General features: G+C 49.1%; 1 long non-coding RNA gene across 1 annotated transcript; it reads right to left on the bottom strand.

Moving 5' to 3' along the window:
- Nucleotides 1-36,393: 36,393 nt before the first annotated feature.
- On the bottom strand, nucleotides 36,394-59,286 carry LOC140483497 (uncharacterized). Its single transcript, XR_011961986.1, has 3 exons — nucleotides 59,222-59,286; nucleotides 58,574-58,684; nucleotides 36,394-36,634 (listed from the first exon to the last, which is right to left on the bottom strand). It is a non-coding gene; the product is annotated as an uncharacterized lncRNA (long non-coding RNA).
- Nucleotides 59,287-72,089: the final 12,803 nt, after the last annotated feature.

The following is a 72,089-nucleotide window of genomic DNA, read 5'->3' as shown; positions in this document are numbered from 1 at the left end:
AGACTGACCCCACTCTGTCAATGTAACACACCCAGGGAAGACCAGACTGACCCAACTCTGTTAACGTAACACAACCAGGGAAGCGCAGAATGAACTCACTATGTCAATGTAACACACCCAGGGAAGAGCACACTGACCCCACTCTGTCTATGTAACACACCCAGGGATTAGCAGACTGACCCCACTCTGTCAATGTAACACACCCAGGAAAGAGCAGACTGAACTCACTCTGTCAATGTAAAACACCCAGGGAAGAGCAGACAGATCCCACTCTGACAATGTAACACACCCAGGGGAGAGAAGACTGACTCTAATCTGACAATGTAACACACCCAGGGAAGAGCAGACTGACAAAACTCTGTCATTGTTACACACCCAGGGAAGAGCAGACTGACCCCACTCTTTCAATGTAACACACACAGGGAAGAGCAGACTGACCCCACACTGTCAATGTAACACACCCAGGGAAGAGCAGACTGACCCCACTCTGTCAATGTAACACACCCAGTGAAGAGCAGACTGACCCAACTCTGTCAATGTAACTCACCCAGGGAAGAGCAGACTTACCCCACTCTGTCAATGTAACACAGCCAGGGAAGAGCAGACTGACCCCACTCTGCCAATGTAACATACCCAGGGAAGAGCAGACTGACCCCACTCAGTCAATGTAACCCTCCCAGCGAAGAGCAGACTGACCCCACTCAGTCAATGTAAACCACCCAGGGAAGAGCAGACTGACCCAACTCTGTCAATGTAACCCACCCAGGGAAGAGCAGACTGACACCCCTCTGTCAATGTAACACACCCAGGGAAGAGAAGACTGACCCCACTCTGTCAATGTAACACACCGAGGGAAGAGCAGACTGACCTGACTCTGTCAATGTAACACACACAGGGAAGAGCAGACTGATCCCACTCTGTCAATATACCCCACCCAGGGAAGAGCAGACTGACCCCACTCTGACAATGTGACACACCCAGGGAAGAGCAGACTGACCCCACTCAGTCAATGTAACACACCAACTGAAGAGCAGACTGACCCCACTCTGTCAATGTAACTCCTTCAGGCAAGAGCAGACTGACCCCACTCTGTCAATGTAACACGCCCAGGGAAGAGCTGACTAACCCTACTCTGTCAATGTAACACACCCAGGCAAGAGCAGACTGACCCCACTCTGTCAATGTAACATACCCAGGGAAAGCAGACTGACCCCACTCAGTCAATGTAACCCTCCCAGCGATGAGCAGACTGACCCCACTCAGTCAATGTAACCCTCCCAGCGAAGAGCAGACTGACCCCAATCTGTCAATTTAACACACCCAGGGAAGAGCAGACTGACCCCACTCTGTCAATGTAACACACCCAGGGAAGAGCAGACTGACCCCACTCTGTCAATGTAACACACCCAGGGAAGAGCAGACTGACCCAACTCTGTTAACGTAACCAAACCAGGGAAGCGCAGAATGAACTCACTCTGTCAAAGTAACCCACCCAGGGATGAGCAGACTGACCCCACTCTGTCAATGTAACACACCCAGGGAAGAGCAGACTGACTCTAATCTGACAATGTGACACACCCAGGGAAGAGCAGACTGACCCCACTCAGTCAATGTAACACACCCACTGAAGAGCAGACTGACCCCACTCTGTCAATGTAACACCCTCAGGCAAGAGCAGACTGACCCCGCTCTGTCAATGTAACACGCCCAGGGAAGAGCAGACTGACCCCACTCTGTCAATGTAACACGCCCAGGGAAGAGCAGACTGACCCCACTCTGTCAATGTAACACACCCAGGGAAGAGCAGACTGACCCAACTCTGTCAATGTAACCCACCCAGGGAAGAGCAGACTGACCCCACTCTGTCAATATCCCCCACCCAGGGAAGAGCAGACTGACCCCACTCTGTCAATGTAACACACCAAGGGAAGAGCAGACTGACCACACTCTGTCAATGTAACAGACCCAGGGAAGAGCAGACTGTCCCCACTCTGTCAATGTAACACACCCAGGGAAGAGCTGACTGACCTCACTCTGTCAATGTAACACACCCAGGGAAGAGCAGACTGACCCCACTCTGTCAATGTAACCGACCCAAGGAAGAGTAGACTGACGCCACTCTGTCAATGTAACACACCCAGGGAAGAGCAGACTGACTCTAATCTGACAATGTGACACACCCAGGGAAGAGCAGACTGACCCCACTCAGTCAATGTAACACACCCACTGAAGAGCAGACTGACCCCACTCTGTCAATGTAACACCCTCAGGCAAGTGCAGACTGACCCCACTCTGTCAATGTAACACGCCCAGGGAAGAGCAGACTAACCCCACTCTGTCAATGTAACATACCCAGGGAAGAGTAGACTGACCCCACTCAGTCAAAGTAACCCTCCCAGCGAAGAGCAGACTGACCCCACTCAGTCAATGTAACCCACCCAGGGATGAGCAGACTGACCCCACTCTGTCAATGTAACACACCCAGGGAAGAGCAGACTGACCGCACTCTGTCAATGTAACACACCCAGGGATGAGCAGACTGACCCCACGCTGTCAATGTAACACACCCAGGGAAGAGCAGACTGACCCCACTCTGTCAATGTAACAAACCAAGGGAAGAGCAGACTGACCCCACTCTGTCAATGTAACAAACCAAGGGAAGAGCAGACTGACCCCACTCTGTCAATGTAACACACCCAGGGAAGACCAGACTGACCCAACTCTGTTAACGTAACACAACCAGGGAAGCGCAGAATGAACTCACTATGTCAATGTAACACACCCAGGGAAGAGCACACTGACCCCACTCTGTCTATGTAACACACCCAGGGATTAGCAGACTGACCCCACTCTGTCAATGTAACACACCCAGGAAAGAGCAGACTGAACTCACTCTGTCAATGTAAAACACCCAGGGAAGAGCAGACAGATCCCACTCTGACAATGTAACACACCCAGGGGAGAGAAGATTGACTCTAATCTGACAATGTAACACACCCAGGGAAGAGCAGACTGACAAAACTCTGTCATTGTTACACACCCAGGGAAGAGCATACTGACCCCACTCTTTCAATGTAACACACACAGGGAAGAGCAGACTGACCCCACACTGTCAATGTAACACACCCAGGGAAGAGCAGACTGACCCCACTCTGTCAATGTAACACACCCAGTGAAGAGCAGACTGACCCAACTCTGTCAATGTAACTCACCCAGGGAAGAGCAGACTTACCCCACTCTGTCAATGTAACACAGCCAGGGAAGAGCAGACTGACCCCACTCTGCCAATGTAACATACCCAGGGAAGAGCAGACTGACCCCACTCAGTCAATGTAACCCTCCCAGCGAAGAGCAGACTGACCCCACTCAGTCAATGTAAACCACCCAGGGAAGAGCAGACTGACCCAACTCTGTCAATGTAACCCACCCAGGGAAGAGCAGACTGACACCCCTCTGTCAATGTAACACACCCAGGGAAGAGAAGACTGACCCCACTCTGTCAATGTAACACACCGAGGGAAGAGCAGACTGACCTGACTCTGTCAATGTAACACACACAGGGAAGAGCAGACTGATCCCACTCTGTCAATATACCCCACCCAGGGAAGAGCAGACTGACCCCACTCTGACAATGTGACACACCCAGGGAAGAGCAGACTGACCCCACTCAGTCAATGTAACACACCAACTGAAGAGCAGACTGACCCCACTCTGTCAATGTAACTCCTTCAGGCAAGAGCAGACTGACCCCACTCTGTCAATGTAACACGCCCAGGGAAGAGCTGACTAACCCTACTCTGTCAATGTAACACACCCAGGCAAGAGCAGACTGACCCCACTCTGTCAATGTAACATACCCAGGGAAAGCAGACTGACCCCACTCAGTCAATGTAACCCTCCCAGCGATGAGCAGACTGACCCCACTCAGTCAATGTAACCCTCCCAGCGAAGAGCAGACTGACCCCAATCTGTCAATTTAACACACCCAGGGAAGAGCAGACTGACCCCACTCTGTCAATGTAACACACCCAGGGAAGAGCAGACTGACCCCACTCTGTCAATGTAACACACCCAGGGAAGAGCAGACTGACCCAACTCTGTTAACGTAACCAAACCAGGGAAGCGCAGAATGAACTCACTCTGTCAAAGTAACCCACCCAGGGATGAGCAGACTGACCCCACTCTGTCAATGTAACACACCCAGGGAAGAGCAGACTGACTCTAATCTGACAATGTGACACACCCAGGGAAGAGCAGACTGACCCCACTCAGTCAATGTAACACACCCACTGAAGAGCAGACTGACCCCACTCTGTCAATGTAACACCCTCAGGCAAGAGCAGACTGACCCCGCTCTGTCAATGTAACACGCCCAGGGAAGAGCAGACTGACCCCACTCTGTCAATGTAACACGCCCAGGGAAGAGCAGACTGACCCCACTCTGTCAATGTAACACACCCAGGGAAGAGCAGACTGACCCAACTCTGTCAATGTAACCCACCCAGGGAAGAGCAGACTGACCCCACTCTGTCAATATCCCCCACCCAGGGAAGAGCAGACTGACCCCACTCTGTCAATGTAACACACCAAGGGAAGAGCAGACTGACCACACTCTGTCAATGTAACAGACCCAGGGAAGAGCAGACTGTCCCCACTCTGTCAATGTAACACACCCAGGGAAGAGCTGACTGACCTCACTCTGTCAATGTAACACACCCAGGGAAGAGCAGACTGACCCCACTCTGTCAATGTAACCGACCCAAGGAAGAGTAGACTGACGCCACTCTGTCAATGTAACACACCCAGGGAAGAGCAGACTGACTCTAATCTGACAATGTGACACACCCAGGGAAGAGCAGACTGACCCCACTCAGTCAATGTAACACACCCACTGAAGAGCAGACTGACCCCACTCTGTCAATGTAACACCCTCAGGCAAGTGCAGACTGACCCCACTCTGTCAATGTAACACGCCCAGGGAAGAGCAGACTAACCCCACTCTGTCAATGTAACATACCCAGGGAAGAGTAGACTGACCCCACTCAGTCAAAGTAACCCTCCCAGCGAAGAGCAGACTGACCCCACTCAGTCAATGTAACCCACCCAGGGATGAGCAGACTGACCCCACTCTGTCAATGTAACACACCCAGGGAAGAGCAGACTGACCGCACTCTGTCAATGTAACACACCCAGGGATGAGCAGACTGACCCCACGCTGTCAATGTAACACACCCAGGGAAGAGCAGACTGACCCCACTCTGTCAATGTAACAAACCAAGGGAAGAGCAGACTGACCCCACTCTGTCAATGTAACAAACCAAGGGAAGAGCAGACTGACCCCACTCTGTCAATGTAACACACCCAGGGAAGACCAGACTGACCCAACTCTGTTAACGTAACACAACCAGGGAAGCGCAGAATGAACTCACTATGTCAATGTAACACACCCAGGGAAGAGCACACTGACCCCACTCTGTCTATGTAACACACCCAGGGATTAGCAGACTGACCCCACTCTGTCAATGTAACACACCCAGGAAAGAGCAGACTGAACTCACTCTGTCAATGTAAAACACCCAGGGAAGAGCAGACAGATCCCACTCTGACAATGTAACACACCCAGGGGAGAGAAGATTGACTCTAATCTGACAATGTAACACACCCAGGGAAGAGCAGACTGACAAAACTCTGTCATTGTTACACACCCAGGGAAGAGCATACTGACCCCACTCTTTCAATGTAACACACACAGGGAAGAGCAGACTGACCCCACACTGTCAATGTAACACACCCAGGGAAGAGCAGACTGACCCCACTCTGTCAATGTAACACACCCAGTGAAGAGCAGACTGACCCAACTCTGTCAATGTAACTCACCCAGGGAAGAGCAGACTTACCCCACTCTGTCAATGTAACACAGCCAGGGAAGAGCAGACTGACCCCACTCTGCCAATGTAACATACCCAGGGAAGAGCAGACTGACCCCACTCAGTCAATGTAACCCTCCCAGCGAAGAGCAGACTGACCCCACTCAGTCAATGTAAACCACCCAGGGAAGAGCAGACTGACCCAACTCTGTCAATGTAACACACCCAGGGAAGAGCAGACTGACACCCCTCTGTCAATGTAACACACCCAGGGAAGAGAAGACTGACCCCACTCTGTCAATGTAACACACCGAGGGAAGAGCAGACTGACCTGACTCTGTCAATGTAACACACACAGGGAAGAGCAGACTGATCCCACTCTGTCAATATACCCCACCCAGGGAAGAGCAGACTGACCCCACTCTGACAATGTGACACACCCAGGGAAGAGCAGACTGACCCCACTCAGTCAATGTAACACACCAACTGAAGAGCAGACTGACCCCACTCTGTCAATGTAACTCCTTCAGGCAAGAGCAGACTGACCCCACTCTGTCAATGTAACACGCCCAGGGAAGAGCTGACTAACCCCACTCTGTCAATGTAACACACCCAGGCAAGAGCAGACTGACCCCACTCTGTCAATGTAACATACCCAGGGAAAGCAGACTGACCCGACTCAGTCAATGTAACCCTCCCAGCGATGAGCAGACTGACCCCACTCAGTCAATGTAACCCTCCCAGCGAAGAGCAGACTGACCCCAATCTGTCAATTTAACACACCCAGGGAAGAGCAGACTGACCCCACTCTGTCAATGTAACACACCCAGGGAAGAGCAGACTGACCCCACTCTGTCAATGTAACACACCCAGGGAAGAGCAGACTGACCCAACTCTGTTAACGTAACCAAACCAGGGAAGCGCAGAATGAACTCACTCTGTCAAAGTAACCCACCCAGGGATGAGCAGACTGACCCCACTCTGTCAATGTAACACACCCAGGGAAGAGCAGACTGACTCTAATCTGACAATGTGACACACCCAGGGAAGAGCAGACTGACCCCACTCAGTCAATGTAACACACCCACTGAAGAGCAGACTGACCCCACTCTGTCAATGTAACACCCTCAGGCAAGAGCAGACTGACCCCGCTCTGTCAATGTAACACGCCCAGGGAAGAGCAGACTGACCCCACTCTGTCAATGTAACACACCCTGGGAAGAGCAGACAGATCCCACTCTGACAATGTAACACACCCAGGGTAGAGAAGACTGACTCTAATCTGACAATGTAACACACCCAGGGAAGAGCAGACTGACAACACTCTGTCATTGTTACACACCCAGGGAAGAGCAGACTGACCCCACTCTGTCAATGTAACACACACAGGGAAGAGCAGACTGACTCCACACTGTCAATGTAACACATCCAGGGAAGAGCAGACTGACCCCACTCTGTCAATGTAACACACCCAGGGAAGAGCAGACTGACCCCACTCTGTCAATGTAACACACACAGGGAAGAGCAAACTGACCCCACTCTGTCAATGTAACACACCCAGGGAAGAGCAGACTGACCTCACTCGGTCAATGAAACACACCCAGGGAAGAGCAGACTGACCCCACTCTGTCAATGTAACACACCCAGGGAAGAGCAGACTGACTCTAATCTGACAATGTAACACACCCAGGGGAGAGCAGACTGACAAAACTCTGTCATTGTTACACACCCAGGGAAGAGCAGACTGACCCCACTCTGTCAATGTAACACACACAGGGAAGAGCAGACTGACCCCACACTGTCAATATAACACACCCAGGTAAGAGCAGACTGACCCCACTCTGTCAATGTAACACACCCAGGGAAGAGCAGACTGACCCAACTCTGTCAATGTAACACACCCAGGGAAGAGCAGACTGACCCTACTCTGTCAATGTCACACACCCAGGGAAGAGCAGACTGACCCAACTCTGTCAATCTAACACAGCCAGGGAATAGCAGACTGTCCCCACTCGGTCAATGTTACACACACAGGGAAGAGCAGACTGACCCCACTCTGTCAATGTAACACACCCAGGGAAGAGCAGACTGACCCCACTCTGTCAATGTAACCCACCCAGGGAAGAGCAGACTGACCCCACTCTGTCAATATACCCCACCCAGGGAAGAGCAGACTGACCCCACTCTGTCAATGTAACACACCAAGGGAAGAGCAGACTGACCACACTCTGTCAATGTAACAGACCCAGGGAAGAGCAGACTGTCCCCACTCTGTCAATGTAACACACCCAGGGAAGAGCAGACTGACCTCACTCTGTCAATGTAACACACCCAGGGAAGAGCAGACTGACCCCACTCTTTCAATGTAACCGACCCAAGGAAGAGTAGACTGACCCCACTCTGTCAATGTAACACACCCAGGGAAGAGCAGACTGACTCTAATCTGACAATGTGACACACCCACTGAAGAGCAGACTGACCCCACTCTGTCAATGTAACACCCTCAGGCAAGAGCAGACTGACCCCACTCTGTCAATGTAACACGCCCAGGGAAGAGCAGACTAACCCCACTCTGTCAATGTAACATACCCAGGGAAGAGCAGACTGAACCCACTCAGTCAAAGTAACCCTCCCAGCGAAGAGCAGACTGACCCCACTCAGTCAATGTAACCCACCCAGGGATGAGCAGACTGACCCCACTCTGTCAATGTAACACACCCAGGGAAGAGCAGACTGACCGCACTCTGTCAATGTAACACACCCAGGGATGAGCAGACTGACCCCACGCTGTCAATGTAACACACCCAGGGAAGAGCAGACTGACCCCACTCTGTCAATGTAACAAACCAAGGGAAGAGCAGACTGACCCCACTCTGTCAATGTAACAAACCAAGGGAAGAGCAGACTGACCCCACTCTGTCAATGTAACACACCCAGGGAAGACCAGACTGACCCAACTCTGTTAACGTAACACAACCAGGGAAGCGCAGAATGAACTCACTATGTCAATGTAACACACCCAGGGAAGAGCACACTGACCCCACTCTGTCTATGTAACACACCCAGGGATTAGCAGACTGACCCCACTCTGTCAATGTAACACACCCAGGAAAGAGCAGACTGAACTCACTCTGTCAATGTAAAACACCCAGGGAAGAGCAGACAGATCCCACTCTGACAATGTAACACACCCAGGGGAGAGAAGACTGACTCTAATCTGACAATGTAACACACCCAGGGAAGAGCAGACTGACAAAACTCTGTCATTGTTACACACCCAGGGAAGAGCAGACTGACCCCACTCTTTCAATGTAACACACACAGGGAAGAGCAGACTGACCCCACACTGTCAATGTAACACACCCAGTGAAGAGCAGACTGACCCAACTCTGTCAATGTAACTCACCCAGGGAAGAGCAGACTGACCCCACTCTGTCAATGTAACATACCCAGGGAAGAGCAGACTGACCCCACTCAGTCAATGTAACCCTCCCAGCGAAGAGCAGACTGACCCCACTCAGTCAATGTAAACCACCCAGGGAAGAGCAGACTGACCCAACTCTGTCAATGTAACCCACCCAGGGAAGAGCAGACTGACACCCCTCTGTCAATGTAACACACCCAGGGAAGAGAAGACTGACCCCACTCTGTCAATGTAACACACCGAGGGAAGAGCAGACTGACCTGACTCTGTCAATCTAACACACCCAGGGAAGAGCAGACTGACCCCACTCTGTCAATGTAACACACACAGGGAAGAGCAAACTGACCCCACTCTGTCAATGTAACACACCCAGGGAAGAGCAGACTGACCTCACTCGGTCAATGAAACACACCCAGGGAAGAGCAGACTGACCCCACTCTGTCAATGTAACACACCCAGGGAAGAGCAGACTGACTCTAATCTGACAATGTAACACACCCCGGGGAGAGCAGACTGACAAAACTCTGTCATTGTTACACACCCAGGGAAGAGCAGACTGACCCCACTCTGTCAATGTAACACACACAGGGAAGAGCAGACTGACCCCACACTGTCAATATAACACACCCAGGTAAGAGCAGACTGACCCCACTCTGTCAATGTAACACACCCAGGGAAGAGCAGACTGACCCAACTCTGTCAATGTAACACACCCAGGGAAGAGCAGACTGACACTACTCTGTCAATGTCACACACCCAGGGAAGAGCAGACTGACCCAACTCTGTCAATCTAACACAGCCAGGGAATAGCAGACTGTCCCCACTCGGTCAATGTTACACACACAGGGAAGAGCAGACTGACCCCACTCTGTCAATGTAACACACCCAGGGAAGAGCAGACTGACCCCACTCTGTCAATGTAACCCACCCAGGGAAGAGCAGACTGACCCCACTCTGTCAATATACCCCACCCAGGGAAGAGCAGACTGACCCCACTCTGTCAATGTAACACACCAAGGGAAGAGCAGACTGACCACACTCTGTCAATGTAACAGACCCAGGGAAGAGCAGACTGTCCCCACTCTGTCAATGTAACACACCCAGGGAAGAGCAGACTGACCTCACTCTGTCAATGTAACACACCCAGGGAAGAGCAGACTGACCCCACTCTGTCAATGTAACCGACCCAAGGAAGAGTAGACTGACCCCACTCTGTCAATGTAACACACCCAGGGAAGAGCAGACTGACTCTAATCTGACAATGTGACACACCCACTGAAGAGCAGACTGACCCCACTCTGTCAATGTAACACCCTCAGGCAAGAGCAGACTGACCCCACTCTGTCAATGTAACACGCCCAGGGAAGAGCAGACTAACCCCACTCTGTCAATGTAACATACCCAGGGAAGAGCAGACTGAACCCACTCAGTCAAAGTAACCCTCCCAGCGAAGAGCAGACTGACCCCACTCAGTCAATGTAACCCACCCAGGGATGAGCAGACTGACCCCACTCTGTCAATGTAACACACCCAGGGAAGAGCAGACTGACCGCACTCTGTCAATGTAACACACCCAGGGATGAGCAGACTGACCCCACGCTGTCAATGTAACACACCCAGGGAAGAGCAGACTGACCCCACTCTGTCAATGTAACAAACCAAGGGAAGAGCAGACTGACCCCACTCTGTCAATGTAACAAACCAGGGGAAGAGCAGACTGACCCCACTCTGTCAATGTAACACACCCAGGGAAGACCAGACTGACCCAACTCTGTTAACGTAACACAACCAGGGAAGCGCAGAATGAACTCACTATGTCAATGTAACACACCCAGGGAAGAGCACACTGACCCCACTCTGTCTATGTAACACACCCAGGGATTAGCAGACTGACCCCACTCTGTCAATGTAACACACCCAGGAAAGAGCAGACTGAACTCACTCTGTCAATGTAAAACACCCAGGGAAGAGCAGACAGATCCCACTCTGACAATGTAACACACCCAGGGGAGAGAAGACTGACTCTAATCTGACAATGTAACACACCCAGGGAAGAGCAGACTGACAAAACTCTGTCATTGTTACACACCCAGGGAAGAGCAGACTGACCCCACTCTTTCAATGTAACACACACAGGGAAGAGCAGACTGACCCCACACTGTCAATGTAACACACCCAGGGAAGAGCAGACTGACCCCACTCTGTCAATGTAACACACCCAGTGAAGAGCAGACTGACCCAACTCTGTCAATGTAACTCACCCAGGGAAGAGCAGACTTACCCCACTCTGTCAATGTAACACAGCCAGGGAAGAGCAGACTGACCCCACTCTGTCAATGTAACATACCCAGGGAAGAGCAGACTGACCCCACTCAGTCAATGTAACCCTCCCAGCGAAGAGCAGACTGACCCCACTCAGTCAATGTAAACCACCCAGGGAAGAGCAGACTGACCCAACTCTGTCAATGTAACCCACCCAGGGAAGAGCAGACTGACACCCCTCTGTCAATGTAACACACCCAGGGAAGAGAAGACTGACCCCACTCTGTCAATGTAACACACCGAGGGAAGAGCAGACTGACCTGACTCTGTCAATGTAACACACACAGGGAAGAGCAGACTGATCCCACTCTGTCAATATACCCCACCCACGGAAGAGCAGACTGACCCCACTCTGTCAATGTAACAGACCAAGGGAAGAGCAGATTGACCCCACTCTGTCAATGTAACACACCAAGGGAAGAGCAGACTGACCACACTCTGTCAATGTAACACACCCAGGGAAGAGCAGACTGTCCCCACTCTGTCAATGTAACACACCCAGGGACGAGCAGACTGACCTCACTCTGTCAATGTAACACACCCAGGGAAGAGCAGACTGACCCCACTCTGTCAATGTCACCCACCCAAGGAACAGTAGACTGACCCCACTCTGTCAATGTAACACACCCAGGGAAGAGCAGACTACTCTAATCTGACAATGTGACACACCCAGGGAAGAGCAGACTGACCCCACTCAGTCAATGTAACACACCAACTGAAGAGCAGACTGACCCCACTCTGTCAATGTAACTCCTTCAGGCAAGAGCAGACTGACCCCACTCTGTCAATGTAACACGCCCAGGGAAGAGCTGACTAACCCCACTCTGTCAATGTAACACACCCAGGCAAGAGCAGACTGACCCCACTCTGTCAATGTAACATACCCAGGGAAAGCAGACTGACCCCACTCAGTCAATGTAACCCTCCCAGCGATGAGCAGACTGACCCCACTCAGTCAATGTAACCCTCCCAGCGAAGAGCAGACTGACCCCAATCTGTCAATTTAACACACCCAGGGAAGAGCAGACTGACCCCACTCTGTCAATGTAACACACCCAGGGAAGAGCAGACGGACCCCACTCTGTCAATGTAACACACCCAGGGAAGAGCAGACTGACCCAACTCTGTTAACGTAACCAAACCAGGGAAGCGCAGAATGAACTCACTCTGTCAAAGTAACCCACCCAGGGATGAGCAGACTGACCCCACTCTGTCAATGTAACACACCCAGGGAAGAGCAGACTGACTCTAATCTGACAATGTGACACACCCAGGGAAGAGCAGACTGACCCCACTCAGTCAATGTAACACACCCACTGAAGAGCAGACTGACCCCACTCTGTCAATGTAACACCCTCAGGCAAGAGCAGACTGACCCCGCTCTGTCAATGTAACACGCCCAGGGAAGAGCAGACTGACCCCACTCTGTCAATGTAACACACCCTGGGAAGAGCAGACAGATCCCACTCTGACAATGTAACACACCCAGGGTAGAGAAGACTGACTCTAATCTGACAATGTAACACACCCAGGGAAGAGCAGACTGACAACACTCTGTCATTGTTACACACCCAGGGAAGAGCAGACTGACCCCACTCTGTCAATGTAACACACACAGGGAAGAGCAGACTGACTCCACACTGTCAATGTAACACATCCAGGGAAGAGCAGACTGACCCCACTCTGTCAATGTAACACACCCAGGGAAGAGCAGACTGACCCCACTCTGTCAATGTAACACACACAGGGAAGAGCAAACTGACCCCACTCTGTCAATGTAACACACCCAGGGAAGAGCAGACTGACCTCACTCGGTCAATGAAACACACCCAGGGAAGAGCAGACTGACCCCACTCTGTCAATGTAACACACCCAGGGAAGAGCAGACTGACTCTAATCTGACAATGTAACACACCCCGGGGAGAGCAGACTGACAAAACTCTGTCATTGTTACACACCCAGGGAAGAGCAGACTGACCCCACTCTGTCAATGTAACACACACAGGGAAGAGCAGACTGACCCCACACTGTCAATATAACACACCCAGGTAAGAGCAGACTGACCCCACTCTGTCAATGTAACACACCCAGGGAAGAGCAGACTGACCCAACTCTGTCAATGTAACACACCCAGGGAAGAGCAGACTGACCCTACTCTGTCAATGTCACACACCCAGGGAAGAGCAGACTGACCCAACTCTGTCAATCTAACACAGCCAGGGAATAGCAGACTGTCCCCACTCGGTCAATGTTACACACACAGGGAAGAGCAGACTGACCCCACTCTGTCAATGTAACACACCCAGGGAAGAGCAGACTGACCCCACTCTGTCAATGTAACCCACCCAGGGAAGAGCAGACTGACCCCACTCTGTCAATATACCCCACGCAGGGAAGAGCAGACTGACCCCACTCTGTCAATGTAACACACCAAGGGAAGAGCAGACTGACCGCACTCTGTCAATGTAACAGACCCAGGGAAGAGCAGACTGTCCCCACTCTGTCAATGTAACACACCCAGGGAAGAGCAGACTGACCTCACTCTGTCAATGTAACACACCCAGGGAGGAGCAGACTGACCCCACTCTGTCAATGTAACCGATCCAAGGAAGAGTAGACTGACCCCACTCTGTCAATGTAACAGACCCAGGGAAGAGCAGACTGACTCTAATCTGACAATGTGACACACCCACTGAAGAGCAGACTGACCCCACTCTGTCAATGTAACACCCTCAGGCAAGAGCAGACTGACCCCACTCTGTCAATGTAACACGCCCAGGGAAGAGCAGACTAACCCCACTCTGTCAATGTAACATACCCAGGGAAGAGCAGACTGAACCCACTCAGTCAAAGTAACCCTCCCAGCGAAGAGCAGACTGACCCCACTCAGTCAATGTAACCCACCCAGGGATGAGCAGACTGACCCCACTCTGTCAATGTAACACACCCAGGGAAGAGCAGACTGACCCCACTCTGTCAATGTAACACACCCAGGGTTGAGCAGACTGACCCCACTCTGTCAATGTAACACAACCAGGGAAGAGCAGACTGACCCCACTCTGTCAATGTAACAAACCAAGGGAAGAGCAGACTGACCCCACTCTGTCAATGTAACAAACCAAGGGAAGAGCAGACTGACCCCACTCTGTCAATGTAACACACCCAGCGAAGACCAGACTGACCCAACTCTGTTAACGTAACACAACCAGGGAAGCGCAGAATGAACTCACTCTGTCTATGTAACACACCCAGGGATTAGCAGACTGACCCCACTCTGTCAATGTAACACACCCAGGAAAGAGCAGACTGAACTCACTCTGATAATGTAAAACACCCAGGGAAGAGCAGACAGATCCCACTCTGACAATGTAACACACCCAGGGGAGATAAGACTGACTCTAATCTGACAATGTAACACACCCAGGGAAGAGCAGACTGACAACACTCTGTCATTGTTACACACCCAGGGAAGAGCAGACTGACCCCACTCTGTCAATGTAACACACACAGGGAAGAGCAGACTGACCCCACACTGTCAATGTAACACACCCAGGGAAGAGCAGACTGACCCCACTCTGTCAATGTAACACACCCAGGGAAGAACAGACTGACCCAACTCTGTCAATTGATCTCACCCAGGGAAGACCAGACTGACTCTAATCTGACAATGTAACACACCCAGGGAAGAGCAGACTGACCCCACTCAGTCAATGTAACCCTCACAGGGAAGAGCAGACTGACCCCAGTCTGTCAATGTAACACACTCAGGGAAGAGCAGACTGACCCCACTATGTAAATGTAACACACCCAGGGAAGACCAGACTGACTCTAATCTGACAATGTAACACACCCAGGGAAGAGCAGACTGACCCCACTCAGTCAATGTAACCCTCCCAGGGAAGAGCAGACTGACCCCAGTCTGTCAATGTAACACATCCAGGGAAGAGCAGACTGACCACACTCTGTCAATGTAACACACCCAGGGAAGAGCAGACTGACCCAACTCTGTTAACGTAACCAAACCAGGGAAGCGCAGAATGAACTCACTCTGTCAATGTAACACACCCAGGGAAGAGCAGACTGACCCCACTCTGTCAATGTAACACACCCAGGGAAGAGCAGACTGACCCCACTCTGTCAATGTAACACACCCAGGGAAGAGCAGACTGACCCAACTCTGTCAATGTGAGACACCCAGGGAAGAGCAGACTGACCTCACTCTGTCAATGAAACACACCCAGGGAAGAGCAGACTGACCCCACTCTGTCAATGTAACCCACCCAAGGAAGAGTAGACTGACCCCACTCTGTCAATGTAACACACCCAGGGAAGAGCAGACTGACTCTAATCTGACAATGTGACACACCCAGGGAAGAGCAGACTGACCCCACTCTGTCAATGTAACCCACCCAAGGAAGAGTAGACTGACCCCACTCTGTCAATATAACACCCTCAGGCAAGAGCAGACTGACCCCACTCTGTCAATGTAACACGCCCAGGGAAGAGCAGACTGACCCCACTCTGTCAATGTAACAAAGCCAGGGAAGAGCAGACTGACCCCAATCTGTCAATGTAACACACCCAGGGAAGAGCAGACTGACCCCACACTGTCAATGTAACCCACCCAGGGATGAGCAGACTGACCCCACTCTGTCAATGTAACACACCCAGGGAAGAGCAGACTGACCCCACTCTGTCAATGTAACACACACAGGGAAGAGCAAACTGACCCCACTCTGTCAATGTAACACACCCAGGGAAGAGCAGACTGACCTCACTCTGTCAATGTAACACACCCAGGGAAGAGCAGACAGACCCCACTCTGTCAATGTAACACACCCAGGGAAGAGCAGACTGACTCTAATCTGACAATGTAACACACCCAGGGAAGAGCAGACTGACAACACTCTGTCATTGTTACACACCCAGGGAAGAGCAGACTGACCCCACTCTGTCAATGTAACACACACAGGGAAGTGCAGACTGACCCCACACTGTCAATGTAACACACCCAGGGAAGAGCAGACTGACCCCACTCTGTCAATGTAACACACCCAGGGAAGAGCTGACTGAACTCACTCTGTCAATGTAACACACCCAGGGAAGAGCAGACTGACCCCACTCTGTCAATGTCACACACCCAGGGAAGAGCAGACTGACCCAACTCTGTCAATGTAACACACCCAGGGAATAGCAGACTGACCCCACTCGGTCAATGTAACACACCCAGGGAAGAGCAGACTGACCCCACTCTGTCAATGAAACACACCCAGGGAAGAGCAGAATGACCCAACTCTGTCAATGTAACCCACCCAGGGAAGAGCAGACTGACCCCACTCTGTCAATGTAACCCACCCAAGGAAGAGTGGACTGACCCCACTCTGTCAATGTAACACACCCAGGGAAGAGCAGACTGACTCTAATCTGACAATGTGACACACCCAGGGAAGAGCAGACTGACCCCACTCAGTCAATGTAACACACCCACTGAAGAGCAGACTGACCCCACTCTGTCAATGTAACACCCTTAGGCAAGAGCAGACTGACCCCACTCTGTCAATGTAACACGCCCAGGGAAGAGCAGACTAACCCCACTCTGTCAATGTAACACACCCAGGGAAGAGCAGACTGACCCCACTCTGTCAATGTAACATACCCAGGGAAGAGCAGACTGACCCCACTCAGTCAATGTATACTTCCCAGCGAAGAGCAGACTGACCCCACTCTGTCAATGTAACACACCCAGGGAAGAGCAGACTGACCCCACTCTGTCAATGTAACACACCCAGGGATGAGCAGACTGACCCCACTCTGTCAATGTAACACACCCAGGGAAGAGCAGACTGACCCCACTCTGTCAATGTAACAAACCAAGGGAAGAGCAGACTGACCCCACTCTGTCAATGTAACAAACCAGGGGAAGAGCAGACTGACCCCACTCTGTCAATGTAACACACCCAGGGAAGAGCAGACTGACCCAACTCTGTTAACGTAACACAACCAGGGAAGCGCAGAATGAACTCACTATGTCAATGTAACACACCCAGGGAAGAGCACACTGACCCCACTCTGTCAATGTAACACACCCAGGGATGAGCAGACTGACCCCACTGTGTCAATGTAACACACCCAGGGAAGAGCAGACTGAACTCACTCTGTCAATGTAACACACCCAGGGTAGAGAAGACTGACTCTAATCTGACAATGTAACACACCCAGGGAAGAGCAGACTGACAACACTCTGTCATTGTTACACACCCAGGGAAGACCAGACTGACCCCACTCTGTCAATGTAACACAGACAGGGAAGAGCAGACTGACCCCACACTGTCAATGTAACACACCCAGGGAAGAGCAGACTGACCCCACTCTGTCAATGTAACACACCCAGGGAAGAGCAGACTGACCCAACTCTGTCAATGTAACACATCCAGGGAAGAGCAGACTGACCCCACTCTGTCAATGTAATACACCCAGGGAAGAGCAGACTGACCCAACTCTGGCAATGTAACCCACCGAGGGAAGAGCAGACTGACACCACTCTGTCAATGTAACACACCCAGGGAAGAGAAGACTGACCCCACTCTGTCAATGTAACACACCTAGGGAAGAGCAGACTGACCCGACTCTGTCAATATACCCCACCCAGGGAAGAGCAGACTGACCCCACTCTGTCAATGTAACAGACCAAGGGAAGAGCAGACTGACCCCACTCTGTCAATGTAGTACACCAAGGGAAGAGCAGACTGACCCCACTCTGTCAATGTAACACACCCAGGGAAGAGCAGACTGTCCCCACTCTGTCAATGTAACCCACCCAAGGAAGAGCAGACTGATGCCACTCTGTCAATGTAACACACCCAGGGAAGAGCAGACTGACCACACTCCTTCTATGTAACCCACCCAAGGAAGAGCAGACTGCCCCCACTCTGTCAATGTAACCCATCCAGGGAAGAGCAGACTGCCCCCACTCTGTCAATGTAACCCATCCAGGGAAGAGCAGACTGACCCCACTCTGTCAATGTAACACACCCAGGAAAGAGCAGACTGACCCCACTCAGTCAATGTAACACACCCACTGAAGAGCAGATTGACCCTACTCTGTCAATGTAAAACACCCAGGGAAGAGCAGACTGACCCCACTCTGTTAATGTCACACACCCAGGGAAGAGCAGATTGACCCCACTCTGTCAATGTAACCCACCCAGGGAATAGCAGACTGACCCCACTCTGTTAATGTCACACACCCAGGGAATAGCAGACTGACCCCACTCTGTTAATGTCACACACACAGGGAAGAGCAGATTGACCCCACTCTGTCAATTTAACACACCCAGGGAAGGGCAGACTGACCCCACTCTGTCAATGTAACACACACAGGAAGAGCTGACTGACCCCACTCTGTCAATGTAACACACCCAGGGAAGAGCAGACTGACCCCACTCTGTCAATGTAACACACCCACTGAAGAGCTGACTGACCCCACTCTGTCAATGTAACACACCCAGGGAAGAGCAGACTGACCCCACTCTGTCAATGTATCACACCCAGGGAAGAGCAGACTGACCCCACTCTGTCAATGTAACACACCCAGGGAAGTGCAGACTGCCCCACTTTGTCAATATAACACACCCAGGGAAGAGCAGACTGACTCTAATCTGACAATGTGACACACCCAGGGAAGAGCAGACTGACCCCACTCTGTCAATGTAACACACCCAGCGAAGAGGAGACTGACCCCACTCTGTCAATGTAACCCACTCAGTTAAGAGCAGACTGACCCCACTCTGTCAATATAACACACCCCGGAAAGAGCAGACTGACCCCACTCTGTCAATGTAACACACCCAGGGAAGAGCAGACTGACCCCACTCTGTCAATGTAACACACCCTGGGAAGAGCAGACTGACCCCACTCTGTCAATGTAACACACCCAGGGAAGAGCTGACTGTCCCCACTCTGTCAATGTAACACACCCAGGGAAGAGCAGACTGACCCCACTCTGTCAATGTAACACACCCAGGGAAGAGCAGACTGACCCCACTCTGTCAATGTAACACACCCTGGGAAGAGCAGACTGACCCCACTCTGACAATCTAACTCACACAGGCTCGAGGAGATGATCCAAGAAATGAACTGATGGCCGGTTCAATCCAGAATTTAGGGTCTCGAACACAGTGTCAGAGATTTTGGTGTGGCCGGGTGAATCCCTGGGTTAGAGACTGGAATAAAGTATCTGGGAGTGTGTGATAGGCCCTATTAATCCATGCATTAGGGTGTGGAATTCAGTTTCTGAGAGTGTGGGATTGGCCGGATTAATGCATGGGTTCGCGTATGGGACACAGTGGCTGAGGGTGTGGGATAGGCCGGAATAATCCAGGGGTTAGTGTCTGGAACACAGTGGCTGAGGCTGTGGAGTAGGCCGGATTAATCCAGGGGTTAAGGTCTAACACAGTGTCTGAGAGTGTGGGATAGGCCGGAATAATCCATAGGTTCGGGTCTGGAACACAGTGTCTGAGAGTGTGGGGTAGGTCGGAAGATTCCAGGGGTTAGGGTCTGGAACAAAGAACCTGAGAGTGTGGGAGAGGCTGGATTAATCCAGGGGTTAGGGCCTGGAACACAGTGTCTGAGAGTGTAGGATAGGCCCGGTCTATCCAGGGGTTAGGATCTGGAACACAGTGTCTGAGAGTGTGGGATTGGTCGGATTAATCCAGGTGTTGAGGTCTGGGACACAGCATTTGAGAGTGTGGGATAGACTGAATTAATACAGGAGTTACGGTCTGGAACACTGTGCCTGAGAGTATGGGATAGGCCAGGTCAATCCAGGGGTTAGGGTCTGGAACACAGTGTCTGAGGGTGTGGGATAGGCTGGATGAATCCAGCAGTGTGGGTCTGGAATTCAGTGTCTGCGGGAGTAGGATAGGCCGGATTAATCCAGGGATTAGGGTCTGGAACACAATGTCTGAGGGTGTAGGATAGGCTGGATGAATCCAGCAGTGTGGGTCTGGAATTCAGTGTCTGCGGGAGTAGGATAGGTCGGATTAATCCAGGGATTAGGGTCTGGTACAAAGTGCCGGAACGTGTGGGGAAGGCCGATTCAATCCCGGGGTTAGAGTCTGGAACAAATTATTTGGGAGTGTGGGATGGGCCGGATTAATCCAGGGGTTAGAGTCTGGAACACAGGGTGTCTGAGAGTGTGGGTACGCTGGATTAATCCAGGGGTTAGGGTCTGGAACAAAGTGCATGAGAGCGTGGGGAGGCCGGAATAATCCAGGGGTTAGGGTCTGGAACACAGTGTCTGAGAGGGTGGAATAGGCCGGGTCAATCCAGGGGTTAGTGCCTGGAACACAGTGGCAGAGATTATGGGGTAGGCTGGATTAATCCAGGGGTTAGTGTTTGGAACACAGTGTCTGGGAGTGTGGGGGAGGATGGAATAATCCAGGGGTATGGTCTGGAACACAGTGTCTGAGAGTGTGGGGTAGGCCGGAATATTCCAGGGGTTAGGGTCTGGAACACATTGTCTGAGAGTGTGGGGTAGGCCGGATTAATCCAGGGGTTAGGGCCTGGAACACAGTGTGTGAGTGTGGGATAGGCCGGAATATTCCAGGAGTTAGGGTCTGGAATGCAGTGCTCGAGAGAGTGGGATAGGCCGGATTAATCCATGGGTTAGGGTCTGGAACACAGTGTCAGAGAGTTTGGGGAGGCCGGGTCAATCCAGGGGTTAGGGTCTGGAACACAGTGTCAGAGAGTTTGGTGTGGCCGGGTCAATCCAGGGGTTCGGGTCTGGAACACAATGTCAGAGAGTTTGGGGTGGCCGGGTCAATCCAGGGGTTAGGATCTGGAATACATTGTCTGAGTTTATGGGATAGACCAGATTAATCCAGGAGTTAGGGTCTGGAACACAGTGTGTGAGTGTGGGATAGACCGGAATATTTCAGGAGTTAGGGTCTGGAATGCAGTGCTTGAGAGAGTGGGATAGGTCGGATTAATCCAGGGGTTAGTGTCTGAAACACAGTGCCTGAGAGTGTGTATTGATTGGATTAATCCATGGGTTAGGGTATGGAACACAGTGTCTGAGCGTGAGGGGTAGGCCGGATTAATCCAGGTGTTAAGGTCTGGGACACAACGTTTGAGAGTGTGGGATAGGCTGGATTAATGCAGGAGTTAGGGTCTGGAACACAGTGTCTGAGAGTGTGGGGACACCGGGTCTATCCAGGGGTTAGGGTCTGGAACACAGTGTCTTAGCGTGAGTGATAGGCCGGATTAATCCAGCGGTTTGGGTCTGGAATACAGTGAGGGAGTAGGATAGGCAGGATTAATCCAGGGGTTAGGGTCTGGTACAAAGTTCCGGAAAGTGTGGAGAAGGCCGATTCAATCCCGGGGTTAGAGTCTGGAACAAAGTACCTGGGATTGTGGGATAGGTCGGATTAATCAAGGCATTAGGGTCTGGAACACAGTGTCTGAGAGTGTGGGGTAGGCCGTATTAATCCAGGGGCGAGGCTCTGGAACAAAGAGCCTGAGAATGTGGGGGTGGCCGGAATAATCCAGGATTTCGGGTCTGGAACAGTGTCTGAGAGTGTGGGATAGACCGGGTCAATCCAATGGTTAGTGTCTGGAACACAGTCCCTGAGACTGTGGGATAGGCTGGATTAATCCAGGGGTTAGGGTCTGGAACACAGTGTCTGAGAGTGTGGGATAGACCGGGTCAATCCAATGGTTAGTGTCTGGAACACAGTCCCTGAAACTGTGGGATAGGCCGGAGTAATCCAGGGGCTAGGGTCTGGAACACAGTCCCTGAGACTGTGGGATAGGCCGGATTAATCCAGGGGTTAGACTCTGCATCACAGTGCATCAGAGTGTGGAATGGGCCAGATTAATCCTGGGTTTAGGGTCTCGAACACAGTGCCTGATAGTGTGGGATAGGCCGGATTAATCCAGGGGTTAGGGTCTGCATCACAGTGCATCAGAGTGTGGAATGGGCCAGATTAATCCTGGGTTTAGGGTCTCGAACACAGTGCCTGAGAGTCTGGGGGAGGCCGCAAAATCCAGGGATTAGATCTGAAACACAGTGTCTAAGAGTGTGTTGGAGGCCGGGTCAATCCAGGGGTTAGGGTCTGGAACAGTGTCTGACAGTGTGTGATAGGCCAGATTAATCCAGGGGTTAGGTCCTAGAACACAGTGTCTGAGAGTGTGGGATAGGCCGGATTAATCCAGGGGTTAGTGTCTGGAATACAGTGTCTGAGAGTGTGGGATAGGCCCGGTCAATCCAGGGGTTACATTCTGGAACAAAATGTCTGAGAGTGTGATTGGTCGGAGTAATCAAGGGGTTAGTGTCTGGAACACAGTGCCTGAGAGAGTGGGATAGGCCGGATTAATACAGGAAATAGGGTCTGGAACACTGTGCCTGAGAGTGTGGGATAGGTCAGATTACTCCATGGGTTAGGGTCGGGAACACAGTGTCTTAGATTATGGGATAGGCCGGATTAATCCAGGGATTTGTGTCTGGATTATAGCACTTGTGAGAGTGGCGTAGGTCGGAATAATCCAGGGATTAGTGTCTGGAACATGGGTCTGAGGGTGTGGGATAGGCCAGATTTATCCAAGGGCTAGGCTCTGGAATACAGTGTCTGAGAGTGTGGAACAGGCGGGATTAATCCAGACGTTAGGGTCTGGAACACAGTGCCTGAGAGTGTGTATTGGCTGGATTAATCCATGGGTTAGGGACTGGAACACAGTGTCAGGGAGTTTGGGGTGGCCGGGTCAATCCAGGGGTTAGGGTCTGGAACACGGTGTCAGAGAGTTTGGGGAGGCCGGGTCAATCCAGGGGTTAGGGTCTGGAACACAGTGTGTGAATGTGGGATAGGCCGGAATATTCCTGGAGTTAGGGTGTGGAATGCAGTGCTTGAGAGAGTAGGATAGTTCAGATTAATCCAGGGTTTGTTGTCTGGAATACAGTGCCAGAGAGTGTGGGTTAGGCTGGATTAATGCAGGGGTTAGGGTCTGGAACACAGTGCTTGAGAGAGTAGGATAGGCCAGATTAATCCAGGGGTTGGTGTCTGGAATACAGTGTCTGAGAGTGTGAGGACACCAGGTCAATCCAGGGGTTAGGGTCTGGAACAGATGTCTGAGTGTGAGGGATAGGCCGGATTAATCCTGGTGTTTAGGATTGAAACACAGCATTTGAGAGGGTGGGATAGGCTGGAGTAATGCATGAGTTAGGGTCTGGAACACAACGTCTGAGAGTGTAGGGGGAGGATGGATTAATCCAGGGGTTAGGGTCTGGAACACAGAGTCCGAGAGTGTGGGGGAGGCCGGAATAATCCAGGGGTTAGGGTCTGGAAGAGCGTGTCTGAGTGTGTGGAATAGGCCGGGTCAATCCAAGAGTTAGGGTCTGGAACACATTGTCTGACAGTGTCGGATAGGCCGGATTAATCCAGGACGTAGGTTCTGGAATGCGGTGTCTGCGAGTGTGGGTGTGCCAGATTAATCCAATGGTTAAGGTTGAGAAGACAGTGCCTGAGAGAGTGGGATAGGTTGGATTAATCCAGGGTTTAGTGTCGGAATACAGTGCCAGAGAATGTGGGGTTGGCTGGATTAATCCAGTGGTTAGGGTCTGGAAGACAGTGCCTGAGAGTGTGGGATAGGCTGGATTAATCCAGGGGTTAGGGTCTGGAACACATTGACTGACAGTGTGGGATAGGCCGGATTAATCCAATGGTTAGGGTTGAGAAGACAGTGCCTGAGAGAGAGGAATAGGTTGGATTAATCCAGGGTTTAGTGTTGGAATACAGTGCCTGAGAGAGTGGGATAGGCCAGATTAATCCAGTGGTTAGGGTCTGGAACACAGTGTCCGAGAGTGTGGGGTAGGCTGGACTAATCCAGGGGTTAGGGTCTGGAACACAGTGCCGGAGAGTGTGGGATAGGCCATTTTAATCCAGGGGTTAGGGTGTGGAACACAGTGTGTGAGAGTGTGGGATAGGCAGGATTAATACAGAGATTAGGGTCTGGAACAGAGTGCCAGAGAGAGTGGGATAGGCCGGATTAATCCAGCAATTAGTGTCTGGAACACAGTGCTTGAGAGTGTGGGGTTGGTCGGATTAATCCAGGGGTTAGTGTCTGGAACACAGTGTCTGAGAGTGTGGGATGGGCCGGCTTAATCCAGGAGTTAGGGTCTGGAATACAGTGTCTGAGAGTGTGGGATATACCGGATTAATCCAGGTTTTAGGTCCTGGAACACAGTGTCTGAGAGTGTGGGATAGGCCGGATTAATCCAGGGGTTAGTGTCTGGAACAGAGTGTCTGAGAGTGTGGGATAGGTCGGAGTAATCCAGGGTTTAGGGTCTGGAACACAGTGTCTGAGAGTGTGGGATAGGCCGGATTAATCCAAGGGTTAGTGTCTGGAACACAGTGTCTGACAGTGTGGGATAGGCCGGATTAATCCAGGGGTTAGGGTCTGGAACACAGTGCGTGAGAGTGTGGGATGGACCGGGTTAATCCAGGACGTAGGTTCTGGAATGCGGTGTCTGCGAGTGTGGGAGTGCCGGATTAATCCAATGGTTAGGGTTGAGAAGACAGTGCCTGAGAGAGTGGGATAGGTTGGATTAATCCAGGGTTTAGTATCTGGAACACAGTGCCTGAGAATGTGGGGTTGGCTGGATTAATCCAGGGGTTAGGGTCTGGAACACATTGAGTGAGTGTGGGATAGGCCGGAATATTCCAGGAGTTAGGGTCTGGAACACAGTGCTTGAGAGAGTGGGATAGTTCGGATTAATCCAGGGGTTGGTGTCTGGAATACAGTGCCTGAGAGTGTGGGTTAGGCCGGATTAATCCAGGGGTTATGGTCTGGAATACAGTGTCAGAGAGTTTGCGGTGGCCGGGTCAATCCAGGGGTAGGGTCTAGAACACTGTGTCCGAGAATGTTTGGGATAAACCAGATTAATCCAGGTATTAGGGTCTGGACAACAGTATGTGACAGTGTGGCATAGGCCAATGTAATCCAGGGGTTAGTGTCTGGAACACAGTGTCTGAGAATATGGGGAGAGCGGGTCAATCCAGTGGTTAGGGTCTGGAACATAGTGCCGGAGATTGTGGGATAGGCCGGATCAATCCAGGGGTTAGGGTTCTGGAATACATTGTCTGAGAGAGTGGATAGGCTGGATTAATCCAGGGGTTAGGGTCTGGAACAGTGTCTGACGGTATGGGGAGGCCGGATTAATCCAGGAGTTAGGGTCTGGAACACAGTGTCAGAGAATTTGGGGTGGCCGGGTCAATCCAGGGGTTAGGATGTGGAATACATTGTCTGAATTTATGGGATACACCGGATTAATCCGGGGTTAGCATCGGGAACACAGTGAGTGAGTGTGGGATAGCTCGGAATATTCCAGGAGTGTGAGATAGGCCGGGTCAATCCTGGGGTTAGTGTCTGGAATACAGTGCCTGAGAATGTGGGATAGGCCGGATTAATCCATGTGTTAGGGTCTGTAACACAGTGTCTGAGAGTGTGAGATAGGCTGGAATATTCCAGGGTTTTGGTCTGGAACACATGTGTCTGAGAGTGTGGGATAGGCCGTATTAATCCAGTGGTTAGGGTCTGGAACACAGTGCCTGAGAGAGTGGGATAGGCTGGATTAATCTAGGGGTTAGGGTCTGGAACACAGTGCCTGAGAGAGTGGGATAGGCCAGATTAATCCAGGGGTTAGGGTCTGGATCACGGTTTCTGAGAGGGAGGGGAAGGCCAGATTACTCCAGGGTTTAGGGTTTGGAACACCGTGCGTGAGAGTGTGGGATAGGCCGGATTAATCCAGGGGTTACGGTCTGGTACACAGTGTCTGACAGTGTCGGATAGGCCAGATTAATCCAGGCTTTAGAGTCTGGAACACAGTGTCTGAGAGAGAGGGACAGGAGGGATTAATCCAGGATTTACGGTCTGGAACACAGTGCTTGAGAGTGTGTGATAGGCTGGAATAATCCAGTGGTTAGGGTCTGGAATACAGTGCCTGAGAGAGTGGAATAGGTCGGATTTATCCAGCAGTTAGTGTCTGGAACACAGTGCCTGAGAGAGTGGAATAGGTCGGATTAATCCAGTGGTTATGGTTTGGAAAACAGTGCCTGAGAGTTTGGGATAGGCAGGATTGATACAGGGAATAGGCTGTGGAACACAGTACCTGAGAGAGTGGCATAGGCCGGATTAATCCAGCAATTAGTGTCTGGAACACAGTGCTTGAGAGTATGGGGTTGGTCGGATTAATCCAGGGGTTAGGGTCTGGAACACAGTGTCTGAGAGTGTGGGATGGGCCGGGTTAATCCAGGAGATAGGGTCTGGAACACAGTGTCTGACAGTGTGGGATAGGCCTGGTCTATCCACGGGTTACGTTCTGGAACACAATGTCTGAGAGTGTGGGATTGTTCGGATTAATCCAGGGGTTAGGGTCTAGAACACAGTGTCCGAGAATGTTTGGGATAGCCCGGATTAATCCAGGTGTTAGGATCTGGAACACAGTGTCTGAGAGTGTGGGATAGGCCAGCGTAATCCAGGGGTTAGTGTCTGGAATACAGTGTCTGAGAGTGTGGGGAGAGCGGGTCAATCCAGGGGTCAGGGTCTGGAACAAAGTGCCGGAAATTGTGGGATACGCCAAATTAATCCGGGGGCTAGAGTCTGGTTACATTGTCTAGGAGTATGGGATAGGCCGGATTAATCTAGGTGTTTGTGTCTGTAATTCAGTGTCTGAGATTGTGGGGGAGGCCAGTTCATTCCAGTGGTTAGGGTCTGGAACACAGTGTCTGAGAGTGTGGGATAGGCTGGATTAATCCAGGGGTTAGGGTCTGGAACACAGTGTCTGAGAATGTGGGAGAAGCCGGATTAATGCATGGATTAGGGTCTGGAACACAGTGTCTGCGAGTGTGGGATAGGCTGGATTAATCCAGGGGTTAGGGTCTGGAACACAGTGTCTGAGAGTGTAGGATAGGCTGGATTAATCCAGGGGTTAGGGTCTGGAACACAGTGCCTGAGAGTGTGGGAGAAGCCGGATTAATGCATGGGTTAGGGTCTGGAACACAGTGTCTGCGAGTGTGGGATAGGCCGGATTAATCCAGGGTTTAGCGTCTGGAACACAGTGTCTGAGAGTGTGGGATAGGCCGGATTAATCCAGGGATTAGGTTCTAGAACACAGTGTCTGAGAGTGTGGGAGAAGCCGGATTAATGCATGGGTTAGGGTCTGGAACACAGTGTCTGCGAGTGTGGGATAGGCCGGATTAATCCAGGGTTTAGCGTCTGGAACACAGTGTCTGAGAGTGTGGGATAGGCTGGATTAATCCAGTGGTTAGGGTCTGGAACACAGTGTCTGCGAGTGTGGGATAGGCTGGATTAATCCAGGGATTAGCGTCTGGAACACAGTGTCTGAGTGTGGGATAGGCCAGAATATTCTAGGAGTTAGGGTCTGGAACGCAGTGTTTGAGAGAGTGGGATAGGTCGGATCAATCCAGGGGTTAGGGACTGGAACATAGTGCTTGAGAGTGTGGGAGTGGTCGAATTAATCCAGGGGTTAGGGTCTGGAACAGAATGCCTGAGCGTGAGGGATAGGCCGGATTAATCCAGGGGTTCGGGTCTGGAACACAGTGTCTGAGAGTGTGGGATAGGCCGGATTTCTCCAGGGGTTAGGGTCTGGAACACAGTGTCTGAGAGTGTAGGATAGGCCCGGTCAATCCAGGGGTTACATTCTGGAACACAATGTCTGAGCATGAGGGATAGGCCGGATTAATCCAGGGGCTAGGGTCTGGAACAGAATGTCTGAGCGTGAGGGATAGGCCGGATTAATCCAGGTGTTAAGGTCTGGAACACAGCATTTGAGAGTGTGGGATAGGCTGGGTTAATGCATGAGTTAGGGTCTGGAACACAGTGTCTAAGAGTGTGGGATAGGCCGGGTCAATCCTGGGGTTAGTGTCTGGAATACAGTGCCTGTAAATGTGGGATAGACTGGATTACTCCAGGGCTTAGTGTGTTGAACACAGTGCCTGAGAGAGTGGCGTAGGCCGGATTAATCCAGGGGTTAGTGTCTGGAATACAGTGCGGGAGTAGGATAGGCAGGATTAATCCTGGGGTTAGGGTCTGGCACAAAGTTCCAGAAAGTGTGGGGAAGGCCGATTCAATCTCGGGGTTAGAGTCTGGAACAAAGTACCTGGGAGTGTGGGATAGGCCGGATTAATCCAGGCATTAGGGTCTGGAACACAGTGTCTGAGAGTGTGGGATAGACCGGGTCAATCCAATGGTTAGTGTCTGGAATACAATGTCTGAGATTGTGGGATAGACCGGATTAATCCAGGGGTTAGAGTCTGCATCACAGTGCATCAGAGTGTGGAATGGGCCAGATTAATCCTGGGTTTAGGGTCTCGAACACAGTGCCTGAGAGTCTGGGGGAGGCCGCAAAATCCAGGGATTAGATCTGAAACACAGTGTCTAAGAGTGTGTTGGAGGCCGGGTCAATCCAGGGGTTAGGGTCTGGAACAGTGTCTGACAGTGTGTGATAGGCCAGATTAATCCAGGGGTTAGGTCCTAGAACACAGTGTCTGAGAGTGTGGGATAGGTCAGATTAATCCAGGGGTTAGGTCCGAGAACACAGTGTCTGAGAGTGTGGGATAGGCCAGATTAATCCAAGGGTTAGGGTCTGGAATACAATGTCTGAGAGTGTGGGATAGGCCCGGTCAATCCAGGGGTTACATTCTAGAACAAAATGTCTGAGAGTGTGGGATTTGTCGGATTAATCAAGGGGTTAGAGTCTGGAACACAGTGCCTGAGAGAGTGGGATAGGCTGGATTAATCCAAGGGTTAGGTTCTGGAAAACAGTGTCTGAGAGAGTGGGATAGGCCGGATTAATACAGGAAATAGGGTCTGGAACACTGTGCCTGAGAGTGTGGGATAGGCCAGATTAATCCAGGGGTTAGGGTTGGGAACACAGTGCCTGAGAATGTGGGATAGGCTGGATTAATCCAGGGGTTTGTGTCTGGATTATAGTACTTGTGAGAGTGGCGTAGGTCGGAATAATCCAGGGATTAGTGTCTGGAACATGGGTCTGAGGGTGTGGGATAGGCCAGATTTATCCAAGGGCTAGGCTCTGGAATACAGTATCTGAGAGTGTGGAATAGGCGGGATTAATCCAGACGTTAGGGTCTGGAACACAGTGCCTGAGAGTGTGTATTGGCTGGATTAATCCATGGGTTAGGGTCTGGAACACCGTGTCAGAGATTTGGGGTGGCTGGGTCAATCCAGGGGTTAGGGTCTGGAATACAATGTCTGAGTTTAAGGGATAGACTGGATTAATCCATGGGTTAGGGTCTGGAACACAGTGTGTGAGTGTAGGATAGGCCGGAATATTCCAGGAGTTAGGGTCTGGAAAGCAGTGCTTGAGAGAGTAGGATAGGTCGGATTAATCCAGGGTTTGTTGTCTGGAATACACTTTGAGAGAGTGTGGGTTAGGCTAAATTAATCCAGGGGTTAGGGTCAGTACACAGTGCCCGAGGGTGTGGGATAGGCAGGGTCAATCCAGTGGTTAGGGTCTGGAACACAGTGCCTGAGAGAGTGGGATAGGCTGGATTAATCCAGGAGTTAGGGACTGGAACACAGTGTCTGACATTGTTGGATAGGCCGGATTAATCCAGAGTTTAGTGTCTGCAACAAAGTGCCTGAGAGAGTAGGAGAGGCTGGATTAATACAGGGAATCGGGTCTGGAACACAGTGCCTGAGAGAGTGGGATAGGCCGGACTAATCCAGCAGTTAGTGTCTGGAACACAGTTCCTGAGAGTGTGGGTTTGGTCGGATTAATCCAGGGGTTAGTTTCTGGAATACAGTGTCTGAGAGTGTGGGATAGGCCGGATTAATCCAGGGGTTAGTGTTTGGAATACAGTGTCTGAGAGTGTGGGATAGGCCCGGTCAATCCAGGGGTTACATTCTGGAATACAATGTCTGAGATTGTGGGATAGGCCGGATTAATCCAGGTTTTAGGGCCTGGAACACAGTGTCTGAGAGTGTGGGATAGGCCGGATTAATCCAGGGGTGAGAGACTGGAACAAAGTGCCGGAGAGTGTGGGGAAGGCAGATTCAATCCAAGGGTTAGGGTCTGGAACATAGTGTCTGCGAGCGTGGGATTGGCCGGATTAATCCAGGGGTTAGGGTCTGGAACACAGTGTCAGAGAGTTTGGGGTGGCCGGATTAATCCAGGGGTTAGGGTCTGGTATACAATATCTGAGAGTATGGGGGAAGCCAGATTAATCCAGGTTTTAGGGCCTGGAACACAGTGTCTGAGAGTGTGGGATTGGCCGGATTAATCCAGGGGTTAGGCTCTGGTATACAATATCTGAGAGTATGGGGGAGGCCAGATTTATCCAGGGTTTAGGGTTTGGAATACAGTGTCTGAGAATGTGAGATAGGCCGGATTAATCCAGGGGTTACGGTCTGGAACACAGTGCCTGATAATGTCGGATAGGCCGGATTAATCCAGGCTTTAGAGTCTGGCACACAGTGCCTGAGAGAGAGGGACAGGAGGGATTAAAACAGGGGTTAGTGTCTGGAACACAGTGCTTGAGAGTGTGTGATAGGCTGGAATAATCCAGGGGTTAGGGTCTGGAACACAGTGCCTGAGAGTGTGGGATAGGCCGGATTAATCCAGGGGTGAGAGACTGGAACAAAGTGCCGGAGAGTGTGGGGAAGGCAGATTCAATCCAAGGGTTAGGGTCTGGAACATAGTGTCTGCGAGCGTGGGACAGGCCAGATTAATCCAGGGGTTAGGGTCTGGAACACAGTGTCAGACAGTTTGGGGTGGCCGGGTCAATCCAGGGGTTAGGGTCGGGAATACATTGTCTGAGTTTATGGGATAGACCGGATTAATACAGGGGTTAGCGTCTGGAACACAGTGTGTGAGTGTGGGATAGGCCGGAATATTCCAGGAGTTAGGGTCTGGAACACAGTGTTTGAGAGAGTGGGATAGGTCGGATCAATCCAGGGGTTAGGGACTGGAACATAGTGCTTGAGAGTGTGGGAGTGGTCGAATTAATCCAGGGGTTAGGGTCTGGAACAGAATGTCTGAGCGTGAGGGATAGGCCGGATTAATCCAGGTGTTAAGGTCTGGAACACAGCATTTGAGAGTGTGGGATAGGCTGGAGTAATGCATGAGTTAGGGTCTGGAACACAATGTCTAAGAGTGTGGGATAGGCCGGGTCAATCCTGGGGTTAGTGTCTGGAATACAGTGCCTGTAAATGTGGGATAGACTGGATTACTCCAGGGCTTAGTGTGTTGAACACAGTGCCTGAGAGAGTGGCGTAGGCCGGATTAATCCAGGGGTTAGTGTCTGGAATACAGTGCGGGAGTAGGATAGGCAGGATTAATCCTGGGGTTAGGGTCTGGCACAAAGTTCCAGAAAGTGTGGGGAAGGCCGATTCAATCTCGGGGTTAGAGTCTGGAACAAAGTACCTGGGAGTGTGGGATAGGCCGGATTAATCCAGGCATTAGGGTCTGGAACACAGTGTCTGAGAGTGTGGGATAGACCGGGTCAATCCAATGGTTAGTGTCTGGAATACAATGTCTGAGATTGTGGGATAGACCGGATTAATCCAGGGGTTAGAGTCTGCATCACAGTGCATCAGAGTGTGGAATGGGCCAGATTAATCCTGGGTTTAGGGTCTCGAACACAGTGCCTGAGAGTCTGGGGGAGGCCGCAAAATCCAGGGATTAGATCTGAAACACAGTGTCTAAGCGTGTGTTGGAGGCCGGGTCAATCCAGGGGTTAGGGTCTGGAACAGTGTCTGACAGTGTGTGATAGGCCAGATTAATCCAGGGGTTAGGTCCTAGAACACAGTGTCTGAGAGTGTGGGATAGGCCAGATTAATCCAGGGGTTAGGTCCTAGAACACAGTGTCTGAGAGTGTGGGATAGACCAGATTAATCCAGGGGTTAGTGTCTGGAATACAATGTCTGAGAGTGTGGGATAGGCCCGGTCAATCCAGGGGTTACATTCTGGAATACAATGTCTGAGTGTGTGTGATTGGTCGGATTAATCAAGGGGTTAGAGTCTGGAACACAGTGCCTGAGAGAGTGGGATAGGCCGGATTAATCCAGTGGTTAGGGTCTGGAACACAGTGCCTGAGAGAGTGGGATAGGATGGATTAATCCAGGGTTTAGGGACTGGAACAGAGTGTCTGACGTTGTTGGACAGGCCAGATTAATCCAGAGTTTAGTGTCTGCAACAAAGTGCCTGAGAGAGTAGGATAGGCAGGATTAATACAGGGAATAGAGTCTGGAACACAGTGCCTGAGAGAGTGGGATAGGCCGGACTAATCCATGAGTTAGGGACTGGAACACAGTTCCTGAGAGAGTGGGATAGGTCGGATTAATCCAGGGGTTAGGATCTGGAACATAGTGCTTGAGAATGTGGGTTTGGTCGGATTAATCCAGGGGTTAGTGTCTGGAATACAGTGTCTGAGACTGTGGGATAGGTCCGGTCAATCCAGGGGTTACATTCTGGAATACAATGTCTGAGATTGTGGGATAGGCCGGATTAATCCAGGGGCTAGGGTCTGGAACACAGTGTCTGAGAATGTTTGGGATAGGCCGGATTAATCCAGGACGTAGGTTCTGGAATGCGGTGTCTGCGAGTGTGGGTGTGCTGGATTAATCCAATGGTTAGGGTTGAGAAGACAGTGCCTGAGAGAGTGGGATAGGTTGGATTAATCCAGGGTTTAGCGTTGGAATACAGTGCCAGAGAATGTGGGGTTGGCCGGGTTAATCCAGTGGTTAGGGTCTGGAACACAGTGCCTGAGAAAGTGGGATAGGCTGGATTAATCCAGGGGTTAGGGTCTGGAACACAGTGCCAGAGAATGTGGGGTTGGCCGGATTAATCCAGTGGTTAGGGTCTGGAACACAGTGCCTGACAGTGTGGGGTTGGCCGGATTAATCCAGTGGTTAGGGTCTGGAACTATGAGAAACAAAGCTCACACACTTCAATAATTGCAGTCCGAGACAAAATTTGAATCAGTAGTGTCCTTTATTTTACTCTTGCAAGAGGGCGTGATGTCCAGTGTCTACAAGGCAAGGGACATACACACATCCCAAATTCAATTCATACCCAATCTTTATATAATTTGGTTTCTTTTGTTTTACATTGCTCCTCCCCTGTTTATATCTTCCACTTCCCTAAGACCGACCCCCATTACCCCTGTTTATCTCTTGCCTTATCCGGCCTTGTCTGTGACAAAATGCTTATTCCTGGTCTCACAAGGCCATTTGACCTCATCCCACTGTAGGTCATTGTTCGGCATATTCTTTCTTCACCATTATCGACTCCCTCCATCTGTACCTTCCCCTGATCCTTATGACCCTTTTAATTGGGGTTTGTTCCTGTGTCTCTGTAAAAGTGGGAAACAGATGTTTATACCTCCTGTTTGTACAGGCGTATCTAGCTTAACTTCCTCCCCTCACAGCATCTTATCTATTCCCCTGTAATATCTACCATTGTTTTGCAGTCACGTTTCATTCTTGCACACAATTTTAGCTAATATAAGAACAATTATGTATTTACTCCACATAGTTTCCATTCTTGTTGACTCAGCTCTTGGCTAAAACAATTACACACTGGTGTGAGTTCATTTACTTTGTATAAGTAAATGGAATTGCAGAAATAACACGAGTTTTCCCACATCCCACAATTTCCCCTTTTTCTTTAATTACCATTTGTTACCTTCTGCAATTTTTCTTTTAAGCATCGCCCCCAAAATTCACAAGCATCATTTTGGAGATTTCATCCATCTTGGTCTCACTCATCCCGTCATTATTTAGTCAATAAAGTTCCTCTGCCTGACTCCCTTTTAGGGGCATCTGTTTCATCAAGGCTGTTTCAATCAGTCTTTGGGTGAGTCCTCGTATACAGGGTATGATACAACAGCCAGTGGCCACCAACACCCCGGCTACTACTGTCAGGGAAGTAAGGATAGAAACCACCACCCCCTTCCATTTTCCAAACCAGGATTCAAGCCATCCTGTGAGAGATGTGTCTACTCCTGAATTCTCAGCCAGTTCCTCTGCTAAGGGAGTCAATCCCCTTAAGGCCCGAGTGATTGAACCATCAGGCACAGTGTTATTAGGAATAAAGGTACACCAGCTTCCTCCTAACATCACACACACACACCCTTTTCCCGCTAGAATCATCTCAAGGGCCATTCTGTTTTCCCATGCCATCCCACTTGTCACATCAAGCTGGTCTGATATTCCTTTAACCACATCTCTCGTATAATTTATAAATCACTGTTGGTTATAGAAAATGTAACTTATCCAATCTATCTTTTTATTAATTGTTACCCACCAGAAGAGAGCTTACACAAAGCCTGCTGCAATCTGGGTACGAGCCTTGAACTCGTCAGGTACCCCCACCCTCCCCCCCCCCCCCACCAGGGACTCCTACAGAATCGAGATAAATCCTGTCATTGAAAGAAGTGTCTAACAGTAATCTCTTACCCCTTCCCTTTTTCCCTACTATCTTTTCCTTCTCAAATGCCAGGGTAAATGGAATTGCCAATTGTACAATTCCACATATCCCTCTCCAATCTGGAGGGAGGGTGGGTCTCTATATTTTGCCTCCACAGTCCCACCACAGATCCACTCGGGGAACCTTCAGTGCTGAGTAGTTCCCTCCCTTCTCCGTTTCGGTGACATTCTTAGTCTCTGTACATAATTTCAGCTCCCCCAAAGTCTCCAAACCGATTTGTACCTCGTCTACGCACACACCACGTGTGATTTCCGACTGTGGCTGGAAACGTGGGCAGGGTGGGGGTTTTGAGTCTTTCTTCTCCAAGGGAGGGAACATCAGAGATAGGGAGGTACAGTTCCTATCATTCCATGCAGTCTCATCCTGATACAGGGCTATCATACATTCCATGCCCTTCCTGTCTCCCTTCCACCCGAGTGGAAAGGGAACCCCCTGGTTCACTGTCCGACCGGAGGCACATACATAGCAATTGGTCTTGTTCAGACTTTTTACAGGATACCTTACCCATTCAACCCAGGCATTTACATCCCCAAACCCAGTTTCTAGTTCGATGGTCTGTTTTAAGTCCTTTACCTCTATAATTTTCAATACTTTAGGGTCATTGGGAAGGGTGAAAGGTTGTATCTTATTATCCAGTAGTTCTGCCCATTTTCACCTGTCCCACACTATTCAAAAACAACAGCCCAAGAAATCATTCCCATTTGTTTTCATCTCTATCCCAAATGTTTAATTTCATTGGACCTGATAGGTGCCCCCCCCACCCCCCCCCCCCACCCCCAGAATTGATTCGTGCCATGTGGTTTTCTTTGTCATTAAGTATATTGGGTTACACTTTTTATCGGGACAATCGTGAGCTGGTCGGAAGGGGGCCCAGTGTACAGTGACGAGACCATTATACCCAGTACCATCCCCAAGTCCATCCCCAGAGGATTAAGATGTATCTCAGAGCTGTGGGACTGTGTCTGATTATCTACATCCCCACAATTTAAGCTGCATACATCAGCGTCTATTACTTGTGGATTATCAGACTCAGGGACTGTTAATAATACATATGAAAATGATATTTGACAAAATCCCAATACTAAGAGAGCTAGCATCATAACTCTAAACATCTCCAGCATTCTAAAAATCGTGCTGAAGCACCAAAAGACTTAATATACAATCTTACAGAAATAATCCCGCGCTCGTGTCACCACTGTATAATCAGTTACTCAAAGTCTCTTTAGTCTGAGTTTCAGCGGGTCTTGCGTTGATTTGACTGTCCAGACTTCTTCCTCAACTGGAGATTCCACTGGCCCTTTGATCCAAGTGTAGTGAGTCCAGCCTTTCCCCACCGTCCTTATTGCCGTTTTGGTCGTCAAAAGAGCCTGGTACGGCCCTTCCCAGTCCGGCTGTAATTTAGTCTCTGTCCATGATTTTACTGAGACCCAATCTCCCGGCCGGATGGGATGAACGGTGAATTCAAGGGGTGGAGTCTGTGCCAATAAACCCTGTTCCCTGAGGAAAGACAAAGAGGAGGACAAGCCCAGTATATACTTCTTTAAGAACAAGTCTTTAGTTTCGGGAAGTGGCAATTCCCCATTCGTTCCCAGATAAGGTAATCCAAATAAGATTTCATAGGGGGATAGTCCCAAATCTTTCCTTGGGGCTGTTCGTACTCACTAGAGAGCTATAGGTAAACATTTGGTCCAAGGGAGTCTGGTTTCTATTATCAATTTAGAGAGCTGTCATTTGAGTGTTTGGTTCATTCTCTCAACCCTTCCTGATGATGGCGGGTGCCATTGAGTATGGAACTCCCAGGAAATTCCCAACCCTTTCATTACCCCCTGTAACACTTTAGAGGTAAAATGAGTTCCTTGGTTGGAATCTATATGGTTCACTAGCCCATATCGGGGAATTACGTGCTCTAATATTGTTTTAGACACCCCACTCGCAGTGGCAGTAGCTCGGGGGTATGCTTCAACCCAACCAGATCGATGATCTACTATGACTAGCATATATTTTAGTCTTCCTACTCTGGGTAGTTCAGTATAATCTACTTGTATACTCTGGAAGGGTCTCAATCCCGGGTCTCTTCCTCCTGCGGTCTGTTTTCTCAAGACTTTCTTATTTACCTTTCTGCATATGATACATCCCTCACATATTTGTTTAACAATTGTATATATTCCTTTCCATCCATATTCCCTAAGAACTAAATCACACATTGCTTGTACTCCCCAATGGCTGCCTTGGTGTAGGACAGCCATAATCTCTCACATCATTTTGTTTAACATTTCCCTTCCATCAGGTAACCTCCAATGCCCGTCTGCTGTTTTTACAGCCCCTAAATCTCTCAATTCATTTTCTTCGCTTTCAGTAAATATTGGAGCTTCCCTAGGACCTGGGACAGTAGGTATTAGGGAATGGATCACCACTTCTTGTGGGTTCAGGGCTGCTTCCTTCGCCACTTCATCGGCTAATCTATTTCCCCTAACTTCAGGTTCATTTCCTTTCTGATGACCATTTCCATGCACTACTGCTATTTCTCGGGGGAGTAATAGGGACTTCAAGACCCATTTAATCAACTCCTCGTGTACTAATTCCTTCCCCCGGCTATTGATCAGTCCTCTTTCCTGCCATATCTTTCCGAACGTGCCAACACCAAATACATATTTAGAGTCAGTGTATACTGTTCCCTCTTTATTTTCTAACGCCCTAAGGGCTCTTTCCAATGCATAGAGTTCGCAGGTCTGAGCTGACCACCCATTTGGCAACCTTCCTGCCTCCACCACACTACCTTCCATCCCGTCTACGACTGCATACCCATTATGTCTTTTCCCTTCAGTCACCCGGGATGATCCGTCTATAAAAAGTCTCGCCCCTGCATGAAGTGGAACATCTCTCAGGTCCATGTGGACCTTAGTTTGGTATTCTATAATGTCAAGGCAGTCGTGCCCTGGATTCTGAGGAGAGTCTCCTTCCCCTTTCCAAAGAAAGGCAGCTGGATTTAAACAATTGTCCGTGACCAACACTACATCATCCTTTTCGATTAATATTGCCTCATATTTCAGAATCCGCGAGTCTGTCAACCATCGCCCAGCTTTTTGGTTTAGGATCGTTCTCACTTGGTGTGGGGTACTTACTATTAGGGCTCCCCCAAATGTAAGCTTCCTGCTTTCCTCCACCAACAGTGCAGTGGCAGCCACGGCCTGCACACACTCAGGCCACCCTCGGGATACTGGATCCAGTAGCTTCGAAAGATATGCTGCTGGCTGTTTCATTCCTCCCCACCTCTGGGTCAATACTCCCAGAGCCGCTCCCTTATCTACGGTAACAAAGAGGTGGAAAGGTTTATCTAGAGAAGGTAAGGCTGACTCGGGGGCATGGATCAGATCTCTTTTGAGTTCCTCAACTCGTTCTTTTCCCTCATCATCCCAACTTAGACATTTTGGTTCCTCCTCTAATAGTTTGAGATATAATTCCTTAGTCTTCTGTCCATAGGAATCAATCCACAATCTGCAATATCCCGTTAGACCCAAAAATTTACATAACTCCCGTTTAGTCCTGGGCTGTGGAATCCCCACTATTCCCTCTATCCGTTCCGGGCTTATCTTTCGCTTTCCCTCACTAACTAAATGTCCCAAGTATTTCACTTCTCACTCCACATATTGTGGTTTGTTTTTAGATACCCTCAGTCCCTGCTGACCCAGGAAATTCAATAATTTGTTAGTGGCTTCTACTGATTTTCTCTTCTTTTTCCTGTTACTAAGAGGTCGTCTACATCCTGCAACAGGGAGTCCCCTTGGGGCTGCTAAATTTCTCCAATATTTGTTCTAACATCTGTCTAAATAAACTCAGGGAGACCATAAACTCCTGGGAGTGCACAGCCCACCGGTATTGCTGTTTCTGTCCTGTCTTGGGATCTTCCCATTCAAAGGTAAACAAACTCCTCCTTTCCTCTGCCAAGGGCCAAGCCCAAAAGGCATCCTTTAAATCTATCACACTAAACCATTTGTGGTCATGAGGGATCTCACTTAATAAGGTATAGGGGTTTGGCACCACTGGGTGCCTGATCTGTACTATTCGATTTAATGTTCTCAAATCCTGCACCAATCGATAAGTTCCATCGGATTTCTGCACTGGTAGTATTGGGGTATTATAAGGAGACATACATGGCTCCAACAGTCCATCTCTAATCAATCCTTCAATTACTGGCTGCAGTCCTCGTTTACCTTCGATGGAAATGGGATATTGTCATCACAGACAACGTCCCCTTTCCTTTTCAAACTTATTTCTAGGGGAGGAATCTGTAGTTTTCCACGATTCCCTTCTCTAGCCCATACAATAGGGTCTATCTCTCTCTCTCCACATCCTCTGTCAACATTGCCATTTGAACAACTAATTCTTTTTCCTGAATTCCAATCCCCAGTTCTAAGAGGATAATTAAATCTCTCCCTAATAAGTTACTTCCTTTATCAGGGATATACAGCAGTTCCCCTGTGATCCTATCCTTAGGACCTTCTATCATCATAGGTTCAAATACTGGAACATCCTTCCCCTTTTTACCCCCTAAACAGTAATTGACCGTGTCGACATTCCTACTTTCTTTGGTTTAAAATTCAGCGATGACCGTGCTGCCCCCGTATCTACGAGGAAGACTACCTCTTCCCTACAGAGTCCCACCTTCAGGTTTATCAAGGGTTCCTGGTGGGCCCCCGAGGGCAGGAACCCCTGACACCCCTATTCTTCATCAAAATTCATAAGCGGAATTGCCCTCTCTTCCCTTTGTAGATCAGGACAGTCCCGCTTAAAGTGTCCTATCTTTCCACAATAATAGCATCCTGCCTGTGGAGACCTCCAGCTCTGCCCCTGTCACCCGAACCCTCTATCAAATGCTCCCCCTTGTCCTCTCCCTCTCCCTCTCCCCCTCCCTCTCCCCCTTGTCCCTCCCTCTCCCTCTCCCCCTTGTCCCTCCCTCTCCCTCTCCCTCTCCCTCACTCTCCCCCTTGTCCTCTCCCTCTCCCTCTCCCTCTCCCTCACTCTCCCCCTTGTCCTCTCCCTCTCCCTCTCCCTCTCCGTCCTACCTGCTGCCACCCACCCTCCAGTTGCTCACTATTGGTTCCATTCTTTTCTTAACTACCTCATCAACCGTAGCTCCCATCATTTTCACCTTCTGTTTTTGTCTCCCCTCCTCTCTCTTTACAAACACTTTCTGTGCCTCTCTTAACAATTCATCTCATGGTTTTTCACTCCACCCTTCTATCTTCTGTATCTTTCTCTGTACGTCTGGCCATGCCTTTGTCACAAAATGTACTTTCAAAAGACCCTGTGCCACTGGGTCCTCAGGGTTCATTCCAGACTATTTCCACATTGAGTCTCGTAATCTTGGCAGGAAAGCTGAGGGAGTTTCATCTTTCTCCTGGCTAACTTCAAAGGCTTTAGTCAAATTCTGTGACTTTGGAACTGCCTCTCTTATTCCTTTTAGAATCAGGTCTTTCAATTCCCTTATTTCTTCTCTATGATCCGGGTTTTAATTGTCCCACTGGGGGTCTCTGAGGGGAAACTTCGTCTCTCCCTGTCCCCAGTGGGATGTTCCCTGTCCCATATTTTAATGGATGCTCCTCGAATAAGTCCCCTTTCTTCTCCAGTAAGTAGTGTATTCAAAATAGACATTAACTCTGTCCATGTACACAGACTGGGCCCCAAGAATTGATCAATTTGTTCAGACAACCCTACCGGATCCTCAACCAGGACCTCCATCTCCTTTTTAAATGTTCTGACCTCCCCACTGGTGAGGGGGGCACTTACAAACCCAATCTCTTTGTCCCCTACTGGTACCTCCCGAAGGGGATAACTCTTTACGTTCTTCCCCTTTTTTGTTTTCCTCCCCTAGGCTTTGGTTTAGATCCTCCGGAGGCCTCCTCAACATCTACTTTATCTTCCTTTTCTTTCGTTGACGATTGAGGGTCTGGGATAAAAATATCTCCGTCCACCGCCCCTTCTTCCTCCTCTTGTGGGTCATCCGTTCCCGGTCCCCGTCTATCTGTCTCTCCTCCTCCTCCTCCATTTCCACCTAATTTGATTTTATGGTACGGGGGGGGGGGGGGCAGGGGGAAGCAGCCAAGAGGATCCGATAGACTGGGTGGGGCAGAGGGGGAATCCCTTGTCTTTACTACCATCATTCCCAAACTGCCCTTCCAACAAGACGCATAGTCTGCCTCCTCTTGAATAAAAGGTTGTTTTTTATTCACATACAAATCTAAATACTGACAGACCCAATCCTCGTCCGAGCTGTACTTTGGCCAGAAGACAGCTGGACGAAGGATTGGTTCTTTGGTCCATAATAAACAACAATATTTCATCATTTTGTTTTTATCTTTTTCCCTTGTACAAGTTTTACTTGTCCATTCCCGCAACATCCTTCCCAACGGACTTTCTGGAGGAATGTTAGCAGGGACTTTTTCTTCCTTTACTTCGTCGCAGTTTGACTTACTCTGCCTACCCCCCATTTCTCAGGACCCTCGCCAGTCCCTCAGTGATTAAATACCCCATTTCGCGGCCACCAAGGCAATACTTAAAAGTCAGGTTTCTTACCTTGGTCTGTGCAGAGTTGCCTGGCCCCATTTTCTGTATTTTCTATCGACCTCCTTTCACCGTCTGATTCAGATGTCTCTCTTGTGGGATTCGTACCAGTCGCCCAAGGGAGCGGACCAAACTGGGACACGAGACCGCTCCTCAATCGGGAACAGGACGCATCTTCCCAGTGTCCAGGGCCAGCCACTCCCCCGGCGATGGAAGAATATCCCGGATGAACCCCCAGTTTTGAGAAACAAAGCTCATGCACTTCAATAATTTCAGTCTGAGACAAGATCTGAAGCAATCAGTATTGTTTATGATACACTTGCAAGTGTGGTGCCTGCAGTAAGGCACCCAGAGTTTTGCAAGTCCATATCTTATATAGGATTCACTCCTCCCAACCCGGTGCCCATTACTGTTGTTTATCTCTTGCCGTATCCAGCCTTGTACATAACAAAGTAGAAGTCTTGCTTGGCCATTTCACCACATCCTGCTGCGGCCCATTGTTAGGTATATCCTCCTTCACTGCCATCTGTTTCCCTTGTAACATTTCCTCCCATTCCTCATCCATATTGAGCTCTATGACCCTATAATTGGGGTTTGTTTTTGTTTTTCAAGAAGTGGGAAACAGATGCTTCTAACTACTGTTTGTACAGGCATATCTGGCTTAACCTCCACCCTCACAGCACCTTATCTATTTGTCTATAACATCTACCATTGTTTACAGGCATGTTTCATTCTTGTATGCACATCTGAGATAATACAAAAACAATTATATATTTCCTTCACATAGTTTTCATTCTTGTGAACTCAGCTCTTGGTTGAAACAATTCTCCACTGGTGTGAGTGTATTTACCTTGCTCAAGTAATTATGATTGCAGAAGTAACAATACTTTACCTAAATCCCACTGTATACTCCTTGATTGACGGTCTCACTAGAGTCCACAAGACAGTGGAAAAGTTACACATTGCTGAGGCATGTTAGCGCAGGATTTTAAAAAAAATTTGAACAGCAGACACTATTGTGCTATGCTTGGTGTGAGTTCAAACCAGTATTGATATTCCCCTGAAAGCTGGTTTTAAATTATAGAATATTGCTGCATCAATGCAGGCCAAAATCCATCTTGTCCAGAATGTGTAATATTTTTAAAAAATAGATAATATGAAACAAGAAAAATGATTTTGGTGATGTGAAGAGATTTGTGTGTGGAACAAAAGTGTGTGCATTTGAAAAAGGAGCAGGTGACAACTTGTGTTGACAGGTGCTGAAACAAAGTGACAATTCACTGCATTCCCTCGAACCTTAATAACTTTGGGAAAGTTTATTGTCCTGACATTGTATCCCAATTCTTGGGAGAAGCTGCGATGAACCATGCATCGTTGAATGAGACTGAACAAAGATCACATAGTTATAACTGAGGACTGAATTTTAAATGTTGTGAGCAGAAAATAATTGCACCAGTATATTAACTGCACCAAGTCTGGTGAATTAATCAGTCTGGATTCGGCTTCCTCTGTCTGTCTCCCCAATAACTACTGCAGTCCTTCTGCTGAAAGAAGCAAGACCTTGCAGTTTGATTGTTTGCTGACTACACATTGGAGGATTGAGGTTAGACTTGGCAAGGGTCCAAATTAAAGCTACTATCTGTAATCAGAGACAGTGGGATTGCATTTGAAACAAAAATGTGGACTTTCTTTAGTGTCACAAAACTAGTCCATTTTTATCTGAAAGCTGTTCCTTGGCTCAAGGAGACTCTGTCCTTGATTTTTTGTTGGGGGTGGAGGGGGGGGGGGTGCAGGTTCCGATCAGTCTGGTGTGGTACAGAGATAAAAAGGATTTGAAGAGGCCTTTTGTTTACATGTAAACAGATGAGCCTTCAGGCCAAAGTGATCGTGCTTGACAACTCACCGACATAATCAAAGGGCAGTGGTCAGCTCATTAGCTGAGCTAAGCTGAACAGGTTTGCAAAGTTCAACAGGGAGTTGTGTAGAAACTCTCTTTTCTGCCCTCCAACTTCAACTTGAAGCATTGATACTGGTGTTTAACATTGGAACTGATGTACTCGGAACAGCATAATTACGTCGAGCTGGATAGGTGGGGTTCTGTAGGGGTTCTTTGTTCTTTGTGTAATTTTGTGAGTAATGATTGTGCCTGTTTAAAATCTAGTCGGCAACCGAGCTATTTTATTCCAGGTAATTTTCACTGTACACTTATCGAAACAAACTGCAATGTTATGCTCTGGGCTGCCTGCTTAAGAATGTTGTGAGTGGTCTAATAGTCCACATTAGTCATTTCAATGTTAATGTAGCTGTAGTTCCTTATGTTTTAAACAACTTTATAATAGTCTGAGCTTAACAGTTCCAGTAAAAAATATCAAAAGGTATGCAATATTTATTGGATTATGTTAGTTACTGGAAGTATTTATTTAAAGTCACAATTATTTCCTTAGCTTTTAAGATGATGTATATTCCCATTTAAAGGAAGATGATACTTTGCTGTGAAGTGAAGGCTGAATCTGCTGTGATCATTTTGAGTCTGGCCATTTGCAGAGAAACACCTTTAAATTTAATCTCAAAGGAGCACTTTATTGTTTGAGGGCTTGGACTTCGGTGTAACCTAATTAAGATGTCACTGAGCAACTTCCCACTTGGTATATCGAGCAAAACATGAGGGAAATTCAACAGACCAGTTGACGAGAGATGAGCATATAGGTGACAGTCTCTTATTGTAACAATAAATTCAGAACCTGGTCAATCTCAGATTACTATGTATGATGTTATGTCATAAATAGATTAGATTCCCGACAGTATGGAAACAATCCACACCGACCCTCCGGAGAGTAACCCACCCAGGCAAATTTCCCTCTGACTAATGTACCGAACACTACGGGCAATTGAGCATGACCAATCCACCTGACCTACACATCTTTGGACTGTGGGAGGAAACCGGAGCACCCGGAGGAAACCCACGCAGACACAGGGTGAATGTGCAAACACCACACAGACAGTCTCCTGACTGAGCCAGCACACCGCCCAAGTGTTTTAACAAAAACAGAAACAGTAAAACACTTCCTGAGAATTGATGCTGTCTTCCATCCTGTTTAACTAATAAATGGTATTGTTGTTGGAGTGAGGTCAATGGAAAATAAAGACCATGAAAGCATAGGAAGGGTTAAAGCATGAAGACCACTGGGAATCTGTGGTCCGTGGAATGCAGGGGCAGGATGGGATAACCATAGTGGAACATTCTTACACCCATTAGCAGAGTAAGGTTAAGGCTGAAGGGTCACTATGGCCAGATGAGATAACACTAGTAATAAAGCAAGTTTCTCTGGTAAGTGTTATTATGACAGGATTGGGACCGGAAATATTTGGGACATGACATTAAAATATCTAACTAATAGTTAGTCGAGTCAGCTTGAGACAGGAGACTATTGTAATAGATGGAATAGCTAAATATCTATCATGACAGGTTAGTCTGCAATGGAAGATCACTGCAGCAGAGTTCGCAATAAATATCTAATCATGACATTAGAATAACATCAAGTAGAATGTACAACTAAAGAGATAATGGGAACTAACATCATTGGTTTATTGTGGAGCTGGAGTGAGATACTTTGATTAAGATAGTTGGTCATGCTGACAAGCTCACAGAAACATGATCAAAAATGATATAAAAATCCACGGACCCTGAGGTTCGGGGGCATTCGAGAATCTGCTTTCTCAGTGTCACGGTTTTTTGTTTGCAAATAAAAGACTTATTTCTTGAAGAACTCTCTGCGTCTCCTGGTGGTTCTCTATAGTTTCTCCACAACACTACCTGACCCAGTAATGCAGGGCCCTGGTCTCTGTCTCCGTTTCTCTCTCTCAGTCTCTCACATATGCACGCACGAACGCGCACACAGTTACTGAGGGACAGTGAATGACAGAATAATAGAAGCATTTTCAAATATTAAAGCTCCATTAAACAATCCTGGGATGGGTTGATGGGGACAGTGTAGGGGGAGCTTTACTCTGTATCTAACCCTGTTCCGACCCTACCCTGGGAAGGGTTGATGGTGATACAGAAAAGGGAGCTTTACTGTGTATCTAACCCCATCCTGTCCCTGCCCTGGGAGGGGTTGATAGGGAAAGTGCAGGAGGATCGTTATTTTGGAACATAGGAACAGGAGGAGGCCATTCAGCCCCTCGAGCCTGTTCCATCATTCAATGGGATCATGACTAATCTGTGGCCTAACTCCACATTCCTTCCTTTGGCCCATATCCCTCAATATCTTCACTGAATAAACATGTATCTCTCTCTGATTTAACCTGAACGACTGATCCAGCATCCACTGCTGTTTGTGGAAGAGAGTCCCAAACCTCTCCCACCCTGTGTGTGTCAAAGTGCTTCCTACCATCTCTCCTGAACACTCTGGGCCCTCATTCTCAGACTCTGCTCCCTCTTGGTCTAGAATCTCCAACCTGTGGGAATCGTTGATCTTGATTGATCCTGTCTCATTCTGTTTATTCCTTGAAGGCTTTGATCAGATCACCCCTTAGCTTTCTCAATTCTGGAGGAAAACGGCCTCATTTGTCCAGTCTCCCCTCAGAATGTAATCCCTGAGCTCCAGGATCATTCTTGTAAACCTCCCTCTCTGTACTCCAACCTGATACCCACACACTTGCTGACACTGAACTCCATCTAACACAGCTTTGCCCATTCACCCAATCTATCGATATCCCTTTGTAATGTTAAGGTACCATCTGCACTGTCTACAATGCTGCCTAACTTTGTATCTCACCCCATGCTGTCCCGATCCTGTGTGTGCAAAGGGATCTATACTCTGTATCTAACCCCATGCTGCACATGTGCTGGGAGTATTCGATGCAGACAGTGTGGAGGGAGATTTACTCTGTATCTAGCCCCATGTTGTCCCTATCCTGGGAATGAATATACCATTGGGTCAGAGACAGGAGACAGGATAGAGATGAATGAGACTTTCAGACTGGAGGGAGCTCCAGGCACATACAAGTTGGGAACTGTTTTCAGTAAAAGGTAATTGATCCCAGGTCACTGCAGAGTGTAAGAATCTGATGGTGTTCCCTCACTATCCCCCTCCAATCCCTGGGAAGATCTGCTCCCACACCATGTTCCATCCTAACTGCTGACTATGTTAGATACATTAATACATTGGGGATGGACGGGGGTGATTTTAAACCTGGGATCTTGCTGTGTAACTTGCCTTCAAAATGCTCTCACATTCCCTTACAAGTAATCTTTTCCTTCTTTTATCCCGATGAACTTTTGTTGGGAAAGCTGCAACGTGAAGATCCAAAATGTTCAGGCCGAGGGAAGCCTTGGCCAAGCTCCAGAGGGAGACGTGGTTCTGAGGCCTGAGGCCTGGTTGACAGGCTGCACCCCGTGGGGGCCGACATGGATTGTGTGTTTATTTACCCCGAGGTTTAATCTCCTCTGGGGTTCCCGGGTTTTAGGGGCATCTGGTTAACTGGCTACTGTCAGATTGCGGCCCTGTCATTTTTAAAGCAGGTTTGAAGCCTGGTGTTAAAGTATGTCATTTACATAAATGATTTGGATGCGAGCATAAGAGGTACAGTTAGTAGGTTTGCAGATGACACCAAAATTGGAGGTGTAGTGAACAGTGAACAGGGTTACCTCAGATTACAACAGGATCTGGACCAGATGGGCCAATGGGCTGAGAAGTGGCAGATGGAGATTAATTCAGATAAATGTGAGGCGCTACATTTTGGGAAAGCAAATCTTAGCAGGACTTATACACTTAATGGTAAGGTCCTAGGGAGTGTTGCTGAACAAAGAGACCTTGGAGTCCAGGTGCATACCTCCTTGAAAGTGAAGTCGCAGGTAGGTAGAATAGTGAAGAAGGTGTTTGGTATGCTTTCCTTTATTGGTCAGAGTATTGAGTACAGGAGTTGGGAGGTCATGTTGCAGCTGTACAGGACATTGGTTAGGCCACTGTTGGAATATTGCGTGCAGTTCTGGTCTCCTTCCAATCGGAAAGATGTTGTGAAACTTGAAAGGGTTGAAAGATTTACAAGGATGTTGCCAGGGTTGGAGGATTTGAGCTACAGGGAGAGGCTGAACAGGCTGGGGCTGTTTTCCCTGGAGCATCGGAGGCTGAGGGATGACCTTATAGAGGTTTAAAAAATTATGAGGAGCATGGATAGGATAAATAGACATAGTATTTTCCCTGGGGTCGGGGAGTCCAAAACTAGAGGGCATAGGTTTAGGGTGAGAGGGGAAAGATATAAAAGAGACCTAAGGGGCAACATTTTCACGCAGAGGGTGGTACGTGTATGGAATGAGCTGCCAGAGGATGTGGTGGAGGCTGGTACAATTGCAACATTGAAAAGGCATTTGGATGGGTATATGAATAGGAAGGGTTTGGAGGGATATGGGCCGGGTGATGGCAGGTGGGACTAGATTGGGTTGGGATATCTGGTCGGTATGGACGGGTTGGACCGAAGGGTCTGTTTCCGTTCTGTACATCTCTTTGAGTCTATGTCCATCCCCAGGATCTGAGAGGGGGAATTAAAACCCAAATGATGTGACACTCTCTAAAGACTTGTCATAATGTCAGAGTAATATTGGTTACAGAGAGGGTAGGGTGAGAAAATACAACAGTGAGAGAAAGAGAGTGAGAGAGAGATTTGAAAAATTGAGAGAGCAGGGGAAACAGAAGGGGAGAGAGAGGGAGAGGTGTGTTGAGATTGTGAAATTCTGCAATGTTTGATTCTGGGGTGACAGGAAATAATTAAACTGAAGCAGCATCACAGAGGGGGAAAATGGTCAGAGTCATTAGCTGCTGCTGCATTGTTGCATGTGGGATCTTGCTGTGCACCAGCTGCCCCAATGCCGTCATTGCAAGCAGTGAGTGTTTTAATCAGGTAACCTGGTATCTCAAAGTTTCTCCAAAGCTTTGGAATGAAAACTCAGCTCATCACCCGATATGTTTGTGTTTGGATGTCGCTGGGAAATTGTCTGTGTCACAGAGAGAGGGGGAAACCTGGGATCTTGCTGTGCTATCTCTCTGTAATATTTTTCCTCCTTTGCCTTTCAATGAATGCAGTCTCTTTCCTCCCATGGGATGTTGCTGGCCCCTTGAAGATTCAAAGAGAGAAACTTTGGGATCAGGAGACCTTTGAACAAGAGCTTTCTCCAGAGGGGCAGCACGGGCCTGAGGCCTGAGGCCTGGTCGATAGGCTGCACCCCGTGGGGGCCCACGTGAGTTGTGTGTTAATTTACCCCGAGGTTTCATCTCCTCTGGGGGACCCTGGGTTTTAGGGGCCTCTGGGTAACTGGCTCCTGTCAGATTGCAGCCCTGTCATTTTTAAACAGATTTGAAGCCTGGAGTTAAAGTAACTGGGGCCCTGGGATTTGACACAAACACATCAATCCCCAGTGAGTGTCTGACAGACAGGACTCCCCAAGGAGGGAAGTAAAACCTTAAATGAGAAACTTTCTCCAAAGACTTCTTCTAATATCAGAATAATGCTACATGTGGATCTTGCTGTGTCTCAAACTACCTGCAGGGTGGCCTACGTTGCAACCAGGGTGACCAAATGTGATAATCGCACAGAAAAGACACAGGTTCGCCAATTCCCCAGGTATCTGGGAGGGGATCTCTCTCTCTCTCTCTCGGTCTTTCTTTGGTTGATTTTTCAAACAAATAAAACCGACCCACACACAGAAATCCACAGCCTCCTGTCGGATGTAAAGTGGGATTTGAGCACATTCTGGAGCACAAAGGGGACTACCCTGTGGGATTGCACTGTGCATCAATAGCCCACCCTGTGACTTGTCGTCATTTTAATGGGGAGGGGTGTGGAGGACAGGATGTGGGATTCCAGGCAGGGAGAGACAGACAGAGAGAGAGACTCATGATCAGAAACTGGATTTGGAAAGTGCTAGTATTATTGGGATCTTGCTGTGTGAAAATTACATGGGGGGGCATTTTGCTTGTGGAGTGGTTGATATGGGGAGGGGTTGTTGCTGGGGGATGGCACTAGTTCTCGCAGGGGGTAAAGATGAGGAAATACCCCAGGTATGCCACACCCAGCTTCCTGTTGGATCTTGCTGTGCGCCCCTCAGCCTGCAGGTTGCCCCTTACACATCACAGGAGTCTGTCCAAAGGGCCCAGGCTCCGTTTGCTGATGGTCTGATAGTGGGTGGGGTGTATCATCCCTCCTTTCCCCAGCCCAGACCCCCCACCACCTCTCCTCCCCCTCCCTCCACAATGTGATAGTGAGGGGGCTAATGTCTACAGGACAGGGCGGGGAGATGGGAACACACTTTAAATGGGAGGGAGGGAGGGAGGGAGGGCATTTCAATCAGAACGGAGGGGAATGGAAAGAGAGAGAGAGACACAAATCCATTCTCGAGAACAAGAGGAATCTAAGCAGAGATGGAGAGGGGGATAGGGACAGGGAGAGAGAGGTGGGGGAGAAGAGAGAGAATGAGAGAGGGAAACAGATGGGAAGGAGTGAAGGAGAAAGAGAGACAGTGTGAGGGAAGGTGGGAGAGAGGGAGAGAAGCAGCTGGAGGGGGCAGGTGAAACACGGAGGGAGGGACAAGATCCAGGCTCTGAGACCAACTCCCTTCCATCGAGTCTCAGAATATAAACCCTTGGGGTGGGGTTGGGGGTCTCAGTCAGAAAGCATTGACCCCCTGGGTCCCAGTGAAATCTGTTCCCATTCTCTGGGTTTAAAACCAGGGGGAAGTGCTGATAAAATGGGGAGCTTTGGGAAGTCACTCAGTGATGGGATTTTGTTTGTTTTTCTTGTTTTTTGATTCAAAAGATCTTGACTCTGATTTAATCAACTTCCATCTCCCTCTCTCCCTCCCTCACACTGCCAACCCTGGGATTTTCTCTCTTTCTGTGTCTGTCTCCATTTCTCTGTCCCTAATCTTGTTTGTGTTCTCTCCCCACCTCGGTCTCTGTCCCTCTCTCTATCTGTCTGTATGCCCCCAGCCCTCCCTCCCTGTCCTCCTGTCCCGAAGGGAGATTTGGACTCAGTATCGTGTGGTATTGCACATATCATTAACACAGTGGGATCTTGCTGTTCCCTGGGACTCCTGTTGTTGTCCAAACTGTGGGTGTGGGTGTGGGTGGGGGGAAATAACGCCCCTTTCTCAGGGTGGAGTGGGGCAGGGGGGAAGCCTGGGGACTGGGATCTTGCTGTGCATGAAGACACACACAGTCGAATGGCCGGTAAGTCTCTGCACATACTCCCTGTGCCCCCTCCCCCCCCAGCCCAGGGCCTGGGACACAGTGAGGGGTGGGGGTGGTGAGGGAGGGTGGGGGAATTGTACACAATGGAGACACAGAGGGGGCTTTTATACAGAGATAGGGGAGTATGGGCAGAGGGGACAGTGGGGTGGGTAGGGGGTAAATGAAGGTGCACAGGGGGAGAGGGGCAATTAGATTGGGGAAGGAGGGGAAAATAGGGGGGGCTGGAAAATTCCAGGGGGGTGGAAAATTGTGGGTGGGGTCACAAATTAACCGAAGATGGGGGGCTGTGGGGTTACAGAGGAAGGGGGTGGTAAATGTAGGGGAAACAGAATATTGGGGGCAATATTTGGTGGGGGTGTGGATTGGAAAGGGAAATAAATGGGGACGGGCTGGAAACCCCCCCGAAGTGGGGGAGAGACTGAACATGGGGGGATTGGGAATTGTGGTCAGGAATATAATTGGCGGGGGGGGGGGGGGGGGCAGCACAATAGAGTGAAAATGTGATGGGGGGGAGGTTTATGTAAAGTCCCTGTCTCAGGGAGTGAGGGGCAGTGAAGCAGTCCCTCAAAAGGTCACTGAGTGTCTGCACGTGCTCACTGTGTCCCCCCAACATAAAGGGGTGGGTGGGGGAGGGGGTGCTGCCAAATTAGGAACAGACATAACATCCAGGGGTGGGGACAAAACTTTGGGAGGGCAAATAATTAGGGGGAATCCATATGGAAAACTAGGGAGCAGGGGGTGTCAGGTAAAACCCCTTTGAGTGAGATTGGGGCATGGGGTGGGGGGGGGAGGAAGAAGTGACGAAATTGCTGGAGAGTGGGATCTTCCTCTGCCCATCCACGGTCAGTCAAAAGGCCAGTGAGTGTCTGCACATGCTCACTGTGTGGGGAGGCGGTGGGCTATCAGTGAGGAGCGGTCTCTGCCAGAACGGGGACTCAGTCACGGGCCATTCAGGGGCAAATCCCAGGGGGGCAGGACACTGGGCCGTTAATAGAAGGGGGGATAGACACGATGGGCTGAATATACTCCTCCTGGACTGTGAGCCATCAGGGATTCTGGTCTCAGTCAGTCCCCACAGGCTCCTGTACCCCCTGGACGGGTATTGGGGGAGGTCCATGAGGAGGGTATATCGGACACAGAGGGGCTTTTATATACGTAGGGGGACGTTCAGAGGGCAGGAACAAGGAGGGAGGGGGCCAGAGAAAGACGGATGGGCCAAAAAACAGAATGGAAAGGGAGTGGAACAACGGAGAGAGGGACCGACAGGAGAGGGAGGGAGTGGGGAGGGAGGGAGTGGGGAGGGAGGTAGAGGGAATGGGGAGGGAGGATGAGGGAATGGGAGGATGGGGAGGGAGAGGGAGGGTGAGGGAAGACCAAGGGGGGAGAGAGGACGAGGGGGAAGGAGGACGAAGGGTGAGGGAGGACGAAGAGGGGAGGGAGGGGGAGGGAGGACGAAGAGGGAAGGGAGGGGGAGGGAGGACGAAGGGGGGAGGGAGGGGGAGGAAGGATGGGGGGAGGGGGAGGGATGATGGGGTGGGAGGGGGAGGGATGATGGGGTGGAAGTGGGAGAGAGGATGGGGTGGGAGGGGGAGGACGGAGAGGGGGAGGGGGAGGGAGGATGGGGTGGGAGGGGGATTGAGGGTGAGGGGGAAGGAGGATAGGGTGGGAGGGTGAGGGGGAGGGAGGACGAAGGGGTGGAACAGGTCAGGGTGGGGGAAATGAGGGCGAAGGGGGTGAGGACAGGTAGAGGGTCCCACCTGGTTGGACAATGGGAGGAATGAATCCAGTTGGTGGGAGAGAGCAGGGGAAGGGAGGGGGAGGGAGGTTATTTGAAATTGGAGAACTCCGTGTTGAATCCTCTGGGCTGGAGGTTTCCCAGGAGGGGGATGAGATGTTGTTCCTCCAATTTGTGGTGTGGTTCGTTGTGGTAATGCAGGAGGTCGAGGATGGTCATGTTGGGGGGGAAGTGAACTGGGCGGTGACTCGGGGGTCTGGTCAGCCCCTCTGGGCCCGGCTGTGATGCTCAGTGAACCGTTCCCTAAGTTTCCATTGGGTCTTCCTGATGGAGAGAAGCCCACACCGGGAGCACCTGATGCTGGAAACACAGTTGGAGGAGAGGCAGGTGAACCTCTGTCTCCCCTGGAAGAAGGGTTTGGGGGCCCGGGATGGAGCTGAGGGGGCTGGGGGTGTAACAGCAGGTTTTGTATCTTTTCCAGTGACAGGGGAAGGTACCTGGGGGTTTGGGGGGTGAGAGTGATACAAACCCAAGGAGTGTCAAAGGGAACGGTCCTTGTGGAAGGCAGAGAGGGGTGGGGGAAGGGAAGATGGTCTTGGTGGGAAAGCAAATTCCTGATCCCAAAACAAAGGTCCCATTGATTCCGAGCTCTGGTCCTGGATTATAACACTGACCAGGGCAGGGGGGTGTGTTTTGACATTGGGACAGGGGCTAGGGAGATGCTCACTGCAGAATCCTCCCCATTCACCTGGTTCTGGTTGTTATCTCAGTGTTCGGGTTATTCCAGTTATATTCAGGGAGAACCCTCAGGATTTGATGGGAACGGGTCAGGACGGGTGGGGACAGAGGGGGACAGGTGGGGTCAGGTGGGGACAGGTGGGGACAGGTGGGGACAGGTGATTCTGATGGGGACAGATGTGGACTGGTGGGAATGGAGGGGGAAGGAGTGGGACTGGTGATGACAGATGGGGACTGACAGGAACTGATAGGGACAGATGGGGACAGATGATTCAGTTGGCGACTGGTGGTGAGATGATGACTAATGGCGACAGAGGAGACTGGTGGGAACAGATGGGAGCAGAGGGGGACTGAATGGGAATAATGGCGACAGATGATGACTGGTGGCGACAGATGGGGAGAGATTGGGACTGGTTGCAACAGATGGGGAGAGTGGGGGGGTGGAGAGAGTGAGGGGGGGGAAAGAGTGAGAGGGGGGAAAAGAGAGGGATTGGTGGCGACTGACAGGGACAGAGAGGGACTGATAAGGATAGAATGGGAATAATGGGGACTGGTGGGGACAGAGGGAGACTGCAGGGACTGGCGGGGTGAGGTGGGGAGAGAAGGGGACAGAGGGAGACAGATGGTTCTTGTGGCAACTGATGGGGAGAGAAGGAGACAGGAGGGGGACAAATTGTTCTGATAGGGACTGGTAGGGGCACATGGGGAATGGGGGGACTGATGGGACTGATCGGGGACTGGTGGGGAAAAATGGAGACTGGTGGGGGATTGGTGGGGTCACATTGGGACTGGTGGGACCTGTGGGGACACGGAGACTGGTGGGGTCTGATGATTCTGATGGGGTCAGATGCGGATTGGTGGGGACACAGGACAGAGGGGAACAGAGCGGAACAGGTGGGGACTGGGGGAAACGGTGGGGAAAGATGGGGACTGGACAAGGGACGAACGGTAGTGGGTGGGGACTGAATTAAACAGATGAGGTCTGCTGGGGAATGATGGGGACAGAAGGGGGCAGGTGAGGGGTGGGGGGGGTTCGATGGGGACGGGGGAGACAGTGGGAGGAGGGGTGATGATGGGGGGGACAATTAGGGGAAGGGGGAACAATGGGGGCCGAGGAATGATGGGGAGCGAGGGGATGATTGGGAGGGGCAGATAATGGGGGGGGGGGGCGACGGGGGGTGGAAGGCGATGGGGGGGAAGGAGACGGGGGGGGAAGGAGACAGGGGGGGAAGGAGACAGGGGGGAAGGAGACGGGGGGGAAGGAGACGGGGGGGGGAAGGAGACGGGGGGGAAGGAGACGGGGGGGGAAGGAGACGGGGGGGAGAAGGAGACGGGGGGGAGAAGGAGATGGGGGGGAGAAGGAGACGGGGGGGAAGGAGATGGTGGGGAAGGAGACGGTGGGGAAGGAGACGGTGGGGAAGGAGACGGTGGGGGGAGAGATTAGGGCGGAAGAGGGCGGTTTGGAATGACTGAACAAAGTACAGTAAGAGGCCGTTTTGGGAGGGAAGGTTTAAAGTGAGTGGAGGAGGTGACAGTGATAGGGAGGGTTGGAGTGTTTGGAGGAGGTGACAGTGATAGGGAGGGTTGGAGTGTGTGGAGGAGGTGACAGTGATAGGGAGGGTTGGAGTGTTTGGAGGAGGTGACAGTGATAGAGATGGATAGAGTGATTCGAGGAGGTGACAGTGATACGGAGGGAGGGAGTATATTGAGGAGGTTACACTGAGAGGGAGGGTTGATGTTACTGGAGGAGTTGAGAGTAATAGGGAGTGTTGGAGTGTTTGGAGGAAGTGACAGTGATAGGGAGGGATGGAGTGATTCGAGGAGGTGACAGCGATAGGGAGGGTTGGAGTGATTCGAGGAGGTGACAGTGATAGGGAGGGTTGGAGTATATTGAGGAGGTTACACTGAGAGGGAGGATTGATGTTACTGGAGGAGGGGACAGTAATAGGGAGGGTTGGAATGTTTGAGGAGGTGACAGTGATAGGGAGGGTTGGAGTGTGTGGAGGAGGTGACAGTAATAGGGAAGGTTGGCGTGTTTGGAGGAGGTGACAGTAATAGGGAGGGTTGGCGTGTTTGGAGGAGGTGACAGTGATAGGGAGGGTTGGCGTGTTTGGAGGAGGTGACAGCGATAGGGAGGGAGTGTTTGATGGAAGTGACAGTGATAGGGAGGGTTGGAGTGTTTGGAGGAGGTGACAGTGATAGGGAGGGTTGGAGTGTTTGGAGGAGGTGACAGTGATAGGGAGGGTTGGAGTGTGTGGAGGAGGTGACAGTAATAGGGAAGGTTGGCGTGTTTGGAGGAGGTGACAGTAATAGGGAGGGTTGGCGTGTGTGGAGGAGGTGACAGTAATAGGGAGGGTTGGCGTGTTTGGAGGAGGTGACAGCGATAGGGAGGGAGTGTTTGATGGAAGTGACAGTGATAGGGAGGGTTGGAGTGTTTGGAGGAGGTGACAGTGATAGGGAGGGTTGGAGTGTTTGGAGGAGGTGAGAGTGATAGGGAGAGTTGGAGTGTTTGGAGGAGGTGAGAGTGATAGGGAGGGTTGGAGTACTTGGAGGAGGTGACAGTGATAGGGAGGGAGTGTTTGGAGGAAGTGACAGTGATAGGGAGGGATGGAGTGTTTGGAGGAGGTGACAGTGATAGGGAGGGATGGAGTGATTCGAGGAGGTGACAGAGATACGTAGTGTTGGAGTATATTGAGGAAGTTACAGTGAGAGGGAGGGTTGATGTATCTGGAGGAGGTGACAGTGATATGGAGGGATGGAGTGTTTGGAGGAGGTGACAGTGATCAGGAGGGTTGGCGTATTTGGAGGAGGTGACAGTGATTGAAAGGGTTGGAGTGTTTGGAAGAGGTGACAGTGATAGGGAGGGATGGAGTGTGTGGAGGAGGTGAAAGCGATAGGGAGGGTTGGAGTGTTTGGAGGAGGTGACAGTGATAGGGAGGGTTGGAGTGTTTGGAGGAGGTGACAGTGATAGGGAGGGTTGGCGTATTTGGAGGAGGTGACAGTGATAGTGGGGTTGGAGTGTTTGGAGGAGGTGACAGCGAGAGGGAGGGTTGGAGTGTTTGGAGGAAGTGACAGTGATAGGGAGGGTTGGAGTGTGTGGAGGAGGTGACAGTGGTAGGGAGGGTTGGAGCGTCTGGAGGAGGTGACAGTGATAGGGAGGGTTGGAGTGTTAGGAGGTGGTGACAGTGATAGGGAGGGTTGGAGTGTTTGGAGGAGGTGACAGTGATAGGGAGGGTTGGAGTGTTTGGAGGAAGTGACAGTGATAGGGAGGGTTGGAGTGTTTGAGGAGGTGACAGTGATAGGGAGGGTTGGAGTGTTTGAGGAGGTGACAGTGATAGGGAGGGTTGGAGTGTGTGGAGGAGGTGACAGTGATAAGGAGGGATGGAGCGTCTGGAGGAGGTGACAGTGATAGGGAGGGTTGGAGTGTGTGGAGGAGGTGACAGTGATAGGGATGGTTACACTGTCTGGAGGAGGTGACAGTGATCGGGAGGGTTGGAGGTTTGGAGGAGGTGACAGTAATAGTGAGGGTTGGAGTGGTTGGAGGAGGTAACAGTGATAGGGAGGGTTGGATTGTTTGGAGGAGGCGACAGTGATAGTGGGGTTTGAGTGTTTGGAGGAGGCGACAGTGATAGGGATGGAGTGTTTCTAGGAAGTGACAGTGATAGGGAAGGTTACAGTGTCTGGAGGAGGTGACAGTGGTAGGGAGGGTTGGAGTATACAGAGAAGGTGATAGTGAATGGGAGGGTTGGAGTGTCGGGAGGAGGTGACAGTGATAGGGAGGATTGGCCTGTTTGGAGGAAGTATCAGTGATAGGGAGGGATGGAGTATTTGGAGGTGGTGACAGTGATAGGGAGGGATGGATTATCTGGAGGAGGTGACAGTGAGAGGGAGGGATGGAGTGATTCGAGAAGGTGACAGCGATATTGAGGGTTGGAGTATATTGAGGAGGTTACAGTGAGAGGGAGGGTTGATGTTACTGGAGGAGTGGTCAGTGATAGGGAGGGTTGGAGTGGTTGGAGGAGGTGACAGTGATAGGGATGGTTGGAGTGTTTGGCGGAGGTGACAGGATAGGGAGGTTTGGTGCGGTTGGCGGAGGTGACAGTGATAGGGAAGGTTGGTGTGTCTGGAGGAGGTGACAGTCATAGGGTGGGTTGGAATGTCTGGAGGAGGTGACAGTGATAGGGATGGAGTATATGGAGGAGGTGTCAGTGATAGGGAGGGTTGGAGTGTTTAGAGAAGGTGACAGTGATTGGGATGGTGTGTTTGGAGGAGGTGACAGTGATAGGGAGGGTTGGAGTGTTTGGAGGAGGTGACAGTGATAGGGAGGGTTGGAGTGTCTGGAGGAGGTGACAGTGATAGGGAGGGATGGAGTGTGTGGAGGAGGTGACAGTGATAGGGAGGGATGGAGTGTGTGGAGGAGGTGACAGTGCTCGGGATGGTTGGAGTGTTTGGAGGAGGTGACAGTGATAGGGAGGGATGGAGTGTTTGTCGGAGGTGACAGTGATAGGGAGGGATGGAGTGTTTGTCGGAGGTGACAGTGATAGGGAGGGTTGGAGTGTTTGGTGGAGGTGACAGTGATAGGGAGGGTTGGAGTGTTTGGAGGAGGTGACAGTGATAGGGAGGGATGGAGTGTTTGGTGGAGGTGACAGTAATAGGGAAGGTTGCAGTGGCTGGAGGAGTTTAAACAGATCGGGACGGCTGTGATGTTCCCCCAAGGTGAAATACATAGGGAGGGCTGTTCAGACAGTAGAATATGAAAGCCTCTGGAGGAGGCTGGGTGGTATGAGCAGGGAAGGGAATAGTGTGTGTGAGAGGGTGCATAAAGTGAGTCTGAGTGATGTTTGTGAGGGAGGCCACACATACGAGTGGAATAAATTAACAGCACATACCTCAGGGACCTGCAGTGATGAAACCCTCATTTGAACATGACTGGAAGAATAACAGTAAACTGTCACAGAAAGTCAAAACACTCATTATTAAAGGTAGTGCAGGTTGGACAATGGCAAAGAGATTGTCATGAAGGACAGGGATGAAACAGAATAATGCATGGGTATGCATTCAGATCCACAGGAAGGGGATCATACCAGGGCCTATCCAATCAACCACAGCAAAACAAGTTAACTATTGAATTATAGATGAATGTTCAAAAACATTCACCTCTGAATCAATGTGATTGTACTTCAATGTAAACTCCCTGGCTGAAGCTTGTAGCTGAGAAGTTAGCACAGGACTGGCATCAAACACTTCGTTTTCATGAATTCCACTTCTCTGTAAAATGAGATGACAAAAGAAACACGTTGAGAGACATTCAGAATAAACCAGCCCTTGGCTTGAGTGTTAAATATCCACCTATTGAAGGAGTTTCCAAAATCTACCACCATCAGTTGAGGACGGGAATTGATCAAATGATTTGAGAGAATTAGTATTTTAATGACAAGGTTATGTTGTAGAGATGACTTGGGAGATTTGATAGATGCTTCAAATTTTAAGATATTTATCTAACCGCTAATTGTGTTCTTCCAAAGATTATTAGGATAGCAGAAGATTGGAATACAGGAAAGAGAAATTTATTAATGAACAGAATTAATCTTCTGTGTTAATCTCCTCAATGGCGGAGTACCTACCCAGCATTCCCCGCGGTGGGGAATACCCTCTATACTCACTACAGGCGAGGGCGGTGCAGCCGCAGTGCCGGGTCTGTCTCCGTGGGAAACGGGAAGAGACGCGCTTTTCCAGACGGCAAGGCTGCAGGAGCTGGAGAGGGATTCGGACCGAGAATAAACCCTTCCAGAGAGAAGCGAGCACCTTGAAAAATAACGTGTGGTTAAATGTTTTGCAATTTCGAGGTGAAAATCCGCCATCTTGGCCGGGAACGTGGACGCATGCGCACACGGATGTGTGACGTCACGGGGCGGGGCCTGAGGGTGATTCATGCAGATGCTGAAAATCTGAGACTGGAGTCACAGAAATGTCCAACATGGAAACAGACCCTTCGGTCCAACCCGTCCATACCGACCAGATATCCCAACCCAATCTAGTCCCACCTACCAGCACCCGGCCCATATCCCTCCAAACCTTCCTATTCATATACCCATCCAAATGTCTTTTAAATGTTGCAATTGTACCAGCCTCCACCACATCCTCTGGCAGCTCATTCCATACCCGTACCACTCTGTGCATGAAAATATTGCCCCTTAGGTCTCTTTTATATCTTTCCCCTCTCACCCTAAACCTATGCCCCTCTAGTTCTGGTTACCCCCACCCCAGGGAAAAATCTTTGTCTGTTTATCCTATCCATGCCCCGAATGATTTTGTAAACCTCTGTCAGGTCATCCCTCAACCTCCGCCACTCCAGGGAAAACAGCCCCAGCCTATTCAGCTTCTCCCTCTTGCTCAAATCCTCCAATCCTGGCAACAGCCTTGTAAATCTTTTGTGAACGCTTTCAAGTTTCATAACATCTTTCCGATAGGAAGGAGACCAGAATTGCACACAATATTCCAACAGTGGCCTAACTGATGTCATATACAGCCACAACATAACCTCCCAACTCCTGTACTCAATACTCTGACCAATAAAGGAAAGCATACCAAACGTCTTCTTCACTATCCTATCTACGTGCGACTCCACTTTCAAGGAGCTATGAACCTGCACTCCAAGGTCTCTTTGTTCATCAACACTCCCTTGGACCTTACCATTAAGGAAATAAGTCCTGCTAAGATTTGTTTTCCCAAAATCCAGAACCTTGCATTTATCCGAATTAAACTCCATCTGCCATTTCTCAGCCCATTGGCCCATCTGGTCAAGATCCTGTTGTAATCTGAGGTAACCTTCTTCTCTGTCCTCTACACCTCCAATTTTGGTGTCATCTGCAAACTTACTAACTGTGCCTCACATCCAAATCAAATCAGAAAGTGCTGGAGGAATTCAGTGGGTCTGGCAGGAGATGTGGACAGAGAAACAGAGCAAACCATTCCAGTCCTGTGTGCATCTTCTTCAGAACCCATTGCCCAGGTGGTGCAGTGTCCTGGGCGATAGCTTTATAACAGCTTCACCCTCAGGTGATCTCTGAAACAAACAGCAGTCTACTTGAATCCCTGGAGTTTTCTGCAGGTGACATTTTTAACCAACCTGTTCAAACGTGTCATGTCCCACTTGTGAAGCAGGTGGGCCTTGAGAATCCAGGCCTTCTTAGTTTGAGGGGAGTCCCTCAGGGTGGAGTCTCAGGCTGAAAATGTGTTGCTGGAAAAGCGCAGCAGGTCAGGGTCGGGGTCTCAGGGTCAACCATCTTCAGCTGCTTCGTCAATCACTTTCCCTTCAGAAGTGGCGATGTTGGTTGACGATTGGACAATATTCAGCATCATTTTCAACTGCTCCGATACTGATGTAGCACATATCCATATGTTCAGGTTGTAAGTTTGCTCGCTGAGCTGGTAGGTTTGTTCTCATTGAGAACAATCTTACAACCTGAACCTCAACCTGAGCTAAACATTTTCTCAAACACCACACATTCATATGTAGCAAGACCTGGTCAGCATCTAGAATCTGCACAAATGGTAAGTAACAGCAGTATCACATCCGTGCCTGGCAAAGCCCATCTTCAACAAGAGAATATCCGAGTATCCCTTGTTGACATTCCACAGCAATATCATTGTTGAATCCTCCATGAACAGCATTCCGGGGGTGTAATATTGATGAGAAACTGAACAGGAGTAGCCATGCAATTGATACAAGATCAGGGCAGAGGCAAAACAATCTTACAGCGCTCAACGCACCTCCTACCTGCCCACCTTACAAGATGTAAGTCAGGTGTGATATGGAATCCTCTCCACTTGCCTGGTTGAATGCTGCTTCAACAACACAAGAAGCTCACCAACATGTGGGACAAAACAGCACTCTTGATTGTCAACATCCTTCCCCATTCCCTTTCTTCCCCATTGATGTCCAGTAGCAGCAAAGGGGATCATCTCTTGTGTAACATCCTTCTGGATAGGGGGCTGTGCTGTTCACCAGTTGGTGAGTTACGTCCCACAAAAGGTTTGCACCTCAGGACACACAATGTCTCAGAGATGTTGGGAACGTGCAGGAACGTTCCTTTTTGCTATTGATGGCGCTTTTTGCATCTTTTGATGTGACTGGATCATTTGTTTTGGAGGAGGCATAGATTAGAGGAACAATGTCTTTCTGAAATTGGATTGTTTGTTCTGAGATTTTACCCTGTATGGACCGCAATAATGTTTGAAAATCATTTCACAGAGAAATAGATTGAAAGAATTGAAGATGAGTGAGTCAAATCAAACATGAAATAAAGATCCAACAGAGTCACTTCATTCATTTGGACATAAGGGGAACATGTTTATCTGGTATGTCTGGAAGCAAAGGTCTCACTAAGCATTGTGAGTGGAAAAGACACACACACACACACACATACATACAAGAGTGTGAGTGTTCCACTGAACTGACTGCAGAAATTATTTAACATTATCCAGCTAATATTCTTTAAAAATCCACAGACAGAGAAGCCCTAAATATGTTGTGTTTATGGGAAAGGATTCAACAGATTATCCAACTTAGAGATATGAGAGGAGATCAGCACCATGGAAGTGTCTGGATTGAGAGATGGATTGCAAATCCCCAAACCAGCTGGAGACTTATCAACACAGACATTCTGGGGAGAGACTGTTCCCCTGCGCTATGTGTGGGAGGTATTTACTCATGTAACACCAGTGGTTCACACTGACAAGAGACCTTTCCCCTGACTGTGGGGGAAAAAATCTTTAAGATGTGTAAAGGTCTTAAATTCAATGGTCATAATTTAACATCAACCCGTTCCCATGGGGGAGAAGGTATTCAGCTGTTCTGTGTGTGGGAAGGTATTCACTTGGGGATCCTGCCTAATGTCAGACAAACGTCTTCATCATCGGGAGAGAAGCGTTGTCTGCTCTGTTTGGGAAGGAATAAACATCCCAGTTCAGCCGAATGTCAACCGTTGAGTTGACACTGGAGAGAGAGCAATCATCTGCTCTGTGTGTGGGAAGGGGTTTATTAAATCAGCAAAGCCTCAAATACACAAGTGTGGCCATACTAGAGAGAGAGAGAGAGAGAGAGACTGTCCGCCTGCACTGAGTGTAGGAAGGGACTCACTTAGTCATCTGGACTCAGTGAACACCAACACATTCCCACCTTTTCCCTGCTCCTTGTGTGGGAAGGGGTTCTCTTGGTTCTCCAATCTCAGCAGCTATGGCTTTGTTCACATCAATGAGAGAACATGTCAATGCTCTGACTGTGAGAAGAGCTTTATGAGGAGCAATGATTTGATGAAACACCAACAAACAATTTGTGGGAAGGGCCGTTCACCTGCACTGTGTGTAGCGAGGGATTCAATTATTCATCCCCACACGTGACACTCCAGTTAGGGGGAAACAGTTTAGCTGAGTTGGTTTGCAGAGCAGTGTGATGTGAACAGCGTGGGTTCAATTCCCTTTACCAGTTTGGGGTAACCATGAAGGACTCTTGTTCTCAAAATTCTTCTCTTGCCTGAGGTCTGAGGGCCCTCTGGTCAAATCACCATGAGTTGCTTCTCTCTGTAATGAAGAGATCAGCCCCTATGGTCTGGGAAGACTATGGTGACACACACACATTCCAGTGGGGTAACATGTGATCGTACTCTGCTGTTATTGTATCCAGAACTGGGCTGTGTTCATTCTGTCAGCAGTGGTTTACTTCATTGGATGTGAATTGTCTCTTTAATTGAACTGGTGTTTAATTGTTCAGGTATCAATCACATCAAAAACACAGTATTTCCCCTGATTTCTCTCCAGTGAGATGAGACCGATCGATATCCATTTCCTTCCCTGTTCTTGGGTCTTTTATTCATTGCTAAGGCTTGATTTGTATTTATAAATGTATTTTCACACATTCAGGATTTCTGAATGTGCTTCATAGCAACTGAAGTCCTTGTGAGGTGGAGTCACTGTTGTGGGAGATATAGCAGCTGTACATCTCTAAGGGTCTATTTAGGGCTCCCCTTCCCTGCACCAACTCTCCCATTTACCAATCCCACACAAATCCGGGAATGGCACCAAGTCTCCCATTGAGGTTATCCTGCCCCAGTCCTCCCACTTAGAATTTAATGGCACCTGCATGAATTCGCCAATTATTGTTGCCCTGCATCAATTCCTTCCATTTAGTTGTTCCCTGACACACATCTTCCACGTATGGGTGCCCTGCTGAATTGTTTTCATTTAATGATGCACTGAACTGAATCTCCAATTTACCGATGCTTGCAACATTTCTTCTTTTTATTGATTCCCTGCCCCTATTCCCAATTTAGACATGCTCTGCTACAATTTTCCAATATATTGGCACTCTCACCAATTTTCGAATGTAATGGCACTGTGCACCAGATCTCCCATTTATTGTTTCCCCCAAATCTCCCATTTACTCATATCCCTGTACCAATCCTTCCACTTACTGATGCCCGAGCCCGATTCTACCATTTAAGGGTGCGCTACTCTAATTCTCCCATTTACTGCTGCCATGCACCAATTCTCTAATTTAGCTCCACTGTGCACCAGGTCTCTCATTGACTGATGACCCGCACCATTCTCCAATTTTGTGTTGATTAGCACCATTTCCCCCAATTACTGATGTCCTGACTGTCTTACACCCCTCATCATACTGACTGATGCCATCCCCCCCATTCACTTCTTCCACGTACGGGTGCCCTGCTGAATCGTTTCCATTTAGTGATGCACTGAACTGAATCTCCAATTTACCAATGCTTGAAACATTTCTTCTTTTTATTGATTCCCTGCCCCTATTCCCAATTTAGAATGCTCTGCTACAATTTTCCAATATATTGGCACTCCCACCAATTTTTTTTATTAATTCCCTGCCCCTATTCCCTGCCCCTGCCCCAATGTAGACATGCTGTACTCTAATTTTCTACTGTATTGATACTCAGACCAGTTTTCCAATATAATGCAATCTCCCATTTATTGGTTCTCACCAAATCTCCCATTTACCCATATCCTTGTACTAATTTTCTCATTGAGCCCGACTCGACCACTGAAAGATGCACCACTCTAATTCCCCCATTTACTGTTGTCATCCACCAATTCTCGAATTGAGCTCCACTGTGCACCAGGTCTCTCATTTACTGATGGCCCGCATCAATTCTCCAATTCTTTGTTGCCTAGCACCATTTTCCTCAATTACTGACGTCCTGAACAAGTTCTCCATTCAGTTTTGTCTTACACCAATCCTCATATTGACTGATGCCCTCGCCCAAACTCCACCAAATCTCCTATTTACTCATATCCCCGTACTAATTCTTCCATTTACTGATTCTACCATTTAAGGGTGCGCTACCCTAACTCTCCCATTTACTGTTGTCATGCACCAATTCTCTAATTTAGCTCCACTCTGCACCAGGTCTCTCATTTACTGATACCCCACACCAATTCTCCAATTCCGTGTTGCTTAGCACCATTTCCCCCAATTACTGATGTCCTGGACAGGTTCTCCATTCAGTGTTGCCTTACTCCAATCCTCATACTGACTGATGCTCTCGCCCAATTTAGGGGTGCGCTACTCTAAATCTCCCAAAATGTATTGTCCTATCCCAATTCTCCCATTTAGTGCAACACAGCATAAGTCATCTATTTAGTGCTGAACTGCACTGATTCACCCATTATCTGATGCCCTGCTGCCCTAAAATGCTCACATTTCGATAAGCCCTTTCCAAATTTTTCCATTTAGTTGTTCCTTGCAATGATTCTCCAATTTAGTGGAGAACTGCCGGAATTCTTAAATTTAGGTGTGGACAAGTTGGATCGAAAGGTCTGTTTCCGTGCTGTACATCTCTTAGGCTGTAATTAGTGCTCCGCTTCCCTGCACCAATTCTCCCATTTACCAATTCTGGACTAATTTGGGAATTTCACCAACTCACCCACTGAGGTTATCCTGCCCCAGTCCTCCCACTTAGAATTTAATGGCACCTGCATGAATTCTCCAATTATTGTTGCCCTACATCAATTCCTTCCATTTAGTTATTCCCTGATACACATCCTCCACGTACGGATGCACTGCTGATTTTTTTTTCATTTCCCGATGCTTGCAACGTTTCTTCTTATTATTGAATCCCTGGCCCCTATTCCCCAATTTAGACATGCTCAGCTCCAATTTTCTAATACATTGGCACTCCCACCAATTTTCTAATATAACGGCACTGTGCAACAGATCTCCCAATTATTGTTTCCAACAAATCTCCCATTTACTCATATCCCTGTACTAATCCTTCCATTCACTGGTGCCCGACCCTGATTCTACCATTTAAGGGTGCGCTACTCTAATTCTCCCATTTCCTGGTGCCATACACCCATTCTCTAATTCAACTCCACTGTGCACCAGGTCTTCCATTCAGTATTTCCCTGCAACAAATCTCCCATATAGTAGTCTGCTGCCAGAATTCTCTAATCTTGGAGATCCCTGCATCATATCTCCAGATTACCAAGGAATTGCCTACACATATTCTCCCCTCAGAGGGGAACTGCATCAACTCGCCAAATTTGTGGTGCACTCTACTGAATTGGGACCAGCAATCCTTTGCAACATTTGTCCTATTTACTGATTCACTGCCTGTGTTCCCACATTTGCTCCAATTCTCGAAGTTATCAGCACCCTGCACCAGGTCTCTCATTTGCTGATATCCCACACCAATTCTCCAATTCAGTGTTGCTTAGCACCATTTCCCCCAATTACTGATACCCTGAACAAGTTCTCCATTCAGTGTTGCCTTACTCCAATCCTCATACTGACTGATGCTCTCGCCCAATTTAGGGGTGCCCTACTCTAAATCTCCCAAAATGTATTGTCCTATCCCAATTCTCCCATTTAGTGCAACACAGCAAAACTCACCATTTAATGCTGAATTGCTCTAATTCACCCATTATCTGATGCCCAGTTGCAAATTCTCACTTTTCGATAAGCCCTATTCCAATTTTCCATTTAGCAGTTTCTTGCAATGATTCTCCAGTTTAGTGGGGAGCTGCTAGAATTCCTAAATTTTGGGGTGGACAAGTTGGATTGAAGGATCTGTTTCCGTGCTTTACATCTCTGAGGCTGTAATTCGTGCTCCGCTTCCCTGCACCAATTCTCCCATTTACCAATCCTGCACTAATTCGGGAATTTCACCAACTCACCCATTGAGGTTATCCTGCCCCAGTCCTCCCACTTAGAATTTAATGGCACCTGTATGAATTCTCTAATTATTGTTGCCCAACATCAACTTCTTTCATTTAGCTGTTCCCTGATACACAGCTTCCACGTATGGGTGACCTGCTGACTTTTAAATTTCATTTAGTGATGCACTGAACTGAATCTCCAATTTACCGATACTTGCAACATTTCTTTTTATTGATTCCCTTGCCCCTATTCCCCAATTTAGACATGGTCTGCTCCAATTCTCCAATATGTTGGCACTCCCACCAACTCTCCAATGTAATGGCATTCTGCACCAGATCTGCCATTTACTAATTCCCCCAAATCTCCCATTTACTCATATCCCTGTACCAATCCTTCCATTTACTGGTGCCTGAGCCCGATTCTACCATTTAAGGGTGCGCTACCCTAACTCTCCCATTTACTGTTGCCATGCACCAATTCTCTAATTTAGCTCCACTCTGCACCAGGTCTCTCATTTACTGATACCCCACACCAATTCTCCAATTCAGTGTTGCTTAGCACCATTTCCCCCAATTACTGATGTCCTGAACAAGTTCCCCATTCAGTTTTGCCTTACCCCAATCCCCATACTGACTGATGCCCTCACCCAATTTAGGGGTGCCCTCCTCTCATTCCCACGTCAAGTATTGTCCTGTCCCAATTCTCCCATTTAGTGCTACACTGCACCATTTCTCCCAGTTACTGCTGAATTCAAATTCTCCATTTGGTGCTAACTGCACCAATTTGCCATTATCAGATGCCCCGTTCCAAATTCTCTAATTTCGATAAGCCCTTGTCCAATTCTTCCATTTAGTATTTCCGTGGAATGATTGTCCAATTTCGTGGAGCACTGCCAGAATTCTAAAATTGACCCACAGACAAGTTGGAGTGAAGTGTCTGTTTCCATGTTGTACATCTCTATGATTGTATGACTCTGTTTATGGCTCAGCTGCTCTGCACCATTTCTCCCATTTACCAATCCTGCACAAATCCTGAAACTGCACCAATTCTCCCATTGAGTATTATCCTGCCCAATATAAAGGCACCTGCATGAATTCTCCAATTATTAATGTCCTCCATCAATTCCTTCCTTTTAACGCTTCCCTGAAACGCTTCTTTCACGTACGGATGCCCTGCTGAATTGTTTTCATTTAGTGATGCACTGAACTGAATCTCCAATTTACCGATACTGGCAACTTTTCTTCTTTTTATTGATCCTCAGGCCACTATTCCCCAATTTAGACATGCCCTCCTCCACTTTTTTAATATATTGACACTCACACCAGTTTTCCGATGTAACGGCCCTGTGCACCGAATGTCCCATTTATTGATTCCCACCAAATCTCCCATTTACTCATACCCCTGTACTAATCCTTCCATTTACTGGTGCCCGAGCCCGATTCTACCATTTAAGGGTGCGCTACTCTAATTCTCCCATTTCCTGGTGCCATACACCCATTCTCTAATTCAACTCCACTGTGCACCAGGTCTTCCATTCAGTATTTCCCTGCAACAAGTCTCCCATTTAGTAGTCTGATGCCAGAATTCTCTAATCTTGCGCTCCCTGCATGAAATCTCCACATTACCGATTCAAACACATAACTTCCCTTTAGTGGTTAACTTCACCAACTCCCCCATTTTGTGGTGCACTGTATTGAATCTCCACCACTAATCCTTTGCAGCATTTGCCCTATTTACTGATTCACTGCCCGTGTTCTCCCATTTGCTCCAACTCTCGAAGTTATCAGCACCCTGCACCAGGTCTCTCATTTACTGATACCCCACACCAATTCTCCAATTCAGTGTTGCTGAGCACCATTTCACCCAATTCCTGATGTCCTGAACCAGTTCTCCTCACAGTGTTGCCTTACACCAATCCTCATACTGACTGATGTCCTCGAACAATTTAGGGGTGTCCAACTCTAAATCTCCCATCAAGTATTGTCCTGCCCGAATTCTCCCATTTAGTGTTACACTGCACCAATTCTCCCATTAACTGATGCCCTGTTACAATTCTCACATTTCGATAAGCCCTTGCCCAATTCTCCCAGTAAGTAGTTCCTTGCAGTGATTCTCCAATTTAGTGGAGCACTACCAGAATTCTTAAATTGTGGCATGGACAAGTTGGACCGAAGTACCTGTTTGTGTGTTGTAAATCTCTATGATTGTATGACTCTATTTATGGCTATTTCCCCCATTTCCCAATCCTGCACACATCCTGGAACTGCACCAACTCTCCCACTGAGTGTTATCCTGCCCCAGTTCTCCCAATTCGAATTTAAATGGCAACTGCATGAATTCTCCAATTAATGATGCCCTGCATTTTTTTTCATTTAGTGACGCACTGATCTGAATCTCCAGTTAACTGATACTTGCAACACTTCTTTTTATTGAAGGTAGAAGACAGAGGGTGGTGTGGGAGGGTTGCTTTTCAGATTGGAGGCCTGTGACCAGCGGTGTGGCACAAGGATCGGTGCTGGGCCCACTGTTGTTTTGTCATTTAGATAAATGATTTGGATGTGACCAAAGGACGAATGGATAGTACGTTTGCAGATGACAGTAAAATTGGAGGTGTCTAGGACAGTGAAGATGGTTACCTCAGAGTACAATGGGATCTTGATCAGATGGGCCAATGGGTTGAGGAGTGGAAGATGGAGATTAATTCAGACAAGTCTGAGGTGCTTCATTTTGGAGAAGCAAAAGAGAGCAGGACCTATTCACTGAATGGACAAGGTACTGGGGTGTTGCTAAACAAATGGACCTGGAGTGCACCTTTATAGATCATTGAAGGTGGACTAACATTTCGATAGGATAATGAAGAAGGCATTTGGAACTTTTGTCTTTATTGCTCAGTTAATTGTGTAAAGATGTTGGGAGGTCATGTTGTGGTATTGGTTCGGCCACGTTTGGTATATAATGTGCAATTCTGGACTCCCTCCTATCAGAAGGGTGTTGTGAAACTTTAAAGGTTTCAGAAAAGATTTACGAGCATGTTGCCAAAGTTGGAAGGTTTGTGCTGGAGGTTAAGACTGTATAGGTTGAGGTGATTATCCCTGGAGCGTCAGTAGCTGAGGGGTAATGTAATAGAGGTTCCCAAAATCATGAAGGACCCTCAATAGGGTAAAAAGGCAAGATGATTGCCCTGGGGTGGGGGAGTCTAGAAGCAGATGGCATATGTTAAAGTTGAGAGGGGAAACATAAAAGGGACCAAAGGGGAACATTTTTCAAGCAGCGGGCACTGTGTGCATGAGCTGCCAGAGGAAGTAGTGGAGGCTGGTACAATTACAACATTTAAAAGGTATCTGGGTGGGTGTAGGAATTAAAAAGCCACACACACAGACCAAGTCCTGAACTATGGAAGCAACCACCCCAACACACACAAAAGTAGTTGTATCAAGACACTATTCAAAAGGGCCACAACACACTGCAGTACACCAGAACTGCAAAAAGAGGAAAAACACCTATACAATGTATTCGCCAAAAACAGATACCCCCACAATTTCATCAACAGATGCCTAAGGGAAAGACAACGGAATGAGGACATGCCACAACCCAAAGCCACACTATCATACATCAGTAGCATTTCCGAACTGACAGCCAGACTACTGCGACCACCAGGACTCATAACAGCACACACACCAACAGCCACGCTCAGACAACAACTCACCAGAACGAAGGACCCGATACCCAGCATGAGCAAAATCAATGTAGTGTACAAAATCCCATGCAAGGACTGCAGAAAACACTACATAGGACAAACAGGAAGACAGCTCACGATCCGCATCCATGAACATCAACTAGACATGAAACGACACGACCAGCTATCCTTAGGAGCCACACACACAGATGACAAGCAACATGAATTCGACTGGGACAACACTACTATTATAGGACAAACCAAACAGAGAACAGCCAGGGAATTCCTAGAGGCATGACACTGATCCACAGATTCTGTCGACCTGGACCCAATATACCGGCCACTGCAGCAGACAATTGGAACTGACAACGGGAAGCGGCAGATCCAACTCACTATAAATGCCAGAGGAAACATCACAGAAACGCTTCACAGGAGGCTCCCAAGCACTGAGGATGTCACCTAGACAGGGGACGAAATGTCTGCAACACAAATTCCCAGCTCGGCGAACACAACCACAACAACGAGCACCCGAGCTACAAATTTTCTCACAAACTTTGAATTAAAAAGGGTTCAGAGAAACATGGGCCAAATTCTGACAAATAGGATGAGATTGACATCGGATTTCAGTTCAGCATGGATGTGTTGGACTGAATGATTTGTTTCCGAGTTTATATTGCTCTGAGTGGGTTGAGCTCCGGATTGTAGATTTATGAAGCAGAAAATAAACTATGGTACAGAGTTAGACCGAGAAATCCTGGTGATCTCATCAGCTTTATCCTGTTTTCCTGATCCTCCTCCTTCAATCAATGCATTTTTTCCGATCCTCATTCAGAATTCCTGGAGCTCTGTAACTGGCCTGGAACAATGTGTTGAAAGTCCTATTACAGTCCACACGAGGTACCTTTCCCACTGCCCTGCTCCCACGGCCTGCAATGCTGCAGACTGAGCAGACAACCCGAAGCACAATGATGAGCTCCTTCTGGCCCACGGCCCTCCTTCTCACTGAATGAAGACAATCACCAGAAACAGAATCCAGCTCTTGTTTGAGCCTTGAATACCTGACTCTGTCTCACTGAGTGAAGATTGGACTCAGAAACAGAAATGAAATCAACTTCCTGTCTGCATTGTGTCACTCTTTAAGATCTCTGTGTGTCTGAGTTCAGGTCATTTGATTGGAGACTGTGGATAGTGGGTCCCCAGTGAAATGGAAAGAATGGTGGAGGAGCTCACTGAGGGACATCTCTCAAAGTGAGAGTCAGAAAGATGCTATTCCACATTGGAAGGGTTTAAGGGGAATTGATGGCTCAGAAAAATGTTATGCGGATGTTTGTAAAACTTAGGAACTCTGTTTTGAGGCTGGAGTTTATTTTATCCTTGTCTCGATTTGACACATTAATCCCCCCTCCCCACCACTACAGAAGCTGTTGGAACTGTTCAGTGTTTCCAGCGGCTTCTGTAATTATTTCAGGTTCCTGACGGGAGCAGTCTCTCACTTTTCGAACAAAACAAACCCATCCTTGTGCTGTACCCAATATTTCAATAAGAAATGGGAAGCAGCAGAGGGGAAAGCTTCCGAGTTGCCGAGCAATGCTGCCCGGTTCCACACTGCAATTCACAGGAACCATCGCCAGGAAAAACAAGGCGCAATCTGACAGATCTGGTTATATCCCGGGTGCTTTCCTTCAAAGGACTGTTTACAAACCACGACACTGTGATAGCCGGGAATCGAACCTGGGTCAACTGCTTGGAATGCAGCTCTGCTCCCCACTATCCCACCATCACCCTGCTCCCAGCTCCCTCCCCATTCCCAA

Source organism: Chiloscyllium punctatum, chromosome 12 (assembly GCF_047496795.1).
Source record: "Chiloscyllium punctatum isolate Juve2018m chromosome 12, sChiPun1.3, whole genome shotgun sequence".
In the NCBI taxonomy this organism is placed as follows: Eukaryota; Metazoa; Chordata; class Chondrichthyes; order Orectolobiformes; family Hemiscylliidae; genus Chiloscyllium; species Chiloscyllium punctatum.
The sequence above is the reverse complement of the archived record's forward strand: the minus strand, read 5'-3'. Positions and strand labels throughout refer to the sequence as shown.